Source organism: Helianthus annuus, chromosome 15 (assembly GCF_002127325.2).
Source record: "Helianthus annuus cultivar XRQ/B chromosome 15, HanXRQr2.0-SUNRISE, whole genome shotgun sequence".
NCBI classification, from domain to species: Eukaryota; Viridiplantae; Streptophyta; class Magnoliopsida; order Asterales; family Asteraceae; genus Helianthus; species Helianthus annuus.
Genome location: NC_035447.2, coordinates 89133654 through 89205742, shown reverse-complemented (window position 1 = coordinate 89205742; position 72089 = coordinate 89133654). Strand labels below are relative to the sequence as shown.

The 72089-nt window shown below is 39.8% G+C and overlaps 1 long non-coding RNA gene across 3 annotated transcripts; it reads right to left on the bottom strand.

Annotated features, from left to right (window-relative positions):
* Positions 1 to 17441: 17441 nt before the first annotated feature.
* On the bottom strand, positions 17442 to 41029 carry LOC110911857. Of its 3 annotated transcripts, none has more exons than XR_004881011.1 (4): positions 40459 to 41029; positions 39850 to 40388; positions 38936 to 39024; positions 17442 to 17466 (listed from the first exon to the last, which is right to left on the bottom strand). It is a non-coding gene; the product is annotated as an uncharacterized LOC110911857 (long non-coding RNA). The 3 variants fall into 3 exon arrangements; XR_004881009.1 differs by lacking the exon at positions 17442 to 17466 and adding an exon at positions 38372 to 38545; XR_004881010.1 differs by lacking the exon at positions 17442 to 17466 and adding an exon at positions 38557 to 38575.
* Between the last annotated feature and the right edge of the window lie 31060 nt (positions 41030 to 72089).

Genomic DNA, 72089 nt, shown 5'->3' with positions numbered 1-72089 from the left:
TGCGGGTTTCACCCCTAACTTGACGATTTCGTACCCTAAATGTGGTTGGTACTCGTCGATCAAAATAAAATTTTGACACCTTGACGAGGGTCCACTAGAGTTGAAATGGAAATTACCATTAAGTTGTGATGTCACTCCTAGCTTAATGGTGAAATTTCGTGCAAAAATGGATTAAAGGTAGAATGAGAGTCGTTTACCAAATTGTGGGTTTCACGCCTATTTTGGTAAATTCTTCTCGTTGGTGTTACAAGAGTATAAAAATAGCATAAGTGTATTAGTGTTAGCCTTAGGAAAGGCACATAAATTTAATCAACAAGAAGTATAGCTAGGAAGCATGCATGGTAGAGCACAAAAGTTTTAAACAGCAAATAAGAGGCAAAATTCCTAGAACTATAGATTAGGGCAAAAGCATGGCAATTTTTCCTAATTCCCTATAGTTATGGCTCTGATACCAATCTGTCACACCCCAACCGATGGCGGAAACATCGGGATGAGACGAAGTGTGTATAGATTGCTAGAGACGTCATAACACTATGTGACAATATTTAATTTAATTCAAATTTCATTTCAAAACTAAATGTCATACAAAATTTAAAAGGAAATAACAACATTGTTTCAACAAGTAACATAACAACAAAAGATAGATAAATTTAGGTGTGTATCTAGCCACCCTAAACTTGTTTCATCAATCATCCATACTTCAATAATCAACCTGCAACATGTATTAAAATAGAGTTTCAATGCAAAAGCAAAGAGCGAGTATACAAGTTTGTTTACATAGCATAATAGAATAAAAACTCATATCCAACATGAACATAATAAAATAGTTTCAGCCATGCTAGTTTACGCAGTCCAAGTGATAGCCCAAGTTTCCAATGCGTTAAAGTACCTAACCCAAAGTTTCACGGGAGGTTAACATGTCTCCTCCTAACAATACCCCTCGACAACAAATGGGGGAGGTGCATTACCCCTATAGCGCTACTATTGTTAAGGCGGAACTACACACAGGGATTAAACATTCACATAGCACAAAATAGTCTCAAGTATCACAAGTTTCATGTTTCATGTTTAAAAGGATAGAGCATGTTTCAAATAAGTTTCAAGTGTCACATGCGTTTAATATAGAATACATGTTGCACCCAAAGTGTTTTAAAAGTAAAAATGGGTTCGAGTATACTCACGGTGGTTGCAAGCTTTCCCACTTGAAATCCCGCGAGCGAGTTTGGTGGATAGATTAAGTTGGAGCACCTAGTCCTTCTACACAAGGAAACGTAGGTGTGTGAGTTTGGCGTATAACGGAAGATTATAAATTTGGAGTTTAACATAACATAAAGTGTAATATCCAAATAATCATCTTTAACTTATACTCTTATATGACACTACGTAACCACTAGGGTTATATTGTATTTCATGGGTAGTAAGCCCATTAGAATCATACTTGGAGTGTTAAGTCTTAGATGTCATTCTACTACCTTAACATATAAACACAAGTTTAATATTAAAGGTTCGAATGTGTGTATAGATATATTTAAGTATTACATATTATTAAGTTCAATATTTCAAGTAGGAGGTAGAAGATTAAGATCTTCGTTTAGGTACCTCGAGTCATTCATGAATGTCATGTATGGGGTAGGAAGAACATGCTTCCATTTAGGGACCCCTTGAATGTTCACCACTTCACTTGATGTAAAGACAACCAAGGAGGGTCACGAACTAGGGTTAATACAAGTATGTAAATAATCTAAACTAAAAGAAATCATCAAATCATGTAAGGATTTTATGTTGGAACAACCCAAGTTGTTCCACAATCACTCATTCATCAAAGTCTAAGCTTGACATGACTTGTGGGTTAAATACCCTAACAAAACAGAAAGTTTATGAGGTTTAATCCTCTGATTTAAGTGTCTCAACCATGTTTTTAAGCTTAACCAACCATAAGAGGGGTTGTAAGCATTAGGACATTGGTGTGAGATGTGTTAGACACAAGTTGGATGAAGTTTAAACAAGTATGTAACAAAACAGAAAGTTTTTGGTCAATTTCAGAGCAATTCCAGGTCTGATTTCTCCAAGGAGAAGTCAAGGAATCAAACTCCATGATTAACCAAGCAAGTAGGAAGAAGAATCAAGTAATTTCGTTAAGAAATGAGCAAGTTATACCAAGTTTAGTGCAAGAGTGTGAATCTGTCTGAAAATGCAGATTCTTGCTGGAACTTGAGAGTGTTTTTGAGAGATTTGAGTGTGATGAAAGTGTCCAAGTGCTTGGAGGACCTTGGGTACTTATAGGGAAGTGATTAGGGTTGATTAGAGGTGTTTACAAGTGCCAAAACTCGGTTTAAACAAGGGAATCCCGCTCAAAATTGAATCTGGTCGCGGCTGTCCACATTTCTATAGACCTGGGGGTCCATGCGGCCCGCCTGGGATGTCCAGGTAAGGTAACGCGGGCCGCGAGCCCTTTGTGGTTCGGAAACAAGTTTGTTTTTATTACATTTTAGCCCCTAAAGTTGTGTAATTGATGTTTTTCAGGTATTTAAGGGCCATATTTGCCATAAAGGCATAGTTTAAGATGTGATTAAGTATGAGGAGTATAAACCAAGTATAATCAAGCGTATAAGTATCAAATCAAGTGTCGTTCTCGTTCGAAATACGTTCAATGCATAAGTTTAGTTTTAATTACAAGTTTCACACATAGTTTCCAAGATTAACGATTAAACATCGATTGATTCACGAAGTCGAACATACAAGCATACATAGAATGTGTATAACGTAAATGTAACAAAATACAAGCTTCATTAATGATCCAAGTCTCGGTTTGACAATGATTACAAAGAAGGGAACGATTACAAGAATACAAAGTTTCCAAAAATAGAAATACGAACAAAACTTTCTATAAATGGAAAGTACAAAAGAGCCGGTCGTAGTTGATCCACTAGACAGTCACGTGTACCTTGCATTCCCGATGGGGGCAGACAGGCATGAGAGGTGCGCGTAGCTGCGCACCATGGAGATAGGGGGTTATGTTGGGATTGATTTGGGGCTTTTAGAGACAATGAAGGAGGTCGCGAGTGCGAGGGAAATTATTGGGTTGGAGACCCGGTTTGCGCGCTTATTCCAAACTGCGTTTGAGGACTCGTATCGTGAGATTACGGTCGAGTTCATTTCCTCATTTATATATGTGCCGCATCCGGAGGATTACGTGGAGGACCCGGACCATGTTGTGTCTGGCCGGGCAGGAGTTTGGGATGAGCTTGCGGGACTTTGTCGTCCGTTCAGGTTTGTACACTAAGGCCGAACTTGATACAGATGTTTATACACAGGGCGTTAGATCCTTAGACATGAAGACCCTTATTAGTTTTTTGATGGTTGTTGTGGGGGCTCCCTTTGGGAAATCCTCGCAAAAGGCCAGCGCCATCAGAGACCCCCTGTACAGATACCTCCACTGCATCATTGGCTCATTAATCGTGCCCCGGTATCACAGCCGGGACAAGGTCAACATGGGTGACCTTCTCTTTCTCTACTGCCTATTGCGGCCTCATCTGTGCACGCTCGCTGCGTGCCTGGCAGAGTACTTTGCTACCGCTTATGATAGGCAGGTGCGTGGTAGCCTCTTCGGCGGGTATCACGTTACAACGATCGCGCGTTCTGTAGGGATGGTGCCCGAGAGTGACCCGCTGTTGTCCCTGGCCATTTCGTCGACTAGATTAGGTCGGGCGTCAGTATCCAGTATGCGTTTGATGCACACAATTCACGGGATCGGCATGCGCTTTTGGACGCACGATTTCTAGGTTTAGGTGCCCGAGGTGTTGCCGGAGGTGATCCTAGTAGTCATTGAGATTAAGGAGGGGATACTAGCACCTCTGGTTGTTCAGGAGGCAGCTCGGCGGGTTCAGCGACAGGCTCTAGTTCAGCGACAGCCTCCGCCGGGTTCGCCTCCGACTTTATCATGTCGCTGACGACGAGATCCCACCACCGTCGCTGTCGTCACCTCCGCACCCGTCGCAGTACCCACAACACGTCATTGCAGACCTGCCTCCTACTGCGCAGGCGGTGGCTCGGAACTTGGATCGGCGCCTCCGACGTGCTAACGCTCGGCACACGTGGATCATACATACGTTCATGCAGATCGTGGATCATTTGGCATCCTCCTAGCCACCGCTACTGTCCCCACCACAGAGGATTAGTAGCTTTAATCTTTATTTTGTATTACACGTTCAGTTGTACTTTTGTATTAGACATTCAGTTGTACTTATGTTTTGTATATACATACTGATTTTATATATATTTATGTAGTAGCTCTTTTATTTACACGATGTTTGTTTCGATTGTTTGCGTTTATTACATACGTCTCTTTCGCAACGTATTGTACGTTGTTTAATTAAACATGTTCGTGTAATATAACAAAATAAAATAGGTTAACATTTATAAAAATAATGGCATAATGAAAAGTATCTTATAAACGACTTTCATAAATTAACTATAACCGGTACACCCACGTTAAACGACCGTTATGAATCAACTTTAAATTATATATGTTTTATAAAAATAAAACAAAAATCTACAACTTTTCAACAAAAAAACATAACCGAACAACAAACCAACAACCCATTTTTTTTTCCACCGAAACCTCACTTTTTCCCCCAAAATTAAACAGTCAGACCTAAACGCTCTGCTTTGGCCAAAGAGGGACGCTTAGTACGAGGTCAATAGACAAGGACTGACAGACTCAGTCCTTGTCTGTTGACTTTACCCCAAAGCGCCCCACTTTGGCTAAAGCGAGGCGTTTTAGAATGTGTGACTAGCCAAGGGGCATGTGTGAATAGCCTGAGAGCCTTATGGTAATTATAAGTAGCTCAACCCTTCTAGATATGTGATTGGCGACCTGGGATATTGGATTTAAATGACCGAACTTTCATTAATTAGCTAATAGTACTCTTAATTTTTAATTTGTACCACAACATTCAAACTATCAACTTATTTTCCTCTTGAACTCCCAAACTAACTGAACCCTAACTCAGTTAATTAAGTGATGTCAGATGCCACGTGACTAAACGAGTCTCACATCAGATGCCACGTCCGCAAAAAGCCACATCAGATGTCACTTCAGGCAAAAGTGGCATGTCAGATGCCACATCAGCAAAAATGTTGTCATGTCAGATGACACATCAGAAAAAACTAAATGGGTTATGGTTCAGTTAATTTGGGAGTGGCAAAGGAAAATAAGTTGAAAATTGGTAATGTTGTCGTACAAATCAAAAGTAGGGAGTGTTATCGGCCAATTGGTGAAAATCGAGTTTATTTAAATCCAATATCCTTTAATAATAACTAGTAGAATTTCCCCGTGCGTTGCGGCGGGAATCCGGTACAATTTATTACGGTATCGCTACGGTATCGACACTCGATATAGCAATCAAAAGACAAAACTAAACAATAAAGTCATGATATGCACAAAACGACAATGATACATATTTTATTTTATGTTGGCGAAAACCATAAAAACAAATATTATTAATGATTTTAAACGAATACCAATAATGATTATGTTGGTACCGTTACCAATGTTGTTTGCCTAAAATTGATGCAACACCAATATTGTTCAGACGATACACGTTTTGTTTGTCACGGTATTGATATGATACCAATACCCACTATAGTTTACGATATAAAATAGATACTATATATTGCCACCAAAGTTGTTCGCACAATATTAATTCAGTTCATGGATTGATTCAGTTCATTGTAAGGAAAAAAGGTAAAAGTTTTCGTCAGGGTATCAGTTCGGTTGATGACACTAAAGAACAAAAAAATATTTCGTTTTTGAACAAAACGTTTAGTGTAACGAAGATAAAATTAACACGTACCATTAATTCTAAATCCGATTACACTGTATTATTGGAATGACGAAAAGGGTAACAACATTAATATATAAACAAAATTAATATGTACAATTGTGCTAATGATTACTTGTACATTACCACTCACAAAAACTCGGTTTTAGAAAAAAAAAAGTACTTTATACCAAAACGCAAAAAAAAATCAGGCACATCAAAACAACATACTAAAAATTATATAAATTATGATATATTTATATATATATAGAAACGGGATCAAGAGAAAACGCCCAAAAGGGTGAGAACGCATCCTGGCCCAACACGTAGCACGCGATATAATTAGGGCGTATGGGCTTTTTGGTCATTTTATCATCCGCTTTTCCAATTCCACTTTTCACAATATTGATTTATTTTTGGGGTTTAAGATTTTTGGCGTTAACCAAATTCAATAATTATATGGCGTTTTAATGGTTTCATTGTATTAACATTTAGGCGTTTATGGCGTTTTTCAAATCTCTCTGGATGGCATTTTTCAAGGCGTTTTAGACAAGATGGCCCATTATTATATTATTTTTATATACATTTTGGCGTTTGTGGTATCTTGGCGTTTTACAATTGTAAAATTATATTACAACCACAGGGAAAAAAATAATTTAAAAATCCTAATCGGATCTCTCTTCACAATCTTCACTATCATCAGTCTCTCTCTTCTTTAATACTACAAAAACTGTCACCAAATATATGGCGTTTTATGTAAAACTTAACAAACCCATCGGTTTGATTATTTTGTCTTCTCGTCTGTTGAAGTGGCTTTTTGTGGATGTTTGGGGACATAGATCTACGACGTGTGGGTGAGTTTTTCGCTTTTTCTTCATCTTGATCTTGATCTTTATAATCATCCCACTCTTCAGTGTTACTGATCTCTTCTCCTCATCCAAGCCTTCTTCAAGAACAAAGAACACAAAATGACATATGATTGTCATCAGTATCTTTTTCTTGGAGATTTGTCCATCTCATGCAGCAATATCTTATTGAGTTACTCCCCTCACCTAACAATCCATTCAGTGAAACTTCACGAAGAACAATACTGAATATCCAAGAAAGCATATTAGCTATCTTTGATTTTTTTTAATTTATTGGCGTTTTAACAGTGAGTGGTATTTAGTAGTATTGGCGTTTGTTTTTTTGGTTATTATTAAATGGAAGTTGCTGAGAGGTATCATTTTATAGGATGTCTTTTTGGCGCGCAGGTTAGGCGGTGCATTATTATAATAAAGTATTCGTCGTTTCAATTACTGTTTGTAATTATTGTTTTTGATAAGCTTTTTATCTCTGGAGTATGTAACACGTCCCATCTTTCAAGTTTAGCGTTTTAGATTCTAATATAATAAATTTTCCGTCTGTTCAGTTTTACTGTTTTGTAGTTACCCTTTTCAAGTTTGGTTTTACTGTTTTTGGGGCTTTTATGGCATGATGGCATTTTCACATGCATTTTGGCTGTGTGGCGTTTTTATTATATATGGTGTTGTTATTATATAACAATCAACTAAAAGGAAAATTAAAAAAAATATAAACAATTGATCTTCCAAATCTTCACTGTCACCAGTCTCTTTCTTGTTTTTCTAATCATCTTAACTGGATGTTTCGACTTTCGTATGATTCATTTTGTTTTTTTTTTTTTTTGAGGTAGTTTTTTTGTCGCCGTTTGGAAGCACAAAGTCTGAAATTAGTCTCTGTTTCTTGAAGATTTGTCCATCTCATGCAGCAAAATGTTATTGAGTTTACATCCTTCAGCCAACAATCTTTGAATTTCCAATGAACGATGTTTGATTTTTTAACTTTTTGGCGTTTTACCGAGAAAAAGAACGCCACTAAATAGAAGTACCTTAAACGTCTAAATTTGATCATGCTAAAATCAATAATGTTTTGCTGTATGATATGGGCAACATTGTTAATCCCCAGTTAAGAAAGATGTCTGACAATGTTGTCCACCCCATACAGCTAAACATTTTTGAGAACAAATCTCAAAAATGTTTTTGTATGTTTTGGCGTTATAAATTGGATGGAAGTTGAGGATTTTGCCCATTACATTCAGCGAAACCTTACAGACAACCAAACTGAATTTCAAATAAACGTTTTGGTTTATAGGATATTTGATGTTTGCGTTTTTTGGCGTTTCTAAGACGAAAGGTATATATTAAATATGGCGTTTGGGTTTTTGTGTGTTTTAATGGAATGTCTGAGATGTTGTATATATAGGATGTTTTGGCGGTTTTTTTAGGCGGGATTTTATTATAATGAAGTTTGGCGTTTTTTTTATATCTAATGGCATTTTTAGATTTAGGATGGTGTGTGCTATTGTAGGGTTAACGCGGTAAATTTAATGGCGTTTTGTGTAGAGAAGTCAAAACACTTTTTTACCCTTAATGAAGCACGCCAGAGTAATAAAAGTGATGTTATTTACGAAAACGCCACCGCGTCATCTAGTCCATAGATTGTTTTAATCTGACGATCCATAACCGTTCTCACCGTTCTCACACTTTCATCGTTTACTCTAAATCCTGACCCTATGTAACACCTCGTAAAATCACGTCCAATGATGTGTTGACACGTGTACTAAACCCTAGTAAAGTCAATCGTTGACTATGAAGGACTAATTTTGCGAAAAATCAAAAACTTTGAATGAGAAAGCACTAAAAATGTTAACATGCTTAAACTAAGCCTCTGAATAACACTATACGATATTCATAACTAGAATTAAGCCACTCGTTGGTCAAGAGGAGCCGTTTGCATATTTATTTGAAAGTTTTGCGCGTCGAGTTAAAAGCGTCAACATGTAAATTCTTACCTCTGAGTGACCTTTTTACAAATCGAGAGCTTCATGATATTGATTATACTCTCGGGAATGCCTAATATTGGCCATTTAAGGCTTTCATGCCAATAAGTAAAGTTACGCGCAAGTTTGCGAGTTAGAGGGGTCAAAAGGGTCAACATGTTTAATTTTACCTCTGAATGACCTTTTAATGAACCCGAAGCATTATGATGTGCAATCATACTCTCGAGAATTCCTAATATGGACTACATAGGGCTTTGATGCTATTAAACATCGATACGCGCAAGTTTGCACGTTAGAGGGACCAAAAGCGTCAACGTCTAAAACTATACCTTTGAGTGACCATTTAAGCGAACCAGAAACTCCGTTATGTTCGGTCATACCCTCGGAAGTGTCTAATACTGGACATGTAAGATTTTTATGCCATTTCGCAATAATACGCCCGAGTTCGCAAATTAAGGACTAAAAGCGTCAACGCGCGAAACCACGCCTTTGAAGGGCCTTTTGAAAGAAACCGAAGCTTCGTAACGCCCAGTGTGCCTAGGGTTGGCCGTTAGAGGTTTCGTACCTTATATTAACATTTCATTTATGAAACAGGAACATAAGGTACCTATTACGTCAAAAATGAAACTTAAGTTACGCATAAAAGATGACAGGGGCTAAAGCAGCACATCTGCCAAACTTGGGGTGGCTGGGCTGGGCAAGCAGGCCGTGAAACCCACTGGACCTGCTGTCATGGGCTGCCAGACCTTAAACAGCAGCAACAACATGCTTTTTTAAGTTGTTATTGTTGTTTCCTGCACTTAATAGGCTGAATAAAGAAGTCACGGACCAAATGTGTAATACTCCCAAACTTAAAAAGCTGGACTGGACAGCCTCGACGGCCGCGAAGCCCATTGGGTTGTGTCTACGTGGGCCGCCAAGGACTGCAGCAACAGCAAACTGTTTTTCTAAGATGGTTTTGTGTTTTTGCTTGATCCCCACTTTTATTAAAACCATTTTTAGCAAACCTTGGGGTGGTATCCTGGTTATAGCAGTTGTAGAGACACATGGAATGATCTTATCATGTCCCTAAACACATGGCAAGATCCTATTTATTCACAAAAACTATAAATAGGCCATAGATTACACTTGAACAAATTGCATCACATTTTCATTCTTGCTATCTCTCTTAAATCTGGAGGATCCTGAACATTTTGGAACCTTCTCTGAGTTATATTCAGTCCCCAGGACCATATGTAAGTGTCCTTTCGTGACTAGTTTATTTTATTTGACTTTTAAAGCCGAAAGTCAAACGTTTTCGATAAACGCTTTGACTTTTAGTAAGACCGTAGACGATTGAGCCATTGTTTGCAAAGAACATGGCTACGTGATCATAATTAGGTAGGTGCTAAACTCTTAAAAGGGCACCTCCTAAGAATCATGTTTGCTTGGTCAATTGACGGGTCAACGTAATATATTGTTTTAAAAAGTCAACGGGGCAGTTTTCGAATTAATTGCAATATGAGTTTAGAAATGTTCTAAAATACGTTTGATCACTTAAACAACTTTTTAATAATTATTTGAACATGTGTAAACATATTCGGCTCGTCAATTCCAGTTTTAGGGTCGGTTCGCAACCGAAAGTCGCGAAGTTTGACTTCTGCGTTGACTTTCGATAATGAACTAAATTAAATTAGTTTGCTACTGATTTTAGGTTTCGTTATGATCGTAATTTATTGTAGCATAACCCTATAAGATTATATTATACGATCATACTAGAAATCTGAGTTATTTGCTTGTTTCCGTTATTATGCTTAATTTTGACTATTATGCCCTTATGTTATAAAAACGAGATTTTTGGATATGTGAGAGGACAAATAGCTTTATTACTGATATATATAAGTATGTCAAATAAATTTGACATCAGTTTCCTGGTCTCAAACTAAAGTTATGCAAGATATCATAAAATGAAACTTTTTATTAATTAAATTACATTTTTAGCATAAATCATGTTTAAACCCAAATTATGGCACCAAACCCATTACCTACTGTTTTGATATTATTTTTAGGGATTTTTAGAATTTTTGGTCGGATTATAAACTGACCATATCGAGTTCTCGTATGATTCGATAAATGACGATAATACCCTTTTTTATTCATAAAATGAGATTAACACATGATTAACATGCCAAACCTTTTCTGTCACACCCCCAAATTACCACCTAGGGCGTGTCCCTAATGGAGGTGTAACGATTCAACAAAGAGCCACCAATCATAACAAACACAAGTTATAATAAAATACCAAATTAAAAGAAATGTATCGTTTGTAAGTTAAACCAAAACCAAAGTACTGAGCGGAAGCATAAAAGTATAAATGTGTAAATGTATCGAAACCAAATCAAATAACTGTTTATTGTGACCATAACCACTCCAGCAGCATCAGACAACAAGCTCCCCAGTTCCTTCAATAATTACCTACAAGCATGTAAACAAGTGTGTCAGACTACGCTGGTGAGTTCAAGGTTTGTGTTTGTTTACCAAGTTGCGTTACCGATCATGTGAGTAAAACAGTTTGCAAAATGATGTGTTGCTTGTTGTTATGATGTTTGACGTTTTGATGTTTTCGATGTTGTTATTACTCGAGTACCGAATGGCCAGATGATATGTGATTGCCAACCCCAATGCCTCTATCAAAGCATTGGTCATGTTTTAAGGTAATTAGTTCACGCCCGTTCCCCTTGAACGTCGTGAGGGTGCCAAACCTAATAGCGCTATCAACTAATAACCCCCGTTGCCCTACAAGCAACGTGCCGGTAGATGTAGTGGTCTTACAGTGATAGAAAAACAGAGTACAATAACCAACATCCCGTTACCCATGCATTCCTCATCGGAACGTTACCCGTTAACCCATCACTGGGATCCATGCTTGAGAAAAGAGCAATGAACTCACCTTGGGTTTGCTCGGTAAGGCTAATTATGTGCTCCAAGTTGATCAATAGTCCCTATTGTGGTTACCACTAACAGTTAGAATCTTATTCTATCAAACCACGTATGTAACCATTTACACATATTGTATCAGTGATCACGTAGTCACATAATAAACATCTGAGTCACATACATTTCACATAACGGATATTGGTGCCTTATACAAGTTTACGATACAGCCCATGTTTCAAATGATCATTTTCAGTTCATATCATACATCGTAACAATCACTTAGCAAGTATTTGGGGCCATGATTTAACTTATTATCCCTTAGAGTGTACGGTCCGAATTCCCGATTAAATAACAAAGTGTGTCATTCACCCGAGTGTAAAGCCCGTACAAATGGCCCAAAACAATTCAGCGTTCCACACACAAAGATGTGCAGCCCGTTGAGGGTGCGCAATCCTTAGCACAGGTCTGGCCCAAATGGCCCATTAGTCAACAATGGCTAAGCTGCTGTTCCCGAGTCCACTACGCGGCCCAGCCGCACCCGTGTACCAATAGCTCTCTTATGCGGCCCAGACCAGCAACAAGTGTGACTTAATTCGCTAGACTAACTCAGTTACATGTGTGGCCCAATCATATACACGTTACAATGTTAACAGATCCAATAAATGGTTGTTTAAGCTATTTATTCCCCACTGAAATAGAATGGTAGTTATGTATTACATAATATTTATATGTATATACCCATAGCTTAAACCAAACCCTCCCATAATACTACAACAGCATCGACCAAATGTATTATTATTATTATTTTTGAATGATTCTCTTGGGCCGCATAATATTACTAACATCACATGAACCCTTCATGAATTTTAATGAAACTTATCATGTAATGAGTGTTATTATGTGAAAAGATCCACTAAGCCGACCAGAATTCTGGGTTTAATCATCACCCAAATAAAATCAACAATCTCATAAAAGACTAAAACAGTTTTGTTAATTATTCATCATCATATAACCAGATTCAATTCACACATTATTATTCGTCTCATATTACATTACCAGCAACTTATTATACAATAACAAGATCAACATATTGAACGTTTACGAATACACAGGTTCGGGATTTGTTTCGCATGCACTTCATATTCAAGCAAATAACCAATCAAGCATCACTATCACTAATATCCAGTTAACATACCGGGTAATTATAAGCACACGAGAGATACGGATTCGAAGATGGAAGAGCTCCGATGGGGTGGTTTCCTGCTGCCGAACAAGTAAGATGGAGCCGCACGAAGAAGATGGAGGATGGTAGGGGTTTGTTATGTTTTTAAACTATCCACAATCTGATTTGGAGTATATTACGTATTCCCCATACCTATAGGGATTTCAAGACTGGGCCGGTACCTATTCTAAACTAATCATGTTGGGCTGAATAATGAAACTATATAAATATGAAGGTGTTGGGCCGAATAGTCCATCTACACTATTAATGAAGGAGTTGGGCCGGATATAAGAATTTGGACTGACTAATAATGAAAGAGTTGGGCCGGATGGCTAAACATAAATATGTTGGCCGATTACCTGTTAATTATTCAATATTAAAACGAGGTGAGTTCGGGTTCGTTATTAGGAGTGGGCCACAAGGAATTCAATATGCATAAACGGTCAAACGGTCAAGAAATACATAAACGGCATAAACGGTTTCGCGAGCGATTTGCATAATACTAACCTGAATGTTCGGGTTGTCACATCATCCCCAACTTGAAAGAAATTTCGTCCCGAAATTGGCAAGCGTCAGGTGTGAGAGAAACGAAGTGAGAAATCAGAGTTGTTGCGGGTTTTGCTCAGCTGTGACATCATCCCCAACTTGAAGAGGAATCTCGCCCCGAGATTCACCAGTTCTGCTTGACTCTGCTTTATCTTTGGGAAATAGGTGAGGGTACTTGAGCTTCATCTGATCCTCGCGCTCCCACGTGAACTCTGGTCCACGTCTTGAGTTCCAACGAACCCTAACGATGGGAATACGACTGTGTTTACGCACTTTGACCTCTCGGTCCATGATCTCGATTGGTTCTTCCACAAACTGTAACTTGTCGTTGACTTTTAACTCGTTAAGGGGTACCGCTAATGGGTCATCAGCATAGCACTTCTTTAACTGCGAAACATGGAATACGTCGTGAACATTACCCAGCTCAGTAGGTAACTCCAATCTGTACGCCACCTTACCGATACGCTCGAGAACTTTAAACGGACCAACATAACGTGGGTTCAGCTTGCCATGCTTCCCAAAGCGTACAACGCCTTTCCACGGCGAGACTTTCAGCATGACGCGGTCATTTACTTCAAACACTACCTCTTTGGCACGCTTATCCGCATAGGCCTTCTGGCGATCACGAGCAGCTGCCATACGTTCTCTTATCTTCACGATCATCCCTGAAGTTTCGAGTACCATCTCAGGCCCTGTGATCTGACTATCGCCCACTTCAGCCCAACAGAGGGGTGAACGACACTTCCTCCCGTACAGTGCCTCAAACGGTGCCGCTTTGATACTGGTGTGGTAGCTGTTATTGTAGGAGAACTCTACCAACGGCAAGTGCTTCCCCCATCCTTTCCCAAAATCGATAACACATGCTCGCAACATGTCCTCTAGTGTCTGAATCGTGCGCTCACTCTGACCATCCGTTTGTGGATGATAAGCCGTGCTCATATCAAGACGTGAGCCGAACGACTTATGCATAGCCTGCCATAGCTCCGAAGTAAAACGAGGATCTCGATCAGAAATAATAGAAGTCGGCACCCCGTGCCTAGAAACCACCTCTTTAAGGTACACTGCTGCGAGGATATCCGTTCCATGAAGTAGTAGATATTGTCAGACCGTTGCTCGAACTTCTTCTTGTGTAGCCCTCGTAATTCTTCGGCTTCGATGTTTTCTTCCTTTGACGCTTCAATCTGAGCTGAACGAATCCGAGCGGGTAAATCAGAGTGAATAGTGAGCTGCAGTGCACGAACACGCTTCTGCTTCGGTTCCTTGCGACTAAGGGCATCAGCTACAACATTAGCTTTACCCGGATGATATTTTATAGCACACTCATAATCATTGAAAAGCTCGACCCAACGACGTTGCCGCATATTCAACTCCTTCTGGTCGAAGATATGTTGAAGACTCCTGTGATCGGTATAGATGGTACACTTGGTACCGTACAGGTAATGCCTCCAAATCTTCAACGCAAAGACTACGGCTCCTAACTCCAGGTCGTGTGTCGTATAGTTCTTCTCGTGTACCTTCAACTGTCGAGAAGCATAAGTTATCACCTTGTCTCGCTGCATCAACACGCAGCCGAGACCCTGAATAGACGCATCGCAATAAACCACAAAATCTTCAGTACCCTCTGGTAGCGATGCTCCGCGTGTTGTAGGGTTGGGTTTCAAAAGCTGCAAAGACGTTCTCCGATTCTATTTCTCAGGAATTCACAGCTCCCCGCTATGCTAAGGGGGTTGAAGTTGCGAAACCTTCGAAAATCCTATGATGAAGCTGTGATGGTATCTAGCAAACCTAAGGGATTTCTGTTTCCCATAAGGAATCTGAAATTGCATAAGGTCAACCTGAAATTCCGCCTAACGATGTGGAAGTAAACCAGCTCACTCCTCAGAAGGCATGTCGGAAAATTCACGGATGAGTGGAAGACACTCGATCTTCCTTTCTTAAAGTGGCGAATCGGTGACAAGAGCTAGTATGGCAGGGTAGCCCTTCCGTAGACACTTCCGGGCTTTCACGACTGTGGCAATGCCAACAATGGCACCACTACGATGATCTTAAACTGATAAGGATTCCCCACTGGGGAGAGGGAACGCACGATTTTCGGGTTGCAGAGAACTTTCCGCTGGATACCTAGATAACCAAGTCCATGACAACGACCATGTCAAAACTTACAAGAGTATTGCATCAACCAATAGAGGCATTGCATCAACCCATAGGCATCGGATAATACAAAGGCCAGCGAGAGGTTTACCATAATTAAGGTAACTGTCGTAGAGTCAAAGATGTGACTCTTGTGGTGCAAGGGTAAAAAGAGGTAAGGTGACGACTCAGTACAAGAAATACCCTTTAAACGATAAAATAAGAAACCCATTCAAATTAAACCATATAAGTCACTACATCGAATATTCGCAAAAGTTTTAATCACCATGATTGTTTATACGAAAACAACTGAAAGAAAAATAACTAGATAAACGATTGAAAGACGAGTCAGTCATCCACGTCACCATCCCCGAGGTCACTACCATCATCATTGTCTCCGTCATTATCCGAGACCTCCTCTGGCTCTTCTTCCTCCTCTTCCGGCTCTTCCTCCTCCTCTTCGGGTTCTTCATCAGACTCTTCCGCCTCTGGTTCGGGAGGTGCCGGGACTGGGGCTGGCTCGGGTTCAGGTGCGAAGCGAGCTTCCTCCAAGTGATGGACCCTCCAATCTATCATACCTATCTTTTCGGCATGCGAGTTAAGCCTTTCATGATCCAATCGAGCGTCTCTCAGTATCAGACCTTGTACCTCACGCCCTTTTAGGGCTTCTGCCTTCAAGTCAGTAGTCCTCCTAATAAGTTCCTGTATCTGCTTCTCTTGAGCTTCCAACCGCCCTCCTTGGGTATCAACCTTTCTTAGTAATTTCTGATTTTGCTCCATTAAGACTTGGTTTTGTTCTATTAGAATCTGGTTATAATCTCGGAGGGCCTTACTCACGGCCGACTCGGCCTGAGCGCTGAGGGAGTTAACTGGTAGTGCATGCGTAGGTCGGGAGGACGACTCCCCACCCTGTGCGAGTCTCTTCCTATAAGCAGCACGCGTCTCCATCTGACACGGGGGTGATTGGGTATCAGCGGGTGCCTTCCCTGGCGCCCGGGATTGGTCGGAAGATGCGGACGGTGTAGACATGCCTGTCGAGTTGATGACGTAACGCAAGTTAAACGAAAGAATGCACACTCACAACGTTTCAAAAGAGGGTATTAACGCAGAAAGGAAAAAAATGACAGAAAGAGTAAGCACACAAGGTTTCAATCAATAATTGCTACGTCCGTTTCCTCGTCCACTCATGTTTCTATAATAGGAGAATGAAACGAATTTAGGCGTCGAGAACGAGAAAAGTATTCAGATTTATCACATTAGGGACGATTAGCTATCATGTTCGTACACAAACAGGGAAGAACCCCTCTTACACTCGTTAAGCCTCATTGGGATTTGCATGCACCACGCGTTATTATTATGTGTGCACCCATGATAATAAGGCGGTTTGCATGCTCCTCTCAATGCTTCTTAACTTATGTTTGAAGTTTCTTCCACCCCAATCAACACAAAATAAGCACTACCAACAAGTTTAGAATTTACTAGATGCAAGTGTTATGTTATACTATCAATGTGTCATGATGCCTACCATGTCGTATCGTGCACGCTTTAAATATAGTTACGTTTACTAGGCATATAAAGCATACGCTAAGGAGGAACGAACCTTGCAGTCTGAAGCTGAGTGTCATGGTCATCGTTTGGATCAATTCGGTTATAGTCTGGTTTTATGAAAACGTTTTAAAACCGAGTTCTCTATAACCAGTGGCTCTGATACCAAACTGTCACACCCCCAAATTACCACCTAGGGCGTGTCCCTAATGGAGGTGTAACGATTCAACAAAGAGCCACCAATCATAACAAACACAAGTTATAATAAAATACCAAATTAAAAGAAATGTATCGTTTGTAAGTTAAACCAAAACCAAAGTACTGAGCGGAAGCATAAAAGTATAAATGTGTAAATGTATCGAAACCAAATCAAATAACTGTTTATTGTGACCATAACCACTCCAGCAGCATCAGACAGCAAGCTCCCCAGTTCCTTCAATAATTACCTACAAGCATGTAAACAAGTGTGTCAGACTACGCTGGTGAGTTCAAGGTTTGTGTTTGTTTACCAAGTTGCGTTACCGATCATGTGAGTAAAACAGTTTGCAAAATGATGTGTTGCTTGTTGTTATGATGTTTGACGTTTTGATGTTTTCGATGTTGTTATTACTCGAGTACCGAATGGCCAGATGATATGTGATTGCTAACCCCAATGCCTCTATCAAAGCATTGGTCATGTTTTAAGGTAATTAGTTCACGCCCGTTCCCCTTGAACGTCGTGAGGGTGCCAAATCTAATAGCGCTATCAACTAATAACCCCCGTTGCCCTACAAGCAACGTGCCGGTAGATGTAGTGGTCTTACAGTGATAGAAAAACAGAGTACAATAACCAACATCCCGTTACCCATGCATTCCTCATCGGAACGTTACCCGTTAACCCATCACTGGGATCCATGCTTGAGAAAAGAGCAATGAACTCACCTTGGGTTTGCTCGGTAAGGCTAATTATGTGCTCCAAGTTGATCAATTAGTCCCTATTGTGGTTACCACTAACAGTTAGAATCTTATTCTATCAAACCACGTATGTAACCATTTACACATATTGTATCAGTGATCACGTAGTCACATAATAAACATCTGAGTCACATACATTTCACATAACGGATATTGGTGCCTTATACAAGTTTACGATACAGCCCATGTTTCAAATGATCATTTTCAGTTCATATCATACATCGTAACAATCACTTAGCAAGTATTTGGGGCCATGATTTAACTTATTATCCCTTAGAGTGTACGGTCCGAATTCCCGATTAAATAACAAAGTGTGTCATTCACCCGAGTGTAAAGCCCGTACAAATGGCCCAAAACAATTCAGCGTTCCACACACAAAGATGTGCAGCCCGTTGAGGGTGCGCAATCCTTAGCACAGGTCTGGCCCAAATGGCCCATTAGTCAACAATGGCTAAGCTGCTGTTCCCGAGTCCACTACGCGGCCCAGCCGCACCCGTGTACCAACAGCTCTCTTATGCGGCCCAGACCAGCAACAAGTGTGACTTAATTCGCTAGACTAACTCAGTTACATGTGTGGCCCAATCATATACACGTTACAATGTTAACAGATCCAATAAATGGTTGTTTAAGCTATTTATTCCCCACTGAAATAGAATGGTAGTTATGTATTACATAATATTTATATGTATATACCCATAGCTTAAACCAAACCCTCCCATAATACTACAACAGCATCGACCAAATGTATTATTATTATTTTTTTTGAATGATTCTCTTGGGCCGCATAATATTACTAACATCACATGAACCCTTCATGAATTTTAATGAAACTTATCATGTAATGAGTGTTATTATGTGAAAAGATCCACTAAGCCGACCAGAATTCTGGGTTTAATCATCACCCAAATAAAATCAACAATCTCATAAAAGACTAAAACAGTTTTGTTAATTATTCATCATCATATAACCAGATTCAATTCACACATTATTATTCGTCTCATATTACATTACCAGCAACTTATTATACAATAACAAGATCAACATATTGAACGTTTACGAATACACAGGTTCGGGATTTGTTTCGCATGCACTTCATATTCAAGCAAATAACCAATCAAGCATCACTATCACTAATATCCAGTTAACATACCGGGTAATTATAAGCACACGAGAGATACGGATTCGAAGATGGAAGAGCTCCGATGGGGTGGTTTCCTGCTGCCGAACAAGTAAGATGGAGCCGCACGAAGAAGATAGAGGATGGTAGGGGTTTGTTATGTTTTTAAACTATCCACAATCTGATTTGGAGTATATTACGTATTCCCCAAACCTATAGGGATTTCAAGACTGGGCCGGTACCTATTCTAAACTAATCATGTTGGGCTGAATAATGAAACTATATAAATATGAAGGTGTTGGGCTGAATAATGAAACTATATAAATATGAAGGTGTTGGGCCGAATAGTCCATCTACACTATTAATGAAGGAGTTGGGCCGGATATAAGAATTTGGACTGACTAATAATGAAAGAGTTGGGCCGGATGGCTAAACAATAAATATGTTGGCCGATTACCTGTTAATTATTCAATATTAAAACGAGGTGAGTTCGGGTTCGTTATTAGGAGTGGGCCACAAGGAATTCAATATGCATAAACGGTCAAACGGTCAAGAAATACATAAACGGCATAAACGGTTTCGCGAGCGATTTGCATAATACTAACCTGAATGTTCGGGTTGTCACATTTTCCTACTGATGTTATATGTTAAATGAATTATTTTAAACCTTAAAAGCTCATCAAAATCTCAGATTTTCATAAACATCTCAAATATCGTCAATTATCGACTTTTACGCAAATTAGGCGCATAATATGGTTTAAAACCATATTTAACACCTAAGACTTGTTACCTACTGATTTTATAAATGAATTTTAATATTTTAACAGTAAGTATAAGTCTTGAACTCAGACTTCCAATTTTGTCCTTAAAACATATGTGAAATGACCAAAATGCCCCTACGGTGCATAGTTTAGCCATAAATGGTGAACCTCACATATGTATGATATCTTACTGATGTAACATGATAAAATAAATATTTTTACTGAATGTTTTAGACCAGAACCTCAGTTTACTGTTAAACCTCTTTTATAAACTTTAAAATGACCAAAATACCCTTAGGACTTAAATTGGTTTTAAATTCATTTGGGGCATAATTGTTGATATCCTACTGATATCACAACATATTTTAAGCATAATAACTTATGGAACTTGTTCTTGACTCATCCGGTTACCCGTTATGCTTATACGCGTTCAGTACGGTTTATGTAACTAGTTTGCATAAATTAACCGAAACGGGTCAGACCTTATCACTTTTACTTCAAAAATCTAAAATGTATTTAGTTTACCCATTTTATACAAGTCTCCATACTTGTCGGGTCTAAATTACATTCCAATCCGGTCACCGCTTAATCTTGCGTTTCATACCGTAAACCTTTCTTTAAACTAACCAGTCTAAGTTTATAACATAAATAAGACTCGTTAGTAATCTAGTAGGTTATTAAAACGTTCGTTCCAGATTAGGAGCCCCGGTAAAAGCTACTTGCACTAGTTTGAATAGATCATACGGCTGAGTAGATAAATCTTGCATTTAAAAGCTCAGGTAAATACTTTTAACTTATTTTCCCTTATACGGGCTTGGGATACGGTATATTATTAGCGCTTGGTCGAGTATTGAATATTTAATCGATTAGTGGTTAAATCATTGAGATAACCCGTTTTAATCTGTTTTGTTTGATTTAAGCATTTGGGGGTTAATGACCGTGTCCTGGATATCCTTGGCATCATTTAAATGCAAATGGCCACGACCTAAGCACGGGGTGTAGGCATACACCTGACAGTTGCGATACGGTTTCTTTTCCCCAGAAAGGGATTTAAGATATAAGATATAACCACATGTGAGGATAACTCCTTGTGGACTATATTAGTGGTGTGTTGATTAATCATGACCCGCATTCTATCCCGGGCCTTGAACGTACGACAAGCATGTGAATCTATATACAAGATTATTTTATATAATTATCCCAAGTTATAAAAGAATATTTGTGCCTTGTGAATTTAAATAAATTTTATAAATGTTTTTCAAATGAGTCGGTTAATTGTATTTACCAGTGTAAACTAACGTATTTTCAAAAGATTAAGTGACAGGTACTACTCGTAATTGGCTGGGAGCTGCTTGGTGTCAATAATGGATCTTGCACATCCTTAGGATGCCCTAAAGTCTGCTAAACTTCATTTTTTTTACATTCTATATCGATCCGCCTGTGGAGTTTAATATTGCAAGCTCGAATGTAATTATCTTTTCAGTATTTTCTGACAATTGGGTTTGTAATAATATTTTATATTCCAAGACTTCCGCTGTGCTATTCTGTGTATGTTTGACTATGACGATATCAATCTTACGTCACGATACTCCCCACCGGGCCCACCGGGCTGAGCTGTAAATATCGGGATGTGACAGGTTGGTATCACAGCCAACGTTTGACTGAATTAAACACAAGCCTTTAGTGTTTAATCTCAAATGACACAATAGCATATTCCTTAGACCTTCTGAGTCTAGACTTAACATAGGAATGCTCTCATCCCTATTAAGTAAACATTGTTTTCAATTTTATATCTTTTGAATATGTCGCCAGGCAAAGAAGCCATTGATGGAAATTCTCCACATCCGAAGCCTAGAAATGTCAAGCTTCGTACCATGGCAAGGATAAGCGTGCAACCGGTTGGAGGAAAGACCTTTATGGACCTATTCCCAAAACCAAACTTATTGAAATTTTTAACCAGACTCCGAAGTCCATACCGAAGGTCCATGAGGCTCAAATTTTTTTGTCTGTACCGGTGGAGTCCATACTAGAAGAACCCTGAGGCTCCCGTATTGAAGATGATACCAATGAATGCCATTGATCAATAAATTCTTATCTCCAAGTTTTGGAATTCCAAACTTGGACTATGCTTATTAAACTACAAATCTGTGATACAATTTAAAATTTACAAAATCATTAATCCTTGGATCCTACTCCTAGCAACAAATCCTGAACTGGAATGCTTATTTAATTCACTGAAATCTTCGGTATCGCTATAGCATACGGCAAACAAGAAGAGAAACAATCGGAACAAAGCAAGGAAGGCATTAGAAGGTCGATCTTACATTATATTTTGTTTTCCTCTAAATCCCTGTATGGGCATTTAATTATTATAGTCCCTTCGTGGACATTATATTTCAATATAGTCCCTTCGTGGACACAGTACTTCAACATAGTCCCTTCGAGGACATTATATTTCAATATGTTGGTGCATACGTCTGTCGACTTCGTCTTGTATCGAGTCTTGTACTCAGAATGTTAGATCAGGGCTCGTAGTTCGAGAAAACAAGTAATTCCGCTTGTAATGTTAATTCCACTTGAAATGATCAAGCTTGTAATTCCGCGCGGAATTAGATTCCGCTTGAAATCTAATTTCGTGTGGAGCAGACTCAAGCGGAATTAAGGCCCTATAAATACTGGTTCAAGCGGAATCAGTTGGAAGAATTCCGGTTTCAGTGCCGAACTGCTGCCGAAGTGTCGTCTCACTGTAAATTGTCACCAAATCAATAAAAACGACAATTAATGAGTATATCGTGCTGAATTAAACTCAAAACGACTGTTTCCGCCTTTCGTTTTGAGCATAAACTCTTCTGATCGACTCGTTCGGGTCCGCAAACGATCCTACAAGTGGTATCAGAGCTCAGGAGGAAGAGTTCATACCAATTCAGCTGCAAATTCTGATTTCTACACCTTCTTTTTGAAATTGAACTTGACTTTACGGTCAAAATGCTTTGATTTTCTCACATCATGTGCGCTTTACTGTTTCAACAAACCCTAGAAAGTTTCATAACTAAAATCGGCCAATAGCTTGATCAATTTGACAATTTTCAGTTCGAGATGATGATGTCAGCATGATTCCGCACGGAATTAGGAGGTTATTTCGCTTGAAAAGTTAATTCCGTTTGAAAATTCAAACGAAATTAGCTAATTCCGCTTCTGTTGGTAATTTAGTTTGGGTAATTTCTCATGAAATCAGATAATTCCGTTTCTAGGCGTAATTCCGTTTGAGTGGTCCAAGCGAAATTAGGTAATTTCGCTTCAGAGGTTAATTTTGTTTGGTATTTTCGCGCGAGATTATAATTCCGTTTGAAAAGGTGTTGATCTCAAACGGAATTAGGGTAATTTCGCTCCAAAGCTGCTATTCCGTTTGAACAGGGTAATTCCGTTTGGACTAGTAATTTCGTTTGGAGAGTAATTCCGTTTGAACAGACTGTTTTGTGAACTTTGAAAAACCGAAACATGGAAGAGGAAATTTATAACGCTTTTGCTACCCCGATCACTGTTACTCAGCAGACAATGTATGAAAATGAAACGGGGACGATGCAAAAACCGCCTAAGCTCATGAACATTGAGGAGTATAAAGGTTGGGAAGGACGTTTTGAGAACTGGGTTTAAGCAAACTATTTGGATGCTTGGGAATGCATTGAGACAAAATATGTTAGACCAACGAATGAAGATGAAGAGGAGATTGCAATTAAAGATATGAGTGCTAATGATAAAAGGAAATAAAAGAATGAAAAAATGATGTTAAGTCTTCTACAACAAGCTGTGAAAGAAGACATCTTGGTCTTATTGAAACATAATGGAAGTGCTTATTCGATTTAGAAAGCTTTAAGATCAAAGTTTGTAGGAAGTCAAGAAATGATAAAGAACAAAAAATCGCTTCTGAAGAAAGAGTTTGATCTATTTCGAGGTTTAAAAAATGAAAGCACAAAGCAGATAATTGAAAGATACTGTAATTTGTTGGTAAACATGAAGAGGGTGAGCATCAATAAAGACAATGAGGAGTTGATTGAGAAATTAGCAGATGCGTTGCCACATGATGTGACAACCCGAACTTTCAAGGTTAATAACGTTGATCTTGCGATCGTAACTTCTCGTTATTTCTTTCTATTGTACTAAATATTCTGTGCTGCTATACCTCCGTTAAGCTTAAACGTTGTGATAACTCGGTTAGTTAACATGTTAGCATACTTGGGCCGCGCATGCTCACTACCTGTATCGGCACACACACATGCACACACATGCACACCCGGAGCCCAAACTGAACACACGGATACTCCCAATGACATCAGACTTGTATTTGGGCTTGGTAGAGCCAAAATGGATGGTAGCATTGGGCCGGCTCATCACTTCATCATATATTCGCACATGAGATTCACGTAACAACTTAATTACAAGCATATTCAAACCCTAGTTTGACGATTCCCCTCACCAAGATCGACGGCAACATCTTCTGGCGAAATACTCTTCGCCAAACTCTTGTTCCCTTTCATCAATCCCTTTATTCGGGTATGTATAAACATTATATTGTGGGTTTATCGCTACATGATCATGAATACGTGCTTATGTACGATGTGTTGCATAGCTTGGTATAATACTTGTAGCTTTGTTATAGGTGTTGATTTAATGCTATGAGTAGGGTGTTAAATGAAGGATATAGATTCACTAAATGTAATCGACCATATAATGAGGGGTTAGAATGTTATGCTAAATTGAATGGTTGTTCACTATGATGATTGTTGGTTTAGTATAGGCACTCTATGATTTCATGCATGTGCACTCCACTTTTCTTATTTGCTTATTTAATTAACAGTTTGATGTTAATGATAGAACTATAATTTAAATTATGATTAATTTCATGCATGTGCAACAAGACATAAATGGTTATGAAAATCTGGATGTGGAGTGACGAGCGAATGTTACAATGAATGCTACATGATTATTACTGATCTATACTATGTGATTAATGATGTTTTATTAAGGATCTTCTTGGGTAGAATTACATAATTCCTCATAACAAGAACTAATTCGTGAATACAAGATTTCCCGACGATAAATATGTGCTGGATTAATCATGTATGGTGAAACATTAATTGAAGAATCTAGTTGTTACGGATCGAGCTCAATATTAATAAGTTAGGATTATATATATAAGTTAGTGATGGATTTTTTTTCATATAAATTGGTTAAGAAGATATCATGGAGTTGCTATGATATCAACTGATGTTGACAGGTGATTGTTTACAAATTCATAAGATTAATATAATTATGTGAGTAGTATAAAGGCTTGGTAAATTGTGATGTTTATCCGGTGCAAATTGATGCTATTATCGATGGGTGTGCACATAGACTAGGAATGATGATGATGGGATGGTCATAATTAACATAGCACATGATTTGGATAATGATCAGTTATATAGAAATTTGTTAAATCATTAGAGTTGGGGTTTTAATGGGTATAACGGATTGGCTGGTTATGATGGGCCGCACATCTTAGGGGTTTGGGTAAACACAATGGGTCGCACATCTCTGGCCTGTCGCACACACATACATCTGTTGGGCCGTGTATCGGGGTTATGTATAGGCTGCACATTAATAATCGAATGAAATATTTAAAGGTCGGGCCAGCGTTGGTTGGTTCAAGATGTCATTTAAATACACACGAGTTAGCCGATGATATTAGTACGTGGTGAACTAGAATTTATATTATGGTATGACAAACTTGATGTGAGTAGTATGTGAATATTTGCAATATGTTGACGAATGTTCATGGTCTAATACATGCAATAGTTAAATGACATGAGCGACAAATACTTTTGTGAAACATGGACAGTGTTGATAAATAGATACAACTTGTACAACTTGTTGATGCTAGTGCACTATTTGTGTAATATGTAAAAGAGTGTATGTCTTAAGTGAATGTGAAACTGATCATTACTGGTGATCACACTAGGGTCCGGGTGACCAACGAGGAACAAGTAATCTTGCGTAATATACCAAGCAAACCCAAGGTGAGTTCACTGCTCTTTTTCGAAGCATGCATCCCGGGGAGGGATATTGGGTAACGTTCCGGGGAGGAATGCTAGTTATTGGGATGTTTGCTATTATTACTCAGTTTCTATCACATAAGACCTCTTACATCTACCGACAGTTGCCGGGGAGGCAACAAGGTTATTAGTTGATAGCGCTATTAGGTTTGGCACCCTCACACCATACCGGGGAGGACGGGCGTGAACTAATTACCTTAAAGCACGACCAATGTTTTGATAGAGACATTAGGGTTGGGCAAATACATCTTGTAGCCATTGCGGTAATCGAGTTAATAACAACATCAAATCAAATCATCGAAACTGTGCAACATTTTAATCTGGTAACTGGTATCTAAACACGTTAACAAAACTTTGAACTCACCAGCGTCGTCTGACACACTTGTCTGCATGCTTGCAGGTTGTAGGTTTATATCATTGGGACTTGCTGTCTGGGATGCTGGAGTAGTCATGGGTCGTGATACATGGAATCTCAAATACAAGCTAAATGATTTATGTACACATGGTTTACTAAACACTTAACAAATGATTTTTTTTCTTCCGCTGTACACAATGAATGATATGTAACGTTTGTAACCCTTTATGTTAGTGAATGGAAAGTTTTATTTAAATATATTTATGAGTTCAATGTGATTGGTGGCTTGGATCCTGGTACGTCACACGCCTCGCGAGGGTTTCCACATGTGGTATTTGGGGGTGTGACAGTTTGGTATCAGAGCCACTGGTTATAGTGAACTTGGATTTAAAACGTTTTTATAAAACCAGACTATAACCGAACAGTTCTGAAAACGAGGATGCGACCGTGACACTCAGCTCCAGATTGCAAGGTTCGTCTTTTCATTTGTGGTATACATTACATGATTAGTGTACACTTGTTTACGTTGTAGCATACGGACACACACTCGTCACTATAGTATAATCACATGAGTTGCTTGTTTACTTTACGATGCATAGTTGGTGTGTCGTAGTCCTTAGATTTTGTGATTTTATCGTTTTGATAACCTTTGTTTGGCATTTGAGCTTGAGGAACCATTTGACATGAGTTAGGAGGAACTGAGATGAGCATGCAAATCACAATATTATTATGGGTGCACACATAATAATAATGCGGGGTGCATGCGAGTCCCAGTGAGCCTTAACAAGTGGAAAAGGGGTTCTGTTCTGTTATTCGAACAGTGTGAAATGTAACAAATCTTTATAATTCATAGCAGCGATTGTCTCCTACTTGAACGTGATTTTTCCACTTCTCTCTGAATCTTTTCGAATCTCGATGCTATCGAGTATTACCTGAACACCCATCTGTACGCCTGGCGAACGGTGTAGAACATTAGGTGCCTGCATAAACGTCCCAGAGTTGGATGCCGCAGCATTGAATGATTTGTATATACCTTTCTCACTTACCTTCGTTTACTGGAACTCAACATATTGACGCCTTAGATTCCGAAGTGCGATCATTTCCACAACACTTTAGCAACAGACCGTGTATTATTCAATCATCTTGCAAGAACGATGGACAAGAGGACGAGCATAGTACCTCACCGATCTCAGTATTAGGACGATCCTGATTACCGGAAATGAGCACCAGCAAATTGGCTTTAATCGAATTCTTAACCCGAGTCAGCGGCTCATGGGAGCCAACTCATACGAACCAATCGGGACATACTCGATGACAACTGACTGTAGAGTGAAATGTGTAACTGTCCGCACAGTGAGTAAGGACTTAGTACGTGACACGGAATGTGATAAGATGGACCTTGTTGGTGAAAGGTCACAAGACCCAGTTACCAGTAGCGACATTAGGGGCAACAGTCACGACAACATCGAGGCGCTCGTAATCGTAGTCTATAGTATGAAAACGAAGGTGACCCCTACAAGGATTGACTGTTGTTAAGTCAAAATGTCGACAACCAAGGGAACAATGATAGTAATTAGGAATCCACATGATCGTAACAACAACACTAGAAATGATGCTCGTAGAATTGGCGTGGACGACGCCAGGAATTTAGCAACTTGGAGGCCTGCACATCCTTGGTAACTAATCGCTTCGTCTCTGTTCTATTTAACCCTGATGCTTCTGGAAACCGAACCTGATTGTGGAATCGGCTGATGGCAAGTCAACTGAAGCCTTGTATGACCGTGGGATGCAAACTCGATCTGTGGGACAAGTGTTCGACATCGACCTTCCTTCTACTATTCTTGATAGTTTCGATGCAGTAGTTAGTGTGGATTGGGTATTCAGATATCACGCAGATATACCCTGTGAGAAGAAAATTTTGCATCGTTATTTGTTCTAAAGCAACAGAGTGGTGCAAAGGTTAGCGCCATTTCAACTATGAAGGCCCAGAAGTGTCTACGAAGGGATCACCCCGCTATGTTAGCAACCGTTACTGATGTTGAGGCTAAGGAAAAGAGGATTGAGGATCCACCAATTGTTCATGATTCCTCTCAGTGTGCCGCCCAAGGAGCTTTCAGACTTACTTCCACCACTGTTAGGCAGAATTTCAGGTTGATCTCACGACAGGGGCAGCCCTGATTGCTTGTGCTACATATCGTCTTGCACCAGGAGGGTTGCAAAGGCTATCTACAGGAACTGTTGGATAGGAATTTTATTGGACATAGTTTTTGTTCGCTTTGGGGAACCCCAACTATATTCGGAAAGATAAAGCATTTTCGTATGTGTACTGATTATCCAGAACTCAGCAAGGTGACAATCATGAACTGTTTGCCTCGACCATGTATTGACGGAAGACAAAGAGGAGAATGTTCCTGAAACGGCATATCAAACGCACTACGGCCATTGCGACTTTGTACACCATAACCATTGAGTTAATCAACGCACTAGCAGTTTTATGGACCACATGAATCGACCGTATTTATGGATGTCGTTCTGGATCATTTCCAAGAGGAAGGAACATCATGGGCGGCATTTGTATCTTATTTTAGAGCTCCTGAGGGAGGAGCCACTCCGCGAAAAGTCTTGTTAGAGGTAACTTTTGGATTCGAGAGATACCTTTTTGCTCATGTGATCAACAAAGTGGGAATACACGCGGATCTCGCTAAAGATCCATTTCGTTAGATATTGTTCGGCACCAAAGATCTCTTCGAGGATGTATCAATTTCTTGGTCACACTAGACTCTATCGCAGATTCACTACAGGATTTTTAAAGCTCGCGCAGCTTAAATCTCTTTAGCACAGTAGGGTGCTGTGTTCATGAAAGACAAAACAAGAGGACGTCTTTTCAGCTTTCGAATCCCAACTCTACAATGTTTACACACCGACGCAACACGAGAAAATGATGACTTACGTAATGGACTTACAGGAAGAACTGCACGAGTCACGACATGCAGTGGAAGCCGTAGACTTTGGATTTAAATTGGAGGCATTACTTGGATGGTACCGAATGCACCACTTAGACCGATCACAAGGGCCTCCCGTGTACCCTTGTTTCAAAAGAGATAAATACGTGATGGCAACGCTGGGTGGAACTTTTGAATGAATACGACTGTGAAACCTGGACGTGCACGCGCTTTACAACTCGCTATCGACCTTAACATACCTGATCAGACTCGCCTTGTTTAAACTGAAGAACTGAAGGAAGAGAGTTTTCAAGATTGACCCATGCGGGGCATGGGGAAGCAATCTCTGGCAGGTCGGACGATATTGCTACTTCATGGAACGAATATGGACCTCACTATACAGCAACCTTAGGGAACTGGTGCAGGCGAAGCACACGGGCCTCGATATCCTACTCATCTGAGTTTTGATAGGATGTATTAAACCTGAAGACCATGTGCGGATGTGTAACGCCTCGCATTCCCATATCTGCTATGCTTTTAGAAAACTCGTGTTCGTTTTATATTTTTAGAATCACAGTCGAAATTGGATCGAAAAACGGACTAGAAACGACAACCGAAGCATTTACGCAATTTTTACGCAACCAACAACGTACTCGTCTAATAAATGACTTATGACATAATTTTCGGCTTCGACCCGAAACATTTGTTTAACGAAATTCTACGGAATTCAGGTGCGAAAATGGGCTTCGTAAACATACCGGGCCGCGCAAAATGGGCTTGTGGACCTGGGGCCAAGCACAATTAAAACCCTACGTATAAATATCACCTTATAATCTACAACCCTCATTTTTGTTTTAAAAAAATTACCAGCCGCACATAACCTGATGCTCATCATCTCTTCCATGGAGAAACCTATCTCACAAAAACACCAGACAAAGAACCTTAACTCCATCACCTTGAGTTCACCCCAAACACACCCACTCTCTTCCTCCGATCCTCGAGTCCGGCAACCCCTTCGGTCGTCGTGATTCTCCGATGAACCCCCTTTCTGTGATGTATATATACCCCCCCTCTCGTCGACTTCACCTCTTCGGTTACCGGAGCGAAGCTAGTGACTCCGGCCACACCCCAAACTCCATCTGTTTTGCGGCACACGGCAACAACAACGGTGGAGGTGGCGACGACACAAGGCGGTGGTGACCAACGACGACAGTGGTCGCTGGGCCACGGCAGCAACGGTCTGGTCTGGCTCCGATGACGGTAACGGGCGGCAGTGATGGTTGTCATTTTGTAGTCGAAGTTTAGTCGGAACTTACGTCGCCATGTTCGGTATAAATTTCTGCCCCTCGTCAATTTTACTGTAAACTATTATCCCTTTTTTTCATCCTATAAATCACCTAATCCATACTTGAAATATGGAAATCTTGATAACAAAAGGGTTGCTGTTCGTATGATTCTTTATGTAAGAAGATGATGTCTCCTTTATTCAAATGAGATGTAACCAAAACACACTCTTTTCTATGTTTATAATTATTCAATTTAAAACCGAGGGAATGATAGTTATCACAATATGCTTATTGTGAAGATGATGATCAGTGCTTAAAAGAAATAATAATATATGGAGATTTGAATATTAAAAATCGAACTCTTTGGCACATGGGAACACTGTTTTAGTTTTTATAATAAAATACACATTATAACCTATAATCTTTTAAATTACTAAAATAGTTTATAAAGAAAAAAAAATATGCTTATTTAATTCCCATTTTGGAACATATATATGGAAAGTACCGACACTTGAAGTGAAAATGTGCACACCATTACTTTTTAAATTATTATTTATTATACTTGAATTCAAGGTTTTAAGCAATGGAATAGGAACCGTTTCATTATAATATATTGTAAACTAGTTCTAGTTTTTTTAACATAAGTTAATAAGTTTTGGATTTAATTGTAAAATATTTTATTCACGCCCATCATGTATCAACTTAGTTCTACAAAGTTAATTTCATTTGTTTAACTAATGTTGTTTTGAATATTATATAAAAGAAATATAGTAATAATAATAACTCATTTTGAAACCCTTCAACAAAAGTTAATATAAGTTTCTTTTTATGAACATGCTTCCACTATCAACTATTAAGCCAAATAAAATAGTCTAATAAGTCAATTAATCCCATTTATAATCAACTATTAACTCATTCATAATATTAGCATATAACTAGTTCAAATATTTTATTTAATTAGTACCTTTTCCTTTTCAATCTTGACTCTAGGATAACCATTTCGTTCACTCTCGTGGACTTTCCTCCATCTTTACTCGTGCGAAAATTCAAGAAATCGCAAACGCAATCAATGTGAGCATACTCGACCCTTTTACGCTTTAAAGCATTTTTTTGGGTGCAACATGTATACAAATCCACTTTACGCAATCGATTATAATTAAATACTCAAACCATCGAACACATTCATTGTTATGCTTTGGTTGTTTAGGCTTGTGAGTTCCAACTTGTAATTCATGATATTGTTATACTTAGGTTGTTATGCATGCTAGTTAAGTACTTTTATTATATACTATTTGCTATGCGTAGTTGTTTATGTATGCTCGTTCAACTTGAATATAGAATGCCATGTGGAATTGAGACAAACTTTTATACTTATAATTATATTCAAACTTGTATGCTCGCCAGTGCTTTTGTACTGATCCATGCTTTTAATACATGTTGCAGGATTGTGACAGATGAATCCAGTAAGATTGCCTAGAAACGCATTTAAACTTTGTTGCTCGTTGTATTGTAATTTACTTTCAATCCTGTTGTATTCTGGTTTCCAATACTTGTAATAATTCATTATTAATGAAATGAATTATAATTATTTGAATACTTATTGTGCATTATTTATTTTAAATTTGTTATGTTCTAGATCAAACCATGTAGAATGTAAACAGTAAATACTTGACACACATAAGCGTTATGAAGTCTCGAGCAATCTACACACTTCGTCTCATCCTGATGTTTCCGCCATCGGTTGGGGTGTGACAGGATGACCGGGCCTAAAGGCCCACATAGCAACACATGAGAACAATGTTTGACTTGTGAAAAAGTCAAGGTGGGGTTTTAGCAACTAGAAACACATGTATGGAAAAGAGAACAGATTGCCATGGATTTTGTCACGAGTCTACTTACAAGTCGAAACGGAAACAATATCACCTGGGTGATCGTTGATTGTCTCATGTAACCAGTACACTCTCTTGCAATCAAGGAAACTGACGAGTCTCCACCAGCTTGTGAATATTCCTCTGGGAGAGGCGGATTTTAGGCACGAGATGCCAACTACTGTTATCTGTGATTTTGGATCTATACCTGATTTATGTCAGACAATACACAACACTCTTGACTCACATCTAGACATGAGCATTACTTATCACCGTAGGACAACCAGATAGAGTAACGAACTATCCCGACACACGAAGACATGCTGCGAGCATGTGCGTGGTTGACGTTACTAAACATTTGGGAAGGACACTTATCTTTGGGTGAGGCCTACTGCAGCTGTTACCAGTGTTAGAATGCATACAACTTTGTTTGAGGCATTACGTGTATGATAATGCCAACCTCCTTGTTGGAGTGAGGTGGATGATAACCTAATCACGGGACTAGGATTTGCACTCGGTATTAGAAATTGCGTGGCGACAACGCGTGATCGCCAGGAACCCTGATAACTTAAGAAACACCGGGAGGTCGCTGTAGGCGAACGTGTCATATTGGGAGTCTCACCCTGGGAGGGTGCGATACGCTATGGGAAACGTGGCAAGCTTAGTCTGCGGTCCACTGGGACATTTGGAGTCCTGTAACGGATCAGTGATATACAAACACAAGTTACCTGATGAATTGGGTAACGGTCACAATGCCATTTATGTCTCGAACCTAAAGAAGCATCTGCTCGATGCAATAGTTGCGATACCCTTCTCGAGGAACCCACTGTTAACACAGTCGAATTTCAATCATGAGAGTTCGTTGGAACTCAAGACGTGGACCGGAGTTCACGCGGAAACGCGAACGTTGGATAGCGCTCTAGTATTCTCAATTGTTCAAGCGGTTGAAACAACTTTTGCTGTCATTGACAAATTTCGGGACGAAATTCCCTTTCAAGTTGGGGATGATGTGGTACCCGCGGAAAATCCACATTCATCCTGAGTTAACATCTCGTCGTTTTGGATCATGAGTTAATATTTTGGCCGTTTTGGACTAGCTACTTGTCAAATTTCGGGACGAAATTTCTTTCAAGTTGGGGATGATGTGACAACCCGAACTTTCAAGATTAGTAACGTTGATCTTGCGATCGTAACTTCTCATTATTTCTTTCTATTGTAATAAATATTCTGTGCTGCTATACCTCCGTTAAGCTTAAACGTTGTGATAACTCGGTTAGTTAATCTGTTAGCATACTTGGGCCGTGCATGCTCACTACCTGTATCGGCACACACACATGCACACCCGGAGTCCAAACTGAACACATGGGTACTCCCAATGACATCAGACTTGTATTTGGGCTTGGTAGAGCCCAAATGGATGGTAGCATTGGGCCGGCTCATCACTTCATCATATATTCGCACATGAGATTCACGTAACAACTTAATTACAAGCATATTCAAACCCTAGTTTGACGATTCCCCTCACCAAGATCGACGGCAACATCTTCTGGTGAAATACTCTTTGCCAAACTCTTGTTCCCTTTCGTCAATCCCTTTATTCGGGTATGTATGAACATTATATTGTGGGTTTATCGCTACATGATCATGAATACGTGCTTATGTACGATGTGTTGCATAGCTTGGTATAATACTTGTAGCTTTGTTATAGGTGTTGATTTAATGCTATGAGTAGGGTGTTAAATGAAGGATATAGATTCAGTAAATGTAATCGACCATATGATGAGGGGTTAGAATGTTATGCTAAATTGAATGGTTGTTCACTATGATGATTGTTGGTTTAGTATAGGCACTCTATGATTTCATGCATGTGCACTCCACTTTTCTTATTTGCTTATTTAATAAACAGTTTGATGTTGATGATAGAACTATAATTTAAATTATGATTAATTTCATGCATGTGCAACAAGACATAAATGGTTATGAAAATCTGGATGTGGAGTGACGAGCGAATGTTACAATGAATGCTACATGATTATTACTGATCTATACTATGTGATTAATGATGTTTTATTAAGGATCTGCTTGGGTAGAATTAACATAGCACATGATCTGGCCCGTCGCACACACATACATCTGTTGGGTCGTGTATCGGGGTTATATATAGGCTGCACATTAATAATCGAATGAAATATTTAAAGGTCGGGCCAGCGGTGGTTGGTTCAAGATGTCATTTAAATACACACGAGTTAGCCGATGATATTAGTACGTGGTGAACTAGAATTTATATTATGGTATACAAACTTGAGGTGAGTAGTATGTGAATATTTGCAATATGTTGAGGAATGTTCATGGTCTAATACATGCAATAGTTAAATGACATGAGCGACAAATACTTTTGTGAAACATGGACAGTGTTGATAAATAGATACAACTTGTACAACTTGTTGATGCTAGTGCACTATTTGTGTAATATGTAAAAGAGTGTATGTCTTAAGTGAATGTGAAACTGATCATTACTGGTGATCACACTAGGGTCCGGGTGACCAACGAGGAACAAGTAATCTTACGTAATATACCGAGCAAACCCAAGGTGAGTTCACTGCTCTTTTTCCAAGCATGCATCTCGGGGAGGGATATTGGGTAACGTTCCGGGGAGGAATGCTAGTTATTGGGATGTTTGTTATTATTACTCAGTTTCTATCACATAAGACCCCTTACATCTACCGACAGTTGCCGGGGAGGCAACGAGGTTATTAGTTGATAGCGCTATTAGGTTTGGCACCCTCACACCGTACCGGGGAGGACGAGCGTGAACTAATTACCTTAAAGCATGACCAATGTTTTGATAGAGACATTAGGGTTGGGCAAATACATCTTGTAGCCATTGCGGTAATCGAGTTAATAACAACATCAAATCAAATCATCGAAACTGTGCAACGTTTTAATCTGCTAACTGGTATCTAAACACGTTAACAAAACTTTGAACTCACCAGCGTCGTCTGACACACTTGTCTGCATGCTTGCAGGTTGTAGGTTTATATCATTGGGACTTGCTGTCTGGGATGCTGGAGTGGTCATGGGTCGTGATACATGGAATCTCAAATACAAGCTAAATGATTTATGTACACATGGTTTACTAAACACTTAACAAATGATTTTTTTTCTTTCGCTGTACACAATGAATGATATGTAACGTTTGTAACCCTTTATGTTAGTGAATGGAAAGTTTTATTTAAATATATTTATGAGTTCAATGTGATTGGTGGCTTGGATCCTGGTACGTCACACGCCTCGCGAGGGTTTCCGCATGTGCTATTTTGGGGGTGTGACACATGAAACTTGGGGCACATACCTCATGATGCTAAGGAACAAGAAAAGGTTTAGCAATCTGACATTGAGCAAGTTCATTGAAAAAATTGAGGCTCAGGAGATGGAACAGAGAAAGATTTCAAGAATGAAAGACTTCGATGGTGAACAAGACATTGGGCTTTATTACAAAGTAGGGTTGAATGACAAAACCACCAACATGTCACCGAAAGTTGAGACTGCATTCAATGCAAAGAGTTCATCAGGAAGTTCATCCAAAGGATCTAACAGTAACACAAGTTTTTCATCATATCCATCATTTGATCTGAACATTTTAGCAACCAAGAATGGCAAGAAGTTACAATGGAATATTGTTTTGAATCTTGAAAATGATCAGGAATATTCTGAAGAACTTGCCAAAAGCCATATATCTTTGCTGGGAACAGTGTTAGAATCCTATGGTAGTTTCGTTGTAGGTCGGATCGATACTCCAATGCTGACAAAAGAGGATTACGATTAGATTGATGCTGAAGAGATGGAATTCATGGATATTAAATGGTGTTTGGCAAGTGTGTTAAGGCAAGCTGAGAAATTTAAGCAGATCACAGGAAGAGATGATTTACGTGATGCTAATGTTTCTACTTTAGGTTTTGATAAATCTAAAGTTACTTGTTTTCGTTGCAGGGAAAAAGGACATTTCAAGATGGAGTGCACTAATCGCGAAGCAAGTGGAGCTCAAAATCTGTTTAACAACAATGATTACTACCGAAAGGCCATCTATCATCAAGTTGCTCAACAACAACAAGAACCACAAGTGGAACATGGTAGAAAAGTAATAGAGGATTCTTCAAAGAGAGCATGTTTGTTGAATCCAAAAAATTTCAGTTGGGACAAATATATTTCAGCAGACAGCAAAGCATGCCTGATCAATCAAGATGATGAAAAGTTGCCAGAAGGCTTTAGCTGGGAAAATTCAATTGGGATGATTATGACCCAAATAAAACTTCAAGTCACAAAGGTTTTGTTGCTCGAATTGAAGAAGATAGTGATGATGGTACAGATTATTATGCAAGAAGGATGGAAAAACATTTAAAAATGATGGCAGAAAGTGATAGTGAAGATGAAAAATCTGAAAAGAAAAAGAAAAAGGTCAAAACACCGGTCAGCAGTGATGATGAAGATGTTCCAGTGGTCAGAAGAAAAGTAAAAGAAGTTCCAGCTTTCAAGATTGTTGAAGAAGCTGATGCAAGAGAGATTCCAGTGAATTGTGAAACCTGTAAGATCATAAAGAAGAAAAACAGTGAATTGATTAACAACATGAACAGGTTGAAGGAGTCTTATGATGTTCTGAACAAAGCCATGAATATGTACAATGACACGAGCGAAGAACAAGCAACAGCAATGAAGACACTTCAAGGAGCGTTCATGATAAAGCAGAAAATTGTAAACAATTACATAGAAAAGTGTGCTGTTCTGGAACAAAAACTGGAAACACAAAGAATTGAAACAGAAAGAGTGAATCGTTTGTTAAAAAGTTACTCATGTACTTCTTATGTCATTGACAGGATCTATCCGACTGTGGAAGGCATGAAGGCTTTTGAAGAAGACACTCCTGAAGAGAAAAAGATTGACACAAAAGAAGAAACCTCTGAAGAAAAGACATCTGAAAAGAAGAAGGACACTAAAGTGAAGTATTCTGGTAAGAAACAGGGTGTCAGTTACAACAAGTGTCCACCCACGCTTGAAAATGGATATTCACCAAGAAATCCAAATTAAAAAAGAGTCAAAAAGGCAACCAATCTAAAGTGGGAGTCTGAACCATCAGTTAATCTACTAGAAAACATTGATGTCACGTTCACATCGTCTGACACTGATCAACAATCTCAATTGATGAAGAAAGTGGTGGATCATGTGTTAGATAACGATGATACAGAGGAGTCAAAGTCGGAGTCTATGTGAGAGTCAAATTCTGAGTCCAGCACTCCGAGTCAAACCGTCAAACAGGACAAAAGAGTTTGCAATAAAGAATTCCTGTTATAAAAATCTAATTTGAATGATGAAACATTTAAAGTGGCATATACTTTGAATGATTCGGACAAATTATATTCTAATAAGGAATTTCCAATATGTCACACCCCGAAATATCAGAGCTGGCGTGACTGGACCGGTATCTTCATTGCACAGCGGAAGCAAAAAGCTAAGACTTCTAAACAATGAACGCCCGCTAAGTACTCGAATCCCGTCGGTTCTCCTATTCCAACCGTTCCGTAGTTTTGAAAAATGCAACCTGAGAAAGAACATGCGAAAAAAATCAACAAAAAGTTGAGCGAGTTCATAGCTTGTTTTGAAAAGATTTAAAATAAATCTTTTTGATAATCGGTTTAAAAGTTGTTGAGAAAGCATAGTAAAATCATTTTCTCGGCATGATATATGAAAGTTGTGAGTCTAGCCCACGAGAGTCTTTGTAAGCAGGACCAACTCGTCCTCTTACTTGTACATAAGTTGAAAGCATTTTCAAAGTTTGTAAATACACGTATTTTGAGTTTGCGTCAAATGAATATTAAAAACATTTGAAAGTTATAGTGTTGTAAGTTGGTATGTAAAGCGTCTATGAACATGTTGATCATTAATGTTTCGCGAGGACATTAATATATGCGATGACATAGGAGGTACTCAACCCGCGTAGGCAATTTAAGTGTCGAACTCTCGACGCTGGACACAACAGCACTCTAAGTGGTCACCCATGGACCGTGAGTGGGGCTCGCCCGTACCCATTAGATCTAACCTTTGTTCCTTGGTCCTCAAAAGGATTAATGGCACCTCAGTTACAGCCTATGCTCACATGATCTAAGAGTTCATTCCATAACTTAATCATACCTAAGTTTGACATGTATTTCCCCCTGAAAGTTGTTAACCGAAACGTTGAAAGAAAAGGGGGACATGGTCTCACTGAGTTGTCTCGTTTTTCGTACGCAGGCCAACCCAGTCCCGTTGTTGTAACTAGGACATTCTCGTCACTAGTCATGAAAATCATGCATGTTTTGTAAAACCGGTATGTTTAGTATAATCGTTCGTAAACCATTCAAGTTCGTTGAAAATCATTTGCAACATGGTTTATAAATATGTGTTTTCGTTCATCGAAATAGTGTTTTCTTTTGCAAAAACTTGCATGTCTTTCCACCCCCGAAAACATTTATAAAAATGTAAAACAGTAAGAAGTGGGGGTTATGAACTCACCTTGACATTCCTGTGCAAAGCTAGCCTAGCGTGATTCCGTAGTGCCGTTCCAAGATCATGTATTTAGCTAGCGTGCAACTAAAGCATTCCTAATCAAGGAATAATTATAAGTTTCTAATTAAACGTAGCTAAACTACGTGTCCGAGCTCTACCGAATCGTTAACTAAACGACTCTAAGGTAGGGTTATCTTGCCTTTAGAATAACCAATCTATGGTTATTTGATCCCGTTTATAATCGGGATAATACTAAGTTGTGGAAACATCTTAGTTTTCTGAAGGATTTAGGATATATATTTATATATATAAATATAAATATATTTACGGAGTCGTGCTAGTAGTCGCGAATAGAAGGCGTAGATGAAACAGTAGTACAACTTTTCGTAGTTTTCGTAAGGCATAATAAATACCGTTTGTTATAATCGTATGGCAATGTGTCATACTTCGAGAAAAGACGTTTAAAATAAATATAAATAATCATATTCATTTTATAAAAGTATACGAATTTCATAAACTAGTAGCTCGTGTTTTGTCGAGACGTTATAACTTTGTTTTGTAATTCATAAAACGTCGCCGAAATAAATATATCTTTATTTATTTTTAAAGAAAACTCGAGTCTCGATCAGTGTCGTTTTTAGGATAGAAAATACATTCGTATTTCGGGTTTTTAATGGAAATGGGCAGAGTTTCCTCTGTTTTTGGACGAACATGACAACTAAAGTGTCGATTAATTTCAAAATTCAATCAACAATTCAACAATAATTCGACGCAATGTCATCGAATATATATAGTTTTGTCAAAAAGCGCCAAGAATAAAACGTATATAATCGCTAAATAATTCGGTTCGAGCTCGGGTCACTTATAAATATGAAATCTATAACCAAATAATTAGAACTTTCGCGGCGATTAAATTTTACCATTTCTTCGTGCTGTTTCGTCGAACCGCATTGACTAACTTTGACCCGGTGTTGACTGTTTTGACCAGAGTTGACTGCTGTTGACCGAGTCTGACCCGTTTGACCATATTTGACCAGTCAACCAGTTGTGTTGACTGGGTTGACTCGAGTCCGATCCTGAACGGAGACCCGCTCTGCTGCGAAATCGAACCGAAATAAGACCCGAACTCACTCGAACCAGAAGAAAGAAGAAAGATGAACATGATTAACCACTCCCCGCCGCCACCGCTGCTGGCGTCAGCTACAGTCGTGTGCCGCCCCCAGTAACCACCCAAGGCATCACCGAAATTACAAAGATCCACCGAAGAAAAAAAATATGATTAGCACGGTGAGGAACTGATATGTCGACCCGAAACGAAAAAATGAAAAAAAAATAATAATACAATGATGCACTCACCGGAGTTGGTCACCACCATCACCGTCGTCGTGCCGGTGTGACTCCAGCACCGTGAGTCATCATCAACATCATCGTCTGAATCGGCAGGAACCCCCACCTGAAACTGACAATCCACTGGCTAGAGAGCAAGGATCTAATAAGATCTGAACGAAGGAGAGGAGCCTAGAACTTACTGAAAAAAAACCCGTCGGAAGGTACCTTCGCCCCGCTCACGGCCACTGGAGCGCCGTATTGTGCTGTCGTTGATCGTTGCCGGCTCCGACGCACCACCACCTTCACCGTCAATCATCATCATTCATCATCCACATCAACAGCGTGCCGGAGCCGTTGCAAGCGAGGAGGAGGCCAGCCCTCCTTTCTCTCTCATCGGTCTCTCTCTCTGTTTCTCTCTAGATTAGAGGTGTGGGTGTGGGTGTGGGGTGTTCACCGGTAAAGAATCCACTTACGGCAGCCGGCCAGAGTGACACCGACGACCGGACTCGGGAGAGACCGAGAGGGAATTGGGTTGTGGGGAACCGGATAGTATGATTGGTCTACTAATTCAACAGTATTCTCAATCTCTGTTTTGTACGCAGAGGAGTTATGGTGTTAATTTAATGAGTAATGGAGGAGATATGGAGTATACAGTTGGTTTCAATGATTAAAAAAAAAAAAAAAAAAAAAACATGTCTTGGATTTATTTTGCTTGTCCAACGACAACTAAAAAAAATAAGGAAATGATGTTATCTTAGACTTATCTTGTAGATTTCAAACTTCAAGTATGACATTTACATTTAAATAAATAGTTAATATGTGGGAACTTTGGACTAGGAATCTGTTTGGGAGGGTGAACGTTGGGAATGGGTTGGGTTTGTACTAGTTTTCACAAATATAGATAGCATGATTATGGAAAGATGGTCTTATATGATAAAATAATGCAAGCATGTACACTTGCGTGTGAAAATGGTTCAAATGATTTTTATCAAACGTCTACGAGGTTTTTTTTATATGTTTATTGTTCAATGAGCCAAATAAATATATCATCACATTAGACCATACATTCAGACGTAGGGATGTATGTGTAGGTATGGACTATGGGGAGTAGTCTAGGAAAAGTAGATTTGTTTCTTGACTTTAAACAAACTCACGATTAAGGTATGGTCTCCTCATTAAACATTAGAATGAAGGAAATATATGATGAGACATGGGTGGGGGTTTTAGTGGATTTATTTGGGTTGGTGTACAAAATACCCGCTTAATTAAACCCACTCGTTACTCATATAAAATAATATCATATAAAAAAAATGATGTTCTTGGTGTATAAAACGTAGTTTTATGCGTACATGATGCTCGTCCAATATGTGTCATAAATATAAGTTATACGTATAAACTTCATATTTGTCGGCGTTGTCAGTATTTTGTACGGTGTCAGTTCGTTACCGCTTATCGTTACGCTGTTGTTCCGAAAATCACCATATGCGCACTGTAGCGTCAGATAAGCGTTCCTAGGCATTCCAATAGCCCAATTAAGCTAATTTGTGTCTTAAACACTATTTTTTTATCGCCTAAACGTTTGTTAATTGCGTAATTAGAGGCCGTTAATTACCAGTTGTCACACAATAAGAGGTGTTTAATCAGAAATGATCAAAAAGGTTTTCAAACTAACAGAAATTAATATTTCTGAAATAAAAGATGTAAATCTTAATGAAAAACCTAAAAAATACACCTCTAGAGTTAAACAAAGAGAAAACAAGAAAAAGGGTTACAGTTCTGGTTCTGGTTTTCAAAAGAAACCAAACCATAACGGTAATTTCAAAAAGAAAGGACTTGGATTTATTCCACCAGAAAATCATAAAAATGAAAAAATTTATAAACCAAAAATTGTATTTGTTTCAGGTGCAAGCTCGGAAGAAGAAATGAAGAGTTCTTTCTGGAAGCAGACAAATAGAGAGTTCCTTGCTAAGAAGAAGCAAGATGAAATGAAAAATGAAGTTGTTCAGAAGAAAGAAACGAGAACCTGTTTTCAGTGTAACGAAACTGGACACATTGCCAAGGATTGTTCTAAGGCAATTCATACAAAACATGGAGTTTCACGTAAAATGAAAGAAAACATGATTGAAAATGAACCACCAACCAAACCATTTGTTGTTTTCAAAAATTCAAAGTTTGAAATTGGTGAGTGTTCAAAGAGGTTTTATAAGAGAAAAGCAAATTCTGATAACCATAAATGGGTTGTTAAGAAATCTAGTAATATTTCTAGCAAAGATTATGATTCATCAAAATCAGAGGAGCTACCTTCTGGCGATGAACCTGATTACACAAAGTCAGAGGAGCCACAGGTTGTTTCAAAATGTGAAGAATCAGTTCCTGCAATGGATGATGCAAATTTTCCACCATTGAGGGCTGAAAATTTTAAACAAAAAGTTGGAAAAGTTGAGATTTCAAATCAGTTCTTTTCTAAAAAGAAAGAATTTGATGTTGAAAAGGCCTTTAACCCCACTATGCAAAACATATTTGGAAAAATGATTAACGGGAAGGTAAAGGGGGTTAATGTTGGACCGTGTTGTGAACCTAAACAGTCAGTTGAGAATGTTCATCTTCACATACGAAGGCGGAATCAACATAAATGAAGTTACACAGCTTTTCCTATTCAATTCCTTCTCTTTTATTGCTTTCTGATACAAATTTGATAGAGTTTCGTTACACAAGCAATGACCTAGTTCCGCTCCAATGTACTAAACTGATGATCAGATTTCGCTTATGACTGCTATTTATAGTCCCAGTGGTTTCACTCGAATGACATGACTAAAGAGCGAAACTACCTAGATTCCAGATAAGTGAAACCTACTGACTAATAAGCGAAGCCTATAACATATATGACCATATGAGCGGAACCTCAACATATCATCTAATATTTGACTTTCAAACTCCTATGTTGACTTAACTTGACCTAAGACTTAATGTAGACGTAGTCAACAGACATTTCATGCACCAACAGACTCCCCCTTGGATGTTGACGAAGTCTTCAGCTCTGAGTCTTCAGTCTTGGTCTTTTCTCCAACTCTCTGTCTTCAAAACACAATCATTCTATCTTTACAAGTTCACAATCTTGTCCTGGCTCCATCTTCAGACTTCCCTTTGACCGTTGATCCAGACTCCTCCTTTCACTGACTCCCCCTCTCAATATGCTAGAATCTGAGGTCTTAATCTGGTTCAAACTTTAACATTTAGCTTCCGTGGGAATGATGAAGTCCAAAACCTGTGACTCAACCAATAACATTGCAATTCCATCTTTTCCACAATAAATCATACACATACACTCAATCAGCTTTAAAAATCCACTCAAGTATTCAGGTCCAAATTAATGACCCTAGTACTCAATTAATCTACCAAGTTTAATTTAATGACCTTGGTTGATCATTTGACGAATCAAACTGATTTAAAACAACAATTTTTTACACATTTTTTTTAGAAAATAACAAGTATCAAGTTAATGAACTTGTTTTGACTATCAATAATTCAAACTTCAACAAGTATAAGCTCTCCTCATTCTCCAGTTCAGAACCTCCTGCATCTGCTTCAACACCTAGAATCCGACAATCAACTTTCCACTCTGGTTTGTCTAAAGCAGAAATGAAAAACCTTAAACTACAGAATGTAAACTATTTACAAACTTATTTTGGTGAGCGTGTCAGGGAATCATATCGGTTATCAGACAAGTTATCAGTACCGTTAAGCTTTAATTCATACTCAGACTTAAACAATTCACATAGACTGTTTCTAAATTCTCAACACAATTTTCAATCTATTCGGGATACGATTTAGATGTTTTATGAACTTAGCTCATTCATGTGTCCCACCTCTTGAATATACTCCCGTATCCAGAATCTCAACATTCAGATTTACAGGTGAGTATACTATAATGATGTCTGTACATAAATTAAGGAATGCGAGGACTGCGGGATCTCAGGTCGATACTTCCGTATGCGCAGAGAGATATCAGTTTCAACTTAGCGGTATGTCCCCTTTAGATGATCTTTTAGCTACAACAGATGATTATCAATTTTATTGTCTAATCAGCTGAGGGCTAATGCTATATTTCAAGCATTTGAGGCAAAGTATTATCCAAGGACTAGGTCAGAACTTCCATTCAGTAGAAGTCCCGGAATAATACCCCAGACATCATTTAGTATAGAAACCTAGTATTTCAGAGTAAGAGACCTTTCAAACGAGATTTCAGGGGTTACCTATATATCCAAGTAGTGTTCCCCACGAATTTCGTAAGTTTGATATTTGAGGTTTATATCCCGAATACATCTACTAAATGTGCGAAAATCTATCAACACATCATCAGTGAGACTGTTTAACTCTTTATACTATACAAATCTTTAGCGTACGGTAACTGTCAAACTGATGTACTATCATTTTCCCTATATACACAAGCTCTTTTTCAGATTTTATATTGTTTTTGGATTTTGAACTTTTATCATGTTTTTGTATTTTTTTAATTTTTTACTATTTTTGTATTTTCTAAAACATATCTATGTACATCTACTCCCACTAAATACCAAAACAAGTAAAAATTCGACAAACCATTGCAGATTGTTTCTCGTCATCATCATCTACAACAGTACCTTCATCAACGCCAATTATGCCATCCAACACCTAGAAAAGCTTCATACCATTTAATTTCAAAAGAAATTTAAACCGTGTTTTATCAAAAGCTTTGGTATGTAAATCAGCTTTCTGATTGTCAGTGTGGATTTTCTCAATTCGTATCAACCTTTTTTCGAAGCAATCTCGAATAAAGTGATGACGAATTTCTATATGTTTGGTTTTAGCGTGATGTACTGGATTCTTAGTTATGTTGATAGCGGCCTCATATCAACAAACAAAGGTGTGTTAAGAAACTGCAAACCGTAATCGCGCATTTGTTGCTGCATCCACAGGATCTGAGAGCAGCAACTGCTAGCAGATACGTACTCCGCTTCGCATGTGGATAGCGCCACAGAAGTTTGTTTCTTACACTGCCAGGTGACCAACCGAGGTCCAAAGAACTGGCAACCTGCTGTTGTTGATTTCGCATTGACTTTGCAGCATCCGAAATCCGAATCGGAATACCCTTCGAGCGTAAAATCACCTTTTCTAGGATACCACAACCCCAAACTAGGTGTTCCTTTTAAGTAACGTAATATCCTCTTCACAATAATCATGTGCGAAGCTCTCGGATTAGATTGAAATCTTGCTGCAAGGCACGTTGGGTACATTATATCAGGACGTGAAGCAGTTAGGTACATCAAAGAACCTCTCATGGAACGATAAAGCGTTTCTTCAACCCTATCCCTGGTGAGATCTGGATGTATTCCATGATTTGTCGCAAGTGGGGTATGTGACAACTCGTATGTGAGACCCCTCTTTGTGTGTTTCGATATAACTTGTTTGAACTATACATGACTAGTGGACGTGTTTGATTGTAATGTAATATTATGCATTATGTGCTACGTGATGATATGTGAATGTTATAAGTTTGGTTGCATAACACTTGTCCGGTCGCACAAACCATTGGGCCGCACATTAATCCTTTTCTCTCACACGCTACCCGGCCCACTATCACTATACTTGGCCGACTCGAGACCTTAAGGGCAGCCCAATGTTGGGTTCGGCCCACTTCTCTTGTTCACCTATACTTAGTAGCATTGGGGTTTAATTCCTCATAACTTACAAAACACTAACACACAGAAAAAAACCCTAAGCTCTCTTCCCCTCTCTTTGTGCGACGGCAACAATCCTCCATCATCGAACCCGGTGGTAGTTGAAGGCCATCTCGATCAAGTTGACGGCACACTTCCGGTTGGTGTTCCATTGTTATTTAGTTGCCATGTTACGTGATGTTGTGATGTTGTGATGTTGCTAGGGTTCATGCTAGTAGAGTTATTCATGAATTAGTGCTTGTAAATCTGGAACATGTGGTTGATTTCAAGGTGGATATGTCATGAAACTGTTAGGGTTGGTTTTGATTAGTTTGATTCGGGATTGGTAAGCAATAGGTTGCATGATAGTCTTTGAACTCGTTAATCATATGATCCGATTGTATGTCCCTTATGATATTGATTTATTGTTCTTGAATTGATGATGATTACGATGATATGAATGTGTTTGAATGCTGAATAATTGATGATTTGATCTGAGTTGAAACTGTCAAACTTGTTAGCAAAGGATACGGAAATTATGGACTGCAAATATGGAAGTTTGTTACACCTTCTGATCTCGACAAGGGTTGCGAGTCGAGAACCCACAGTCTCGACTCGAGACCACGCATCATCAGCACAAACATCATAACTCGAGACCATGGTTGCGGGTCCGGTTGCGACTCGAGACCGTCTAGTCTCGACTAGTACATGCATGACTCGAAGACCTCCTCAGTTGCGACTCGAGAACTCGCAGGCTACAACTTGAGACCGCACAGTCTCGACTCGAGATCCTTAGTCTCGACTCGAGACCACATGACTGTACATTCTGTTTGGGCTTGTATGATGTTACTGGATTATATATTTTTGGGCTTTGTTTGGCTACGTGAGTAACACTGTTAATCTCGTATACATGAACCGTTACTGTGAACTGCCATGATCTGTACTTGTATGCAACTAGATGGAATATGTGTAGAACATACGTGCACTACTAGAATACGAACCTAACTTGTATGGTAACCATGGTAGGACGTGGCTGACCACCAAATAGCTTGATTTACTTTTCTGTGTATCTGCCAAGCAAACCAAGGTGAGTTCACACTCTTACCAAGGCATGGGATTCCCGGGGTTGGGAATGGGACTGAAGGAATGGGATTGAACAGATGCATGTACTTACACTATTACTAGACTAACTACCATCGTCCTCGGATGCGAAGGACCCATACGTAAAACCTACGTATACTTGTACCTACCACTGTCCTCAGGTTGCGAAGGACACTTACGTAAAACCTACGTAAACCTATACTCACTACTGCCTCGGGTTGTGAAGGGCACTTACGTAAAACCTACATAAACCCCCGCGTACCATTATCCTCGGGTGAAGAAGGATGCTTACGTAAAACCTACGTAAACCTCGTACGTACTACTGTTCTCGGGTTAAGAAGAACACTTATGGTTACCTCTAGTCTAGTACATATCACATGGGAATCCCCCACTAAATAAACATGCAACTGACTTAGTTAATAACGCATGGTGATGAAACGTACCTATTATTACGAACTTACTTACTGTGAATTCACTCAACTAGTTGTTGACTCTCTGTTACATGCCTAGCAGGACCTTAGGTACCCATGGAGCTTGCACGGGAGGCGCAGTCATTGTGGGACATGGATCGAGGGTGCCATGTTAAAACATTTAAACATTTGAACTTATTACTTACATTGGGTTTACATTTATGCTTCCGCTAGACATTCAATATGCTTTGTTTTGAACACCTTTCATATTGCTTGGTTGAATTACATTTATTACTTATTATGTTCGATATGATTGGTGACTTGATCCTGGTCATGTCACGCCTCCATGCGGTGGTACTCCGCTTGTGGATTTTGGGGGTGTGACAGATTGGTATCAGAGCCATTGGTTATAGAGAACTTGGTTTTAATATGGGGAAAACGTTTTTATTAAAACCAGACTATAACCAGAATAGTGCTCAATGATCCACAACGACGCCTCGCTCCACGTGCAAGACTCAACATACTAGGTAATATGGTTTATGTCTTATTACCCACTTGCTAGATTTCACAGAACTTTGCTCAGGGTATGCTTAGATACACATAACCACTATTGCTTGAGAACACTTGTGTGCTTACTCTCGTCTGTCATCGCACTATTCGCGAACCTCTCTTACTTATGTTACCTTTGCTATGAAGATCATGGCTGGATGCGTTGGTGGAGAGGGTGAAACCCGGGTGTTAAAGTGTTTATATTGTATGTTTTATTACATTTTTAGTGATTATATATATTGAATGTGATAGCTATGAGTACTTATGGTTTCACAGATAAAACGCGCAATATAGTGAAGTTAGAGAGTTTAAAGATGATGCGGAACAACCGCGGATGATAAACATAGCGAGAGACGATATTTGGGAGTTGTTCGGGCCAATAAACAGTTTGAATATACAAGAAAATGTGAACCAATAAGATCCAGGGGCTTGTGGGTAATTAAGTGAAAGTTAATATTTATAAAACACAAGATCTACAGTAGGTCCTGAGCGTAAGTTACGGTATTGCAACCGTAGGTTACGGCTTGTATGTGTTGGAAACAAATGTGAACAGAAAGTCGGAACCGTAGGCGGCACTACAAACCGTAAGTTACGGTGACACGAATTTGGCAGCGCATCGAATTGTTGTTGAAAGGAAATAAAAGGTTAAAAAAAAGTCAGTATTATATCATCTTTGGAGTTGAAACCTATTGGACTTGTGAAGCCTTATTTTGCCGCACATGGGCTGGGAGAATTGTGGATGAAACATCACAAGTGGGCCGACAACAGCAGATAGTCACATGAAATATGGAGAGGTGAACATTGGCGGCTACGTGGACTTCTTTTGGGAGCCGTGACACAAAGTCAACAACATCATCATCAAACATTAGCCATCTACGTGAACATGTGGGGGGATTTTGTGAAAATTATGATTCTTGTGGACTATTATTGAAAAAAAATAAATTCATCACACCACATCGAAGGGCTTGGCAGCAGAGAGGGAGCAAGGGTTTTATCTAGCAACATCACATCATAATACATCATCAACAGTGACGGCAGGAGAACACATTGTCAAGACTTGATTCATATTAATTTTGTTATCATTCTTTATACTATAATAATATAAGGATGATGATGATTTTAATTACTATTCAAGCCTACGAAGATCGATCCATCATTATGAGCGGCTAATTCTTTCGTGAGCACTTCGGGTGAATGATTCTTGTGAGACACTTTTAATTCTAGTTTCTGTTTTGTATTGAGATTTTGGATTTGTAGTCGGGTGACAGCCGACTATTTACATGATTATATTATTTGTGTGACAGACAAATTCTGAATGACAGTCAGAGTTATAATTATGTTTTGAATCCAACTATGCTTTTGTTGATTGAACGATTTCTGTGTATGTTTGTTTTAATACTTCTCTGATCAATTAATATTAAGATTTTGAACCGCATATGTAATTGGTAGATGTGACAGATTTACTATTCAATCAATAGCATCCAATAAAATCAGAACTAAGTTATTAGTAATTATAGAATCTGAATCCCGGAGTGATCACCTTTTCTCATCATTGTTTATTACAACTCAATCTTTTTCTTAATTGCAACTTGTTTCATGTGTTTTTAATTTCATATCAGTTTTATAATCATCAGTTAGTTTAGTAAAATTTACAAACAAAACGTGTAACACTAACCACATGCTCCTCTGGATTCGATACCCTGCTTACCCTAGCTACCTAGGTTAATTAGGTTTTTGCATGTCCTTAACGACAGACATCAAAATGGCGCCGTTGCCGGGGAGCTAGTGCGCTTAGTGTTATATCTTTTATTTGATTTTTTTATTTATTTTTTTTTCAGTACTACTTTTAGTTTGTTACTTGTGCAGCAACTATGGAATGGGATTATGATGTTGAAGCATGCTCATGTTGCGAGAGTCACAATCACTGGGCTCAAGATTGTCCACGTTCTTACCACCCGGATCATGGCTCCAGAGGATATCAAAATTACAATCAATCCGATAAAGGCGGTAACGAGCAGAATCGAAACGCAATTGAGGAAGACAAGATTTTAGAGTTATTCAAAACCCTCCTCAAGCATGTAGAGGAACTCACCCAGTCTGTCAAGGAATAGCAAAATATTAATGAATCACTTAACCAGCGAATTGAACAACTAACTAATCAGTTTGACAGTTTTGCAGAAAGAAAAGCTACAGTTAGCCTGGTTGATGATGCTGGATCAGAGACAGATAGAGATCCAGGGGAACCGCTCATCCCAATTCAACTTGGGGATCTCAAGACAGATAACGCTTCATTGAATTTTGGAGTTAGTATGAGTGTTCTTCCCGGGTATATTTATGACAGGTATGATTTTGGCCCATTGCAACAGGTTAATGATCCTATGGTTTTAGCTGAATACTCACGAGGAAGGCCCCGAGGGATTTTGAAGGGATTGACTGTAAAGGTAGGTGACTTTTATTATCCTGAAGATTTTGTTGTCTTAGATCCATATACAGAGAAGGAACAACTGAGGGTGATACTTGGCAGACCATTCTTGGCCACTGCAGATGCTCAGATCTGTTGCTGGAAAGGTACAGTTGATATGACATACGGGAGCCGTAAGCTTTCTATTGACTTCCTTTCACATTCTTTTGATTATTCATTTATAAATACTTGTTCATGGGATTTTGTTACTAACACGAGTTATTCACGAGTGTGTGACGATGGCCCGAAAGAGAGTGTTGCTATGATTGACAGGTCTAAAGATGACAAGATCGTGAAGGATAAAGAGGCCAAGTCACCTTGGTGGCTCAAATTGAGAATTAAAAAGCAATTAGCCAAGCGAAAAAAGATGCCACCAAAGGAAGCAACCGAATCCAAGAAGAATCCCATAGAGACACGTACAGGCGAGTTATTATATTCTTTCGATAATACAGATCCAGATAACCCGGATCATTGGGATGCCATAAGAGAGATGATGGATGGATGTGGGATGATAACCATGTGTTTCATACACAGGGGATACTATATGAACCACCATGAGCTTAACCAGATACGGTCTGGCTGAAGACTATAAACTTAGCGCTCTCGGGAGGCAGCCCGAGGATGTAGAGTAGTGTATTTTTTTTCTGTTTTGCGTGATTATTGTTGCAGGTTACCAGGTTAATAATTTCTACGGATGCAATGGTCCAAGTGTGGGGATGTTTGGTGAAATCCCAATACGTCCTAGTTGCAGTGGCGGACAATGCACGGATTAGAGTCAGTCAAAACTGTCCATACTCAATCTCCATTTGGACGGGGATGATCTGAACACTAATCGTAGAGATTGACCCGAGTACTTGTTGGACACGGCCGCGAATGAAATGCTATACGGTCGTGGTGGAACATAACGCATGAGGATTCTACGCTTTAAACTAGGGGAGTCTGTTCCACTTTTATTATTGCATTTTTATTTTTGTTTTTGGTGGTGTTGAACTATTTATGTTTAGGGAATGTGTTTACGTTATTTGTGCTAGGGATAGCCACTCAGGGGGTTGTTAGTTGGTATTCCCGGGTTTTGTTTTAAAAGCACTATACATTGGGGACAATGTCGCCCAAGTGTGGGGATATGGGAAACCCGGGAAGGGAAAGGTTTGAAAGAGGTTAAAAGTGATTGAGAACGATGAAAAGTGAAAAAAAAAATTGAAAATTTTGTAAAATTTCATCACCTTAAATAAGCTAAATGGATATGAAAACCGAACGTTTCAATCACTAATGGGTTCCTTGCCGGTAGTAAACTAACATAGTCCCTTGTCATGGTCGTTCCTTTAAGTTTCATGAGAGTAGGTCCGACAAGTGTTTTTTGGATAAAAGAATTGAAAAGAGATGTCTATTTAAGGGTAACATGTTTTAGATTGCATATGCTACGTGTCGGCAGCCTTTTTACCCTTTTCTTGGTGAGAATTTTGAGCCTGTAGAATGATAGAATGAATTATATTATGACTTCATTTGTTGAGTACAGGCCGCATGTTATTCTGTGTTAGAACTTGTATGATTTGATGCATGCTGAGATTGTGGTTTGACATGTGCACGTAAATGTTAAAGGCATTAGGATATACCTTAAACCAGTTGTGTTTGTTTCATGTGTACCTAACCATTACCCTTAGTAGCCCTGTCGAGCCAATTTACCCTTTCGTTTGTCCACCTAATATGAATTGTTTGATACCGACCATGAACGACAAGTTATGAATAATTGAAAAAAGAAAAAAAAAGAAAACAAAGAAAAAAAGAAAGTTTTGCGAATATTGTGTATGTTTTTGGGTAGAAACCAACCCGAATGTGTTAGTCGTTATGTGTTTTGCAAATAAGTTGTCACGGTTGGTCGTTTGTTTGTTCGCCACAAAAATATAAATATAAGCCAAAATTTCCTACCTTTAGCCTAAGCCCAAAACCGAAAGTCCTTTTGATGCGTGTCGTGTTATATGATACAGTGGAGATATGATTGTTATACAAGCCTATGATTACAGGATTTCATGTTTGGTTTTGAGTGTTACACACACTAGCACATTACACGCTAGTTCATATTTTTAAACCGAGATGAGAGTTGATTATGAGGGGCGTGTAGCATGTATTAGAATCCTAATCATATTAGTTTTGAATAGACAAGTCTTAAGTTAAAAAAAAATAACTTGCATCAATTGCTTGTCGGACTGTAAATCTCGACTGTGCCAGTCTATGGAACGGGTATGACTTGAGACTTAAACTGTTGCGTCGGTTTAGGGGTTTAGAGGTGTTGTTACTATGGTGAGTAATTCCTTATTGGTTTGCTTGAGGCCAATCAAAGGTAAGTGTGGGGATGTGATGGAGAGGGTGAAACCCGGGTGTTAAAGTGTTTATATTGTATGTTTTATTACATTTTTAGTGATTATATATATTGAATGTGATAGCTACGAGTACTTATGGTTTCACAGATAAAACGCGCAATATAGCGAAGCTAGAGAGTTTAAAGATGATGCGGAACAACCGCGGATGATAAACATAGCGAGAGACGGTATTTGGGAGTTGTTCGGGCCAATAAACAGTTTGAATATACAAGAAAATGTGAACCAATAAGATCCAGGGGCTTGTGGGTAATTAAGTGAAAGTTAATATTTATAAAACACAAGATCTACAGTAGGTCCTGAGCGTAAGTTACGGTATTGCAACCGTAGGTTACGGCTTGTATGTGTTGGAAACAAACGTGAACAGAAAGTCGGAACCGTAGGCGGCACTACAAACCGTAAGTTACGGTGACACGAATTTGGCAGCGCATGGAATTGTTGTTGAAAGGAAATAAAAGGTTAAAAAAAGTCAGTATTATATCATCTTTGGAGTTGAAACCTATTGGACTTGTGAAGCCTTATTGTGCCGCACATGGGCTTGGAGAATTGTGGATGAAACATCACAAATGGGCCGACAACAGCAGATAGTCACATGAAATATGGAGAGGTGAACATTGGCGGCTACGTGGACTTCTTTTGGGAGCCGTGACACAAAGTCAACAACATCATCATCAAACATTAGCCATCTACGTGAACATGTGGGGGGATTTTGTGAAAATTATGATTCTTGTGGACTATTATTGAAAAAAAATAAATTCATCACACCACATCGAAGGGCTTGGCAGCGGAGAGGGAGCAAGGGTTTTATCTAGCAACATCACATCATAATACATCATCAACAGTGACGGCAGGAGAACACATTGTCAAGACTTGATTCATATTAATTTTATTATCATTCTTTGTACTATAATAATATAAGGATGATGATGATTTTAATTACTATTCAAGCCTACGAAGATCGATCCATCATTATGAGCGGCTAATTCTTTCGTGAGCACTTCGGGTGAATGATTCTTGTGAGACACTTTTAATTCTAGTTTCTGTTTTGTATTTGAGATTTTGGATTTGTAGTCGGGTGACAGCCGACTACTTACATGATTATATTATTTGTGTGACAGACAAATCCTGAATGACAGTCAGAGTTATAATTATGTTTTGAATCCAACTATGCTTTTGTTGATTGGATGATTTCTATGTATGTTTGTTTTAATATTTCTCTGATCAATTAATATTAAGATTTTGAACCGCATAGGTAATTGGTAGATGTGACATATTTACCATTCAATCAATAGCATCCAATAAAATCAGAACTAAGTTATTAGTAATTACAGAATCTGAATCCCGGAGTGATCACATTTTCTCATCATTGTTTATTACAACTCAATCTTTTTCTTAATTGCAACTTGTTTCATGTGTTTTTAATTTCATATCAATTTTATAATCATCAGTTAGTTTAGTAAAATTTACAAACAAAACGTGTAACACTAACCACATGCTCCTCTGGATTCGATACCCTGCTTACCCTAGCTACCTAGGTTAATTAGGTTTTTGCATGTCCTTAACAACAGACATCAAAATGGGAAGTGGTTGGACATATACCCAATCAGAGCGGTATCACAAGTTAAAATCCGAGGGTCAAAGATGGAGAGCTCTTAAGGTGAATGCAAGAGATTTGTTACCGGGTGAAGAGGATGAACCCGAGAGTGAAGCAGAGATCCCAAGCGGGGATGAAGATTATGAGGAGCAACCGCAAGGTGGGGTGAACTTGAATGTGGGTCAAGGGGGTCATGGTGGAGGTTACGGTGGTATGTTTTACGATTATGCGCAACAGTCTTATGAGCCGGGTTGGGCTTATAACGGTACAATGCAAGAAGTGATTGAAAGTCAACGTCCTCCGGCATCTATTTTTGATACATGGTCGGGGTCGGAGAGGATGTTGTATGATCAAAACACGAGGAATAGTGCAAGTATAGAGCCGTCGTTAAAACATAGCTTTGATCGCCAAGAGTCATGGAACCGCACATTGGTGTATTCCCAAGAGGTGGAAACGAATAATAGATATCATGACGATCAAGCGAGGAGGATGCATGCAGATTGGCATGCCGGAAGGCCGGTTGTTGAGGATCCACAACATGTGGATTATGCCTCGTTACCGCCTTATGATGGTAGTGTCTCATATCCGACTCCACCACTTCACCACTCACAATGGATTGACCCGAGGCAGCAAGAGGGGGCCCAACAACAAGGAGGGAGTAGCAGCGGTGCGTTTGGATTTGGAGAATGGAATGACATGATGTCATCCATTTTTGGACCTCCAGGACCGCGCTACTATTAGTCAGGTGGTGTTCTCTCTTTTGTATAATTTGTGCATATTTGTAGTTTTATTTTGATTATGGTCGGGCGGTTGGGTGGTGTATGATTGTTTTGTTGAGTTTGGGATGGTGCTCGTTGGTGGTGCAATGTTTGTTTGTTTAAAAAAAAGTAAAAAAAAATATAAAATAAAAAAATACAAAAAGAAATTTGTGGTTTGAGTGAAGAAGCTTGTTGTGATGTTGAATGAATTTAGTGATCAAGCCTCCTAAAGCCATACATTGGGGTCAATGTATCCCAAGTGTGGGGATGGGGGGAATTTTTTGAAGATTTTTGAAAAATTGTGAGCCAAGCGAAACAATGTGAAAACTTGAACACCCTTAATTAACCCCAAATGGTGCACCGGCAACCCTTGATACCTTTTTCATTCTTGGTGAGAATTGTAGCCACACTTGTATATAAATAATGCTTATCTTTGATGAGAGTGGCTACGGGTGGGGGTGCGTTAGAACATGTGCTTGAATGCGATTTGAGTCCTTAGTTAGACATGAATGTAGAAAGGATAAGGGCATTTAGGTAGCCTCGTCGTTGGTGTGAGCGAGTGTGGGATTTGGGGGGTTGGACCTCATAAGTTTTATATATGAGCATGGTAGTGAGAGGGGCGGGGGTTTGGACATTTAGTTGCCCAATTTTGTGCCTAAAAGCCTATCATTTGCTACCCCTAGCTACTTACCTAAAAATTTGCCCAATTTGACCCGGTCTTTTAGTATTAGTAGTAGTTGTAGTAATGTGATGTAGATATGTGATGCTTTATTGCATGGTTATTTTCTCTAAAAAAAAAGAAAAAAAAAAAGAAAGCAGAAAAATCGAAAAAAAAAAGAAAGAAAAAAAATATGAAAAATGAAAAGAAAGGATGTTTGTTGTCTTGTATTTAGTAGTTAGTTTTGTAGTTGTTATTTTGTTTATTTGTGTAATAAAAAGACCGGGCCAAATTTTCGCTACTTCATATATATCCCATTTCCTACCTATACACCTAGCCACGTTACAACCTTAAAGTCCCTTTGATTTGCATTCATGTTTGGCACTTATAGGAGAAGGATTGATTTATGTACAAGCCTATGATCGCGCAACTAGCCGTTTGCCTATTGTGTGTCTAGCTTATCTTTGCTAGTATTTAATTGTAGCCGAGAGGAGAGATTTAGAGAGGGGTGCATTGGTTGGGTGTTAAAAAGGGGTTAGTAAAAAGATTGCTTGTTTTGCTTGGTTTACATTGATCACTTGTTTAGAAACTGATTTGATGAGTTGCTTTGGGACAAGCAACGGTTAAGTGTGGGGATGTGACGGGTGGTCCATTGGACAACCCTTTGCGATGCTAAAAGACAAGTTTATCCCTCATTTATGTATGTAATTATCTTGAATTAGATAACTACTGTTGTCTATGTCTCAGGTACGGTTTAGCGGCTCAAATGGAGGAAAAGTACAGCTTTGGAAGCTTTCGAGTTGAACGGGTTGAGATGCGGAGCAAAAGATGAACAAAACACAAAACTCAGGTTGCCACCGTAAATTACGGTCCCACCGTAATTTACGGTGGACCTGAAATCCATTTGGTTCCCACCGTAAAACAGTAGTGCAGCACCGTAACACTTTTATGTCCACCGTAATTTACGGTGGAGCCGTAAATTACGGTGGAGTCTGCGGAATTTGTGTAACTGCCACATTAAGTGAGTTTTGATGGTGTCTTTTCACCTATTCTCATCATTGGACGTTTTTTGGAGCTTGCTAGGGGCGATTTTGGTGATCTTGCTTGGTTGTAGACATTATCTAAACATTTCGTTTGTGTTTTCGATCCGTATGAACATTGAACTTTGTGCTATGATGATTCACCAAGCTATGTGTGGCTAAACTCATGGTGATCATCCTGAATTGAAGGTTTGTTTAAGACTTTTGTGTTTGGATTCGTATTTCTAGAATAATAGACTTGCAATGTTTGTTTGTTTATTATGGTGTGAGGATGTTTGATTGTAAATTGTTGATTGATGTTATACTCATATTCTAAACCGTACGTTCTTGGTGTCGTTGACAATCGAGATATCACGGGAGGGATTAGGGTTGGATATTAGTCAATTGGTTATCGGGTAACAACCTCGCATTGTCATAATCCGAGTACTTAGTTCCCTTTTATCACAACAAACAATTACACACGAATCATGTCTATGTGATTCTTTCTAGTGAATTCAAACACAATTGTCCAAAGCAAACTGGAAATTTAGGATGGTCGCTTGTTCCTAATCTGTTTACAAACTACGGTCTTTGATTTGCAATTTAATTAGTTAACTTTAGTTATTAAAACCAAAACAATCAAATCTTGAATTTTAATTTCTGCATTTTAGGTAATTGTAGTTTAATTTCAAAGCTATACAATCGACATACTTTCCACATACTCCCTGAGTTCGATACCCTCTTAACGCTATCTATAGTTGTTTTTGGGATTAAATTTGATTGTGACCGCGACATCACGTCACGCGTTAACATGACACAAGCCAAGTTGACGGCTCTCATTAACGAACAAGTTGATGCGGCACTTGCAGCCGCACAGGCAGGAGGTCAACACGCTCAGCCACCTGTTTGCACTTTCAAGAATTTCATGGACTGTCGTCCAAGCACGTTCAGTGGCACAGAAGGAGCAGTGGGACTCCTCCATTGGTTCGAAAAGCTCGAGTCGGTATTTGAGATGTGTGAATGCCCTGAGGCTCGCAGGGTGAAATACGCCACTGGCACTCTAGAAGGAATTGCGCTGACTTGGTGGAACGCGCAAGTTCAGATTTTAGGGTTGGCAGCTGCTAACGCCACCCCTTGGAACGATTTCAAAGAACTGATCAAGCGAGAGTACTGCACACGTGATGACATCCACAAGTTGGAAGTGGAGCTCTATCATCTGAAAATGACAGGGTCGGAAATTGAAGCTTATACGAAACGGTCAAACGAGCTGGCCATCTTGTGTCCAACTATGGTGGACCCTCCAGTCAAGCGCATTGAGTTGTACCTCAAGGGGCTAGCACTAGAAATTCAGAGCCATGTGACATCGGCTAACCTCAATAATATCCAGGATATTCAGCGTCTTGCTCATCGCCTCACGGACCAGGCAGTGGAACAAAACAGGCTGCCTAAGCGCATCAGCTACCACTACCGTTACCACTTCTGCTACTCCTGCTACTCCCAGTGACAACAAGAGAAAATGGGAGGGGGATTCCAGCAAAGGTTCAGCTTCAGTTCAGTCTCAGGTGCAACAGCGAAAGACTGACAACTACCAGAGTCCTGGTCAGCAATCTTCGGGTAATCAGGGAAGGGGTGCATATCGAGGAAATCAACCAAGGTGCAACAATTGTAACAGACACCACAGTGGCCAGTGCAACAAGGGTCGCTATCAGAGGTGCCTCAAGATGGGTCATGAGGCCAAGGATTGTAGGAGTCCGCGGCCTGCGACTCAGAACCAGCAGCAGCAAGCACCGCAGAATCAGCAACAGGGCAACAAGGGATGTTTTCATTGTGGCGCTGAAGGTCACTTCAAAAGACACTGCCCTCAGTTAAACCGAAACCAGAACAACAACAACAATAATAACCAAGGCAACGGAAACAACAACGGAGGAAATAACAACGATGGAATCAACGGCGCTAGGGGTCGTGCATTTGTGCTGGGGCAGGGTGATGCCAGGAATGATCCCAACGTAGTTATGGGTAAGTTTCTTCTTGATGACTTTTATGTTACTGTATTATTTGATTCGGGTGCGGATACCAGCTATTTGTCTTTGAAAGTTAGTCAAATGTTAAAACGTACACCAACTCCCTTAAACACCAAGTATATCGTAGAGTTAGCTAACGGCAAAAGTCTAGAGGCCACACACATAGTTCAGGGTTGTAATCTTATCCTCGCTGGTCAAACTTTCTCTATCGATCTGATCCCTATAGTTCTGGGTAGTTTCGACATCGTCATTGGTATGGACTGGTTATCCCAACATCACGCAGAGATCTTGTGCAAAGAAAAGATTGTTCGTATCCCTCGTTCCGGTTGGGAACCTCTCGAAGTTCAAGGCGACAAGAGTGGTGCCGTGGTTGGCATCATCTCCCTCCTGAAGGCCCAAAAGTGTTTACGAAAGGGGCACACTGCCATTCTGGCACTTGTTACTGATTACTCAGCAAAAGAAAAGAGATCGGAAGATATTCCAGTTGTACGCGACTTTCCTCAGGTGTTTCCTAAAGACTTACCTGGGCTACCGCCTCATCGCCAGGTCGAGTTTCAAATCGAGCTAGCACCAGGAGCAGCACCGATAGCACGTGCACCGTATCGCTTAGCTCCAACCGAGCTGGAAGAACTGTCCAAACAATTGCAAGAACTCTTGGATAAGGGATTCATCTGACCTAGCTCTTCGCCTTGGGGAGCTCCAGTATTATTTGTGAAAAAGAAGGACGGTACCTTTAGGATGTGCATTGATTATCACGAGCTCAACAAGGTGACAGTGAAGAATCGCTATCCTCTTCCACGAATTGATGACTTATTCGACCAGTTGCAAGGGTCGAGCTACTACTCCAAGATAGACCTAAGGTCAGGTTACCATCGGCTGAGAGTCCGGGATGAGGACGCCTGCAAAACAGCATTCAGAACTCGCTACGGCCACTACGAGTTTCTTGTCATGCCATTCGGGTTAACAAACGCACCAGCGGTCTTCATGGATCTTATGAACAGAGTGTGCAAGCCTTACTTAGACAAATTTGTGATTGTTTTCATCGACGACATCCTGATCTACTCCAAGGGTCAGGAGGAACACGAGCAGCATTTACGACTTATCTTGGAAGTTCTTCGAAAGGAACAACTGTACGCCAAGTTTTCAAAATGCGACTTCTGGCTTCGTGAAGTCCGCTTTCTAGGCCATGTGGTAAACAAGGATGGGATTCATGTCGATCCATCCAAGGTAGATTCGATCAGGAACTGGCCTGCACCGCGTACACCAACGGAAATACGCCAATTCTTGGGTTTGGCAGGTTACTACAGAAGGTTTATCAAAGACTTCTCAAAGATTGCACAGCCGCTTACGCTACTGACACAGAAGGGTGTCACCTACCGTTGGGGTAATACCCAGGAAACCGCTTTTCAGCACTTAAAAGATAGGCTCTGCAGCGCACCTATTCTCTCATTGCCAGAGGGCACAGACGATTTTGTGGTCTATTGTGACGCATCAATACAGGGTCTTGGTGGTGTGTTGATGCAACGGGATAAAGTCATTGCCTACGCTTCGCGCCAACTTAAGGTTCACGAACGGAATTACACGGCGCACGATTTAGAGCTGGGAGCTGTTGTTTTCGCGCTTAAGATATGGCGACATTACCTGTACGGTACCGAGGGCACCATCTACCCCGATCACAGGAGTCTCGAGCATATCTTCAAGCAGAAGGAATTGAACACGCGTCAACGTCGATGGATTGAACTACTGAACGATTACGAATGTGCCATCAAGTACCATCCAGGCAAAGCCAATGTTGTGGCTAACACCCTCAGTCGAAAAGATACTACACCTAGGCGTGTACGAGCTTTGCAGCTCACTATCCAATCCAGTCTTCTTGCACAGATACGAGACGCTCAGGTAGAAGCATTGAAACCAGAAAACGTCAAGGCTGAAGCCTTACGAGGTTCGAGGCAACGATTGGAACAAAAGGAAGACGGCGCCTATTATGTAACGGGGCGTATTTGGGTCCCACTATATGGCGAGAACTTGTGATGGATGAAGCACACAAGTCACGCTACTCGGTACATCCAGGTTCGGATAAGATGTACCATGATATCAGAACAACGTATTGGTGGCCAAGCATGAAAGCCCTCATCGCAACCTACGTCAACAAATGTTTGACCTGTGCAAGGGTCAAAGTTGAATATCAGAAACCATCAGGCCTACTTCAGCAACCCAAGATACCGCAGTGGAAATGGGAGGAAATTTCCATGGATTTTGTTACTGGCCTACCTAGATCTCAACGTGGGAACGATACCATTTGGGTGATCGTGGATCGACTCACAAAGTCTGCACACTTCCTGGCTATTAAGAAAACAGATAAGTTCTCCACTCTCGCAGACGTATATCTTAAGGAAGTTGTTTCAAGGCACGGAGTGCCAACTTCTATTATCTCTGATCGTGATGCACGATTCACTTCAGAACTATGGCAAGCAATGCACAAAGCTTTTGGCTCATGGCTAGACATGAGCACAGCATATCACCCTCAGACGGATGGGCAATCTGAGCGCACGATTCAAACCCTAGAAGACATGCTTCGGGCATGTGTTATTGATTTCGGTAACAGCTGGGAAAAGCATCTCCCTTTAGTGGAGTTTTCATACAATAACAGTTACCACACCAGCATCCAAGCCGCTCCATTCGAGGCATTGTACGGACGTAAATGTCGGTCACCTCTCTGTTGGGCAGAGGTGGGGGATAGTCAAATCACAGGTCCAGAAATGCTAGTTGATGCTACTGAACGGATTGCACAGATACGACAACGCATGGCGGCGGCTCGTGACCGTCAGAAAAGTTACGCTGATAAGCGCAGGAAACCACTCGAGTTCCTGGTTGGGGATCGAGTACTACTCAAAGTCTCACCCTGGAAGGGTGTGGTTCGTTTTGGTAAACGAGGTAAACTTAATCCACGGTATGTCGGACTGTTCGAGATTATAGAAAGAATAGGCAAAGTGGCCTACAAACTGAACCTACCAGCAGAACTCGGTGCAGTTCACAATGTTTTCCACGTGTCGAATCTGAAGAAGTGTCTGTCAGATGAGACCCTCATAGTTCCTTTGAAGGAGCTCACTATCGATGAACAGTTGTGATTTGTCGAGGAACCAGTTGAAATCACGGACTAGGATGTCAAGGTCCTCAAGAACACTAGAATACCTCTTGTTCGAGTTCGTTGGAACTCCCGTCGTGGCCCAGAGTTCACCTGGGAACGAGAAGACCAGATGAAGCAAAAGTATCCCCAATTGTTCGCAAGCAGTACAACTACTACTGAGGCTGAAGCTACTATGGAATTTCGGGACGAAATTCCAGATCAACGGGGGGAGGATGTGACACCCCAGGAAAACCATGCAACTTAACTAGCTGCCTCAGTGAGTACGTACCAAATTTTGGGACGAAATTTCTTTCAACTTGGGGATAATGTGACAACTCGTATGTGAGACCCCTCTTTGTGTGTTTCGATATAACTTGTTTGAACTATACGTGACTAGTGGACGTGTTTGATTGTAATGTAATATTATGCATTATGTGCTACGTGATGATATGTGAATGTTATAAGTTTGGTTGCATAACACTTGTCCGGTCGCACAAACCATTGGGCCACACATTAATCCTTTTCTCTCACACGCTACTCGGCCCACTATCACTATACTTGGCCGACTCGAGACCTTAAGGGCAGCCCAATGCTGGGTTCGGCCCACTTCTCTTGTTCACCTACACTTAGTAGCATTGGGGTTTAATTCCTCATAACTTACAAAACACTAAAACACACAAAAAAAAAAAAAAAACCCTAAGCTTTCTTCCCCTCTCTTTGTGCGACGACAACAATCCTCCATCACCGAACCCGGTGGTAGTTGAAGGCCATCTCGGTCAAGTTGACGGCACACTTCCGGTTGGTGTTCCATTGTTATTTAGTTGCCATGTTACGTGATGTTGTGATGTTGCTAGGGTTCATGCTAGTAGAGTTATTCATGAATTAGTGCTTGTAAATCTAGAACATGTGGTTGATTTCAAGGTGGATATGTCATGAAACTGTTAGGGTTGGCTTTGATTAGTTTGATTCGGGATTGGTAAGCATTAGGTTGCATGATAGACTTTGAACTCGTTAATCATATGATCCGATTGTATGTCCCTTATGATATTGATTTATTGTTCTTGAATTGATGATGATTACGGTGATATGAATGTGTTTGAATGCTAAATAATTGATGATTTGATCTAAGTTGAAACTGTCAAACTTGTTAGCAAAGGATACGGAAATTATGGACTGCAAATATGGAAGTTTGTTACACCTTCTGATCTCGACAAGGGTTGCGAGTCGAGAACCCACAGTCTCGACTCGAGACCACGCATCATCAGCACAAACATCATAACTCGAGACCATGGTTGCGGGTCCGGTTGTGACTCGAGACCGTCTAGTCTCGACTAGTACATGCATGACTCGAAGACCTCCTCAGTTGCGACTCGAGAACTCGTAGGCTACAACTCGAGACCACATGACTGTACATTCTGTTTGGGCTTGTATGCTGTTACTGGATTATATATTTTTGGGCTTTGTTTGGCTACGTGAGTAACACTGTTAATCTCGTATACATGCACCGTTACTGTGAACTGCCATGATCTGTACTTGTATGCAACTAGATGGAATATGTGTAGAACATACGTGCACTACTAGAATACGAACCTAACTTGTATGGTAACCATGGTAGGACGTGGCTGACCACCAAATAGGTTGATTTACTTTTCTGTGTATCTGCCGAGCAAACCAAGGTGAGTTCACACTCTTACGAAGGCATGGGATTCCCGGGGTTGGGAATGGGACTGAAGGAATGGGATTGAACATATGCATGTACTTACATTATTACTTAACTAACTACCATCGTCCTCGGATGCGAAGGACCCATACGTAAAACCTACGTACACTTGTACCTACCACTGTCCTCAGGTTGCGAAGGACACTTACGTAAAACCTACGTAAACCTATACTCACTACTGCCTCGGGTTGTGAAGGGTACTTACGTAAAACCTACGTAAACCCCCGCGTACCATTATCCTCGGGTGAAGAAGGATGCTTACGTAAAACCTACGTAAACCTCGTACGTACTACTGTTCTCGGGTTAAGAAGAACACTTATGGTTACCTCTAGTCTAGTACATATCACATGGGAAGCCCCCACTAACCCAACAAACACTCATGGGAAGCCCTCACTAAATGAACATGCAACTGACTTAGTTAATAACGCATGGTGATGCAACGTACCTATTATTACGAACTTACTTACTGTGAACTCGCTCAACTAGTTGTTGACTCTCTGTTACATGCCTTGCAGGACCTTAGGTACCCATGGAGCTTGCACAGGAGGCGTAGTCGTTGTGGGACATGGATCGAGGGTGCCATGTTAAAACATTTAAACATTTGAACTTATTACTTACATTGGGTTTACATTTATGCTTCCACTAGACATTCAACATGCTTTGTTTTGAACACCATTCATATTGTTTGGTTGAATTACATTTATTACTTATTATGTTCGATATAATTGGTGACTTGATCCTGGTCATGTCACGCCTCCATGCGGTGGTACTCCGCGTGTGGATTTTGGGGGTGTGACAAGGTAGACGCTGGAGTAGAACCTGACATCCCAAATTTCTCTAGAATATCATGAACGTACTTCGTCTGGTGAATGAAAATTCCCTCAGATAGTTGTTCAACTTGAAGTCCCAGAAAGGATTTCATTTCCCCCATTGATGACATTTCGAATTTCTGCTTCATGACTGATTCGAAATCTTTGCATAATTTCTCATTTGTTGACCCAAAAATTATATCATCCACATAAATTTGTACGATCAGAAGATGACCGTCGACCTCTTTAGTGAAGAGAGTGGCATCTACTTTCCCTCGGATAAAGCTGTTTGCTAGTAGGTGTTGAGACAAAGTCTCGTACCAGGCTCTCGGTGCCTAATGCAAACCATACAGCGCTTTGTCTAGCAGATAAACTTTGTTCTTGTGGATTGGATCGGAGAAGCCCGGCGGCTGTCCGACATAAACCTCCTCTTTGACCTTCCCATAAAGAAACGCCGATTTTACATCTAGCTGATACACTTTGAAGTTTTTCCAAGATGCAAATGCCAGGAAGATTCTGATCGCTTCTAGTCGAGCTACAGGAGCATAAACCTCATTAAAATCGATACCCTCCTGTTGACTAAAGCCCTAAACAACAAGTCGAGCCTTGTTTCGTACAACAACTCCTCTGTCGTCTCTCTTACACTTAAATACCCATTTTGTATTTATCTTCCTATGACCTTCGGGTAGATCAACCAGCTTCCACACTCCTAATTTCTCAAATTGTCCCAATTCTTCTTGCATCGCGTTGACCCAAGAATCTTCAGTAATGTCACACCCCGACCATGTAGAACATACAAAACGTGGCGGAAACGTCGAGGAGTGTTGTAACAGAATCAATTGTTTCAAATCCATGGCGAATGAAGTTTCGTTTTATAAATCAAACATGAAGGTTTACATTGTCTAAACAAGAATCAAAGTGTACATAACATAAATTAACTAGTTCTTGTCTCGTTTTAAGTCACTAAGGCACAGGTCCGCCTAAGTATGTCTTGATAAGTCCTATGCATCATCTCCTGAAACACATGTGAAAATAGGTACGTCAGCATAAAAATGCCTGTGAGATACATTGGTTTTGTGAAAACGGAATTCATGACTTGAGTTTGAGAAAATGTTTAGTCATGAACCTCGTATTTTGCTTTGTCTTGTAATTCATTTGAAAAACGGTAAGATCAAATGATATGTATAAATAAGAGAACAATGCATGGTTAACTGAATAACCATGTAAAAAGAGTTTGTATAAGATTTGTTGTTTGTAAATCAATGTCTTGTGAAAAGCGTGTTATTTGTATAAAATGTTCTATGTTTCAAATTGAAATGATTCAAATAACGCTACGATATGTAATACCATACAAACACTTATATATAGGAAGTACCAGCGGCGTATCCACCATGCTTGTATCATATTACACATGCCTCGTTACTTAAATCACTTACTCAAACCAAACCATCAAGATGAAATGTCTAACAACGGTAGAAATGTTCATGTATAGTCAAATGTCTATTGTCAAATGTAATCCATGTCAACGGATACAACTGGTTTACACGGTTCAATGGTTACAGACGGTTCATGAAATTGAAGGGTTAAGACGGTTCACATAGTCAAATGGTTACAACGGTTCAAAATGTAGTGTAATGTGTTCATATGCTGGATGAGCATATGCAACAGTAATGCAACGTGAAACAATGTACTACGTATGCACACAATGGGCGTACGTAGCATGAAATGTATTGTAGAGTACAACGGTTCAAAATGTAGAATAATGTGTTCATATGCTGGATGAGCATATGCAACAGATATGCAATGTGAAACAATGTACTACGTATGCACACAATGGGCGTACATAGCATGAAATGTGATGTAAAGCAATGTACTAAGTACGCACACAATGGGCATACATAGCATAAACACAATGAAATCATGTACTATATATGTACTATCGAACATAGCAGTATATGATGTGAAAACCGGAAAGCATGAAAGTAGCAAGTAGGCACATGTGTTTCACCCCAAAAACAGTTTGGAAAACAGTAAAAGAGGGGTTCAATGTACTCACCTGAGATTGCTTTGAGTTCCTTGTATAATAACCAGATAATGCTAAAGATCACGGAATATCAACGGCACCTAATAGGTAGCTTATGTTAATATACCGGACCAAATCGGAAGGATCGGACAGTACGCGGGTTCGAAAACCAAACGAGTATGGAGACTCGTGTAATATGGTTTAACAAAGCCTACATACTAAAATGAAACTTAACCTAAGTGCTTACGGTCCATCACGACCTGTTTAGGTAGCTTATGCCACCTTACGCGTCGTTCGCGTAGAACGCGTCTGGAACGCCTAACATCGTGACCACAAGGTATAACCTCGGAAGGTTATAGCTATGGTCACCTAATGTGTTTGGTCAGGTCCTAATGACCAACAAAATGGGTCGGGTTCGAAAGCATAGGCGATGGTTTAGATCGCTTACCTTACGACCCTATATAAGCACTAAACTAAAAGTGACGAGCTAAGCATGTTAGAACATGCTTAACTAAGTTTGAAAACAGGTTTGACATCAAAACATACGGCTTTGATGCCCACGAGTAGTTTGGTTACAAAATATGCAAGAATGCACATTTTGGCCGAAACTACGACTCGTCACTGAGCCTAGATAACGTGGTGATCAGTAGGTATGGTCACTATGGACCATAACCATCGTGATCACGCTCACGTTATGAAGTTCCATGAACTTCGCATCGATCATAAGCTGGTCAATGCAGAAAGTCAACAAAATGTTGACTTTCGGACTCGAAAAGCGAATAAAAGAGCGATAGAAGACTTACGGAGGGTCCCCGAGTGCAAATCAAGATCAAACAGCTCAGGTATGAAACAATGGTTTCAACTTAGAGCTTTAGGATCTGATTTTGTGATTTTTACACTAAAGGGGGGGGGGTATTTATAGGAAAAGTGGAACCGTTAGGATCGTTTTATCGAATATCGAGCCTTGATCACGTGCGTACATGTGTCCAGTGGATAAGTTCAGTGAACTTGACTCTTGGCTCTTCATTGGGTGAAAAGGCATTGCCCCTTGATCGAACGAAAGGCCAGATTCTGCATTAAATGCGAAATCTTTCTGTCAGACATCCCCACGCGGCCCGCCTAAATATTTAGGCAAAACTCACGCGGGCCGCCTGGCCCTCTCTGATCTGCACCACTTGCAGAATTTACACTTTTGGTCCCTGTTGCGTGTTTAAGCTATTTCCAGCCCTTCTAAGACCTGTAAAGCCATCTTTAAGGCCCTAAAATGATGCCTAAACATTGGGGACATGAAACATGCCCAAAAATATGTCGGATGTCGGTTCGTTTGGCCGTACGATCGCGATGTTCGCTTAATTACGACGAAATGCGCATAAGCGTGAAAGACGATCCAAATGACGCGACGAATGGATTTTTCTCATGCCAAACACTAAGGCATAATATAAGGATGCTTACATAAATTTTTGGATGTCCGGATGTATTCAGAACGTAAGTTATGCGCGAAAGTGCAAACTTATGCACTTTTTGACACTTTTAGTCCCTGAATGATCCAAAAGTTTGTTTTAGCATACCAAACCCCTCAAAGCCTATTTCTAAGCTATGTAAAGGATATTTATGGTATGTTTAACTTATGGAAATGTTCCGGAATGTCTGTTACAGTTCAAATTGGCATACTTTCACAGTTTGTCAAGTTTAGTCCCTGTAAGCGAATTAACTTGTTTTTGCTATACCAAAGCCTTCAAAACTCATTTCTAAGTTATGTAAAGGTTATTTAAGGTACGTTGAGTATATGTTGATGTCCCGGAGTATTTGTCGCATTAAACTGAGTACGTTTACGCACCAGTTTGCGTATAATGCTCTAGAAAGCAATGTAGAGTTTGAAATTGAACAATAATTGATATGTGCAAAACATACACATATTTATACAAGATCCCAAGTATGAAATACAATATTTCATCGGCTTGGTATTTGTTTGATGGTCGCGGTGACACAGGTATTTTGTCCCGAAATTTATTCGTAGGAGTCTATTTGTGAATTTGCCAAATAACCACCAATGATATGTAAGGCAATATCTTGTCATTTCCTTAACGGTCATTCTTCCGAAACGAAAATGAACAGACGGGTCATTTTCAATGGTTGCTTCATCAGAATTGGAAATGAAGGATTACACAACGGATATTCATTTCCTCAACGGAAAATCTTCAGAAACGAAAATGAACAAACGGGGTCATCTTCAACGGTTGCTTCCTCAGAGTTGGAAATGAAGTATTACACAACGGATATTCATTTCCTCAACGGATAATCTTCAGAAACGAAAATGAACAAACGGGGTCATCTTCAACGGTTGCTTCCTGAGAGTTGGAAATGAAGTATTACACAACGGATATTCATTTCCTCAACGGATAATCTTCAGAAACGAAAATGAACTAACGGAGTCATCTTCAACGGTTGCTTCCTCAGAGTTGGAAATGAAGGATTACACAACGGATATTCATTTCCTCAACGGATAAATCTTCAGAAACGAAAATGAGCTAACGGAGTCATCTTCAACGGTTGCTTCCTCAGAGTTGGAAATGAAGGGTTACACAACGGATATTCATTTCCTCAACGGATAATCTTCAGAAACGAAAATGAACAAACGGGGTCATCTTCAACGGTTGCTTCCTCAGAGTTGGAAATGAAGTATTACACAACGGATATTCATTTCCTCAACGGATAATCTTCAGAAACGAAAATGAACTAACGGAGTCATCTTCAACGGTTGCTTCCTTAGAGTTGGAAATGAAGGATTACACAACGGATATTCATTTCCTCAACGGATAAATCTTCAGAAACGAAAATGAGCTAACGGAGTCATCTTCAACGGTTGCTTCCTCAGAGTTGGAAATGAAGGGTTACACAACGGATATTCATTTCCTCAACGGATAATCTTCAGAAACGAAAATGAACAAACGGGGTCATCTTCAACGGGTATTCTTCAGATTTGGAAATGAAGGATAAACGGATATTCATTTCCTCAACGGATAAATCTTCAGAACGAAAATGAACAAACGGGGTCATCTTCAACGGTTGTTCTTCAGATTTGGAAATGAAGGATAAACGGATATTCATTTCCTCCACGGATAAATCTTCAGAACGAAAATGAACAAACGGGGTCATTTTCCTCGACGGGTATTCTTCAGATTTGGAAATGAAGGATAAACGGATATTCATTTCCTCAACGGATATTCTTCAGAAGCGAAAAATGAATAGCTAGTTCATTTTTCCTCCACGGATGCTTCATCAGAATTGGAAATGAATAGGGTTAACTCTAGACACATGACAGAACTTGCTGTGATTTCTGTGCACTAAATTCCATAATTATGTATGCATCCATAATTACGTAATCTCTTGCACAGTCCGCACAGTTTGTTTTGTAATGTTTTGCGGAAGGATATCAAACTTGTGACGAGGGTGACTAGACTTCCATTGGTTCCTTTTAATTAGATCGACAGGGGATCCTCTTGGTTAGGCCACCAAGGAGTCCTTTCAGCTATATCATCACATGATATCCCTAACCAGATTTTTGGATGAATCTGTTTAGCTAGACCACTCAAGGGGTCTAATTATGAAGTAGTACTTTATAATCCGAGGGACTTAACTATAACATAGAAGTCCATTGAGGATTTTAAGTAATACCTTTGGGCATCCTACTATGAATCTCTTGTACACGGATATGTAAGATTTTATGAAGATTTGGATAACATAATTTGGATCACACAACAATACATAAGGAAACACATAAGCACAAGTCACATAATTGTTTAATTTGATCATAATTTGTTATTAACTTGTTATCGATTGAATACGGATATGGAAACATGTCGACGGATCTCAATGTTCACTGGAATCTATCTGAGAAGATAGAAAGATCTCCCAAAATTCGATTTTTGATTACAAGGAATCACCACATTCGAATGAAGGTATACAACAATTAAAGACTTACGGGAAATTCCTAGGTACCCTATTAAGGATTTATAGTGGTACCTTGGGTATTCGTCTTGTGTTGTAACCTGCGCCTTGTACTTCGTTTCTTTAGAATAAACGGGTACTTAGGAATTCCGTGGAAGACGCAAGCGATTATAGAATGGGAGAATTTTGGGGGTAGTTTGTTCTTCAAGGAATACGGTTCCTTGATTGTCGGTATTGCAAGGGATATGTCGTTTATACATGCAACCATAGAAATACATTGCAATGTAAATGAAAGATTTATTTATAAACAACGATATCAACTGTTCCTTGGATCTTGACAACAAAAGAAACTTAATACATAAGACATGATTATTTCTAAACGATGTTGTCTTCTAGTCAGTCGGGTGATCATCCTTGTGCTGGATTTGCATTAGCAAGCTTTGGGCAATTTCTTCGGAAATGACCCATCTCGCCACAGTTGAAACAAGAGCCTGGTAGGAAACGACCTTGAGCGGGATTGTTGCCAGCTTGGTTTGGTGCAGCTGCAGCTGGGCAGATTCTTGTTGTATGGCCTATGAGTCCACAAGTTTGGCATTTGCGGCACTGTACATTAGCGTGATGATGGAGGCTACATTGGTGGCACAAGGGTGCAGTTCCATTGTATGGTTTTCTAGCAGGGGGTTGAGCTGGTTGGTTGGGGACGGCTTGACCATTGTGAGCGACCACGGCGAAGTTCTGAGAAGCCTTTCGCTTCCTTGACTTCTTAGGAGATTCAGTCTGTTCATCCATGGTCTTTGATTCCTCGATTGGGTTCGATTCCCCGGCCGATTTCTTGTCACCTTTTCGAAAAAGTTTATGCTTTCTGATCTGCGATTCAGTCAAGGTTGCAGATAGCTCAATGGCCTGACGGAGTGTGGTAGGGTTGCTACCAGTGACAATGTCTTGTACCGAGTCAGGCAGGCCGTCGATGTACCTTTCGATAGCCTTGTCGAGTGGGGCGACCATAGTCGGGCAAAGTAGACTCAACTCCTCAAACCTATCAGTATATGCCCTGTGTTCGCCACTATCTTGTTTCAAATCATCAAACTCCTTCTCCAACGCTCGTTGTTCATGACGAGGACAAAACTCTCTCATCATAAGTGCTCTCAGTTCAGCCCATGTTTGTGCTAGAGCAACATCTGCACCACGGTCTCTCATTACCCCGTTCCACCATGTAAGAGCCCTCTTCTGAAACACACTCGAAGAAAACTCGACCTTGCGATTTTCCGGACACTGCACGTGGCGAAAGGTATTCTCGATGCTCTCGAACCATTGGAGAAGCCCAGTTGCTCCCTCAGAACCACTAAACTTGAGTGGTTTAGCCGAGTTAAAGTTCTTGAAATTGCATGTACCATTGTTGTTGTTGTTGGCTTGGTTCCATTGAGCAAAGAGATTTGGGAATTGAGCAGCCATCTGCTGCGCAATAATTTCTGCCAGCTCGGCAGTTGCTATCTGGTGTTCGCGTCGAGGAGGCATTCTAAAAGAGGAAAACATGAAAGGAAACAAATAAAATGGTATTGGGT